The sequence below is a fragment of the Myxocyprinus asiaticus genome, chromosome 26 (assembly GCF_019703515.2).
Source record: "Myxocyprinus asiaticus isolate MX2 ecotype Aquarium Trade chromosome 26, UBuf_Myxa_2, whole genome shotgun sequence".
In the NCBI taxonomy this organism is placed as follows: Eukaryota; Metazoa; Chordata; class Actinopteri; order Cypriniformes; family Catostomidae; genus Myxocyprinus; species Myxocyprinus asiaticus.
The window spans coordinates 6896288-6968376 of NC_059369.1; positions in this window are offsets into that span (position 1 = coordinate 6896288).

Consider the following 72089-nt stretch of genomic DNA (forward strand, 5'->3'; position numbering starts at 1 on the left):
AAAATAAAAATAATCATGTTTAATAGCAGATTTTCTAGTGAAAATCTACACTATCCATGATCCTGCTGTGAAAGATCGACCGTTCATAGAACCACTGCAAAAAAAGTGCATCAAAAGAGCTCTGCAGCGACCACCCACTCCAGTTAATGTGAATGAAGCAATCGAGTCGGTCTAACTATACACTCAAATTTTTATATTTCTGTAATAAACTTTAAATATATGGTTTCTATACATTAATCAACAACTTTAAAGGAATATTTCGGGTTCGATACAGTTAAGCTCAATCAACAGCATTTGTGCCATAATGTTGATTACACAAAATTAATTTCCACTTCTCCCCACTTTTCTTAAAAAAAAAAAGCAAAAGTCTGGGCTAAAACCTTGGTCTCCTGAGTGCAAAGTTCAACACTCCATGAGGTGAGCTACCACAGAAGCTAATCACATTGAAATAAGTGTGTAAATGTAGATGAGTCTGTAATACAAGTGTTAAAATGAATCGTTTTTCAAATTGTGTTTAATAGTGTTTCGATATAACAAAGCAGTGTGTTGAGCAATAGTGTGAAAAATATGTTTTTATAAAGTCATAATCAGCCATTGTACTTGTGATTTGTGTGAAAGTGAATAAAATGCAGTTATTGTAGCGCCTCTAGTCCAGGAAACTGTGGTGAAAAGTAGAACGCGGCACATAAAAGTCAGTTTGCGAAAATGTAGTTACAGTAACGTTCATTCACTGTAGACTAAGCTGGATTGTAGTTCATTCCCTCATTAAAAACGCTAAGTACACAGTTTTAAAAAAATTTGTTGCTTAAAATCAATGTATGTAATGCTGTGATTCACCTCGTGTTTTTGGCATTGCTTAGAACTTACAGAATAAACTAATTTCTGATTTTGATTGTGATATAAGTTGACATTGGAACAATACCCTGAACTAGAATTTTTACTTCTGAAAAACATACAAAGAATCCAGAAGACGCTTAGTGATTTGATAAATCATTCAAAGCTCATCATTTACCTAGTGTAAGATCATTCAACACCTGACAGTCTGTTGACCAGCAGATCGCACATAGAGGAAATATAGAGAGCACAACAATCTGCATCATCTTCAGATGCTCTGAAATAATCCCAGTCTCTCTCTCTGCAGGTCTCTGCATTTATCTGTATTGTATGTTACGGTCTTTTCTTCGTCTTCTCTGCTGTCTTCTGCTATTGATTTTCACTTATAGGTTTTCATCCCTTACATTTCAATTTCAGTCAGGCAAACGACACAGAAACCCTGAACCCTGCTCACCCCTTCTCTCTCTTTCTCTTTATGTGTCTCTCTCTTTCTCTTTATGTGTCTCTCTCTCTCTCTCTCTCTCTCTCTCTCTCGCTCTCTCTCTCTCTCTCTCTCTCTCTCTCTCTCTCTCTCTCTCTGATTTCAGTGAAAGGCTGTAGTCCATTACTTAAGGCCTGACTGGCCTGAACTGCAATTGTTTAGAATTGCCCTTATAATTTTTCACTCCCAGTAAGATCCAAAATATGTCTGTTTAAAGAATAAAGCATTCACTTAAAAGTGCTCTGTATATGCATTAAAGTTAAGGGGTGTTTTTCATTTATGTGGTATAATTTGTTGTGCTGCAGGAATAGTTTACCTAATAATGAAAATTCGGACATTATTTGTCAGTATTGTCATGTCGTTCTATGTTGTTATTTTCTCTGTGGAACCAAATGGAGAATATCTGAAGAAAGGTTATGACAGTTTATAATGGCCATGTCTGCAAAGCTCCCAAATAAATAAGCAATAATAAAAAATACAAAAAATAAAATAAAAGAATAATGATAACCTAAGGCTTTATGTCTGCCAAAGCTCTCAAAATGTCATTTACATTTGCATTTAGATTAAAAATGGCGTAGCCAGGGGCGTCAAAACAAGCAATTACAACCCCATTGTATGTTTTGCACTAGATTCAAAAGAACCAACGTCATTAAAGGGATAGTTCACCCAAAAATGAAAATTCTCTCATCATTTACTCACCCTCTTGCCATCCCAGGTGTGTATGACTTTCTGTCTTCAGCAAAACACAAATGAAGATTTTTAGAAGAATATTTCAGCTCTGTAGGTCCATACAATGCAAGTGAATGGTGACCTGAACTCAGGATAAAGGAGGCATAAAAGTAATCCACATGACTCCAGTGGTTAAATCAATATATTCTGAACAATATGATAGGTGTGGGTGAGAAACAGATCAATATTTAAGTAATTTTTTACTATCAATCTCCACCTTTGACAAGCCCCGACCAGTAGGTGGCTGACTGCGAAAGTGAAAGTCACTTCCACACCAGAATGTGGAATTGAAAATAAAAGTGTAGATTTACTGTTAAAAAAGGGCTTACATATTGATCTGTTTCTCACTCACACCTATCATATTGCTCCAGAAGATATGGATTTAACCACTGGAGTAATATGGATTACTTTTATACTGCCTTTTGGGCCTTCAAAGTTCTGGCCACCATTAATTTGCATTGTGAGGACCAACAGAGTTAAAATATTTGTGTGCTGATAAATGTTGGTGCGCCGGAATTTCTCGCAGACGAACTCTGGGTGCCAGACTATCAGGGGTGTTGATCTACAGTATCTCTCTTGGACCCCCCAGTAGCTGGGCCCCTGACAGCTGGCCCCTTTTCCCCCCCTTATGGGCGGTCCTGCTGGGATGGCATGAGGGTGAGTAAATGATGATTGAATTTTCATTTTTGGGTGAGTTGTCCCTTTAATTCAGGAATCAGGCTACACTGGTGAATGGCTCATAAGATAAATTATTTTGGGAATTGGACTACACTGATCAGGATGTGTGTTTTTGGGCTCTAGATTCAAAAGAACCAACTCATCAACATCTTTAATTAGGAATCAGGCTACACTGGTCGATGGCTCATAAGTGTCATTCGTTCGGGAATTGGAGTACACTGGTCAGGCTGTGTGTTTTGAGCTCTAGATTCAAAAGAACCAACTCATAAACATCTTTAATTAAAGAATCAGGCTACACTGGTCGATGGCTCATAAATGTCATTTGTTCGGGAATCGGACTACACTGGTTGCATTGTATGTTTTATGGTATATATTAAAAAAAACAATCATAAGAGTAATTAATTTGAGAACTGGACTCCACTGTATGTTTTGTAGTGCAGATTCAAAAGAACCGACTCATAAGATCCATTCGTTCAGGAATCAGGCTACATTGGTCGCACTGTATGTTTTACGGTGTAGATTGAAAAGAACCGACTCATAGAGTCATTTGTTAGGGAATCTGACTATACTGGTTGTGCTGCTGATTCAGTAACGGTGTTGCAGTGCCACTGAACGGTATCGCAGGAAAAAACAATTTTTTAGTACTGTGTCTCATCCACATCGGTGGAAAATTGCACATTCGAGAACCGTTAACGGTACCGAAAGTCATGAACATTATTCGGCTCCAGTATTTTCCAGTGCATTTCTGGGTAACACTTTATAATAATGGTCCGTCATTAATAGGTAACTATGCAGGAATTAATGCAAGATTAATGAGTAGTACTACATTAACACTTTAGTTACTACTATTAACTAATATGGAAACATGATTAACCAATCAGTAAGCAGGGTTGGGGAGTAACGGAATACATGTAACGGGATTACGTATTTAAAATACAAAATATAAGTAACTGTATTCCACTACAGTTACAATTTAAATCATTGGTAATTAGAATACAGTTACATTCAAAAAGTATTTTGATTACTGAAGAGATTACTTTGCATTTTATTGTCATTTGTTTCATTTAATATTTAGTCCTTTCAGATGGAAAACATTTATACATAAAAATGATGCGATACATGCATTTGAACAGCGGTGAAACACTTTCTTATGATGTGTTACATTCATACGAGCAGACAGAGAAGTAAGTTTGAAGTAAGTTTGGAGCAGAAGAAATAGAAATAAACCTTATGTAAATTGTCAGCTTTACGCTAAGCAAAAATGCTATTTCTAGCCATTTTACATGCACGTTACCAGGCACGATCAAATTTTTTTAACAAGAAAATTCATTTTAGATCATAATTTCTTTTTTTCTAGTTAGACCTTTGATATTAGGGCAAAAATCATATTCTTGATGATAATTTTTGTATTGTTTTCCTGTAAACATATCTAAAAATTCTTAAAACAAGATCAATTTGATTGATCTTGTTTTAGAAACAACACTGCATAAGATATTTTGGTTTGTCAGAGAATGTATTTTTAATGTGTGTATTTTGGAGTTTTCATACATTTTGGCCGTAACCAATAGAAATTAGCCATAGTTAGTTAATAGTTCTCACTGAGGCAGATCAAATTCAGTAATTATTGATTACCTAACAGTGAACTACCTCAGTCATCAGTTCACTATTACTTACTGATTGGTTAATCATGTTTCCATATTATTTAATAGTAACTAAAGTGTTAATGTAGTATTACTCATTAATCATGCATTCATTCCTGCATAATTACCTATTAATGACGGACCATTATTATAAAGTGTTACCCAGAAATGGACTGGAAAATACTGTTACCCATTTCTGAATAAGAACCGGTTTTCAGTTCCCAACCCTAAACATGAGCATGGTTAAATATTGACAGAATTTAATTTTTTGGACGAACTCTTCCTTTAACCATGAACTGGTGGCTGTAATGAGTGCTTTTGTCTGCTGTCAGTAAACTCTGAGTGCAGGATGTGGACAGACCACTAAAGAGGCTCTGCTGATGGACAGAGAAACCATTAACACCAGCACCAAGGTCACACTGGGATGTTTCCTTATTTGTGATGGACAAATTAAGACTCTCACACACTCTCCAGTGTTCCCATCATGCCTCTGGGACACTCCCCTGGACTCCTCCTCTGCCCATTAACAGGTTGATTGAAAGCTATCCAAACGACCCAAACAAAAGACCCTCGCCATGGCCCACATCTCCTTCATCCCCAACTATCTTTCAGGGACCATCATTTCCTGACATCGCCGGAGCTGGATGAGGCTGGGGGGCAGATTGCCCTGTGACACTAGCCCACTATCGCCTCCCTGTAACCACGGTGTCATGTCTAGCCGAGCGGTGGTGTTATTTTTTTGCGCCCCCTCCCCACCCCCATACTCCTTGTAGTCCTGGATTAGCAGCCATTTTGAACCCCACACTGCTATTATCCAGCTGACAACTCTGACATGTTGATCATATATGAGAGAAAGAAAATTGATTTCCTCAACAACAAACATGGTCCAATCTTCCCAAGGCAGTAATTTTACCACCACAACAAAATAAATGGGTAATCTTGCCCCAGGAGAGAGGAGGAGAACGGCACTCTGAAATAATCGGCCCAAGAAAAAAGGAGCTAAATACAGGGAGAGTTTGTAGAAGGACAGTGATGTGGACTGTAATGATGAGGATTTGGAGGTTTCAGTTTGACAGACAGACCTGGGTAATGTCCCTCATAAAGGCTGGAGAGCCGCTGCTATGGGCAGACACAGTGCTCTGTAATTCAGATAGTTTACTGAGTGCCGTACAAAACACAAATGCTCTCGCTGACGGTTTTAAAGGGTTTAACGTCGCTCAGGTGCAGTTCTCTCCCATCTCACAGCGATCTGAGAGGTATCAGAAATGAGCTTTAATCTCTGCCTTCTTTTGTAAAACAGCACTGCAGAAATGAAATAAATATTAGAGAAAAAAATCAGGGTTGAATGAGTGATGGATAGTGTATATATCAGTCTGTAATGTCCATCCGCACATCACCAACAAAGGACTGCCATCAGTTGCTTGTAGATAAGTAGACATTTTCAGATGTATCTGATTATAGACCATCTGAATAAGTGAAAAGGTCATTCTTGCATTCACAGGCATTTCTTTGTTTGTTTGTTTGTTTGTTCCTTCCTGCATTCATTCTTTCCTTCTTTCGATTATTTATTCATTTGTTTGTTTGTTTTTTCTTTGTTTTTTTATGCTGACTGCATGAAATGATGGGGTGGATTATCAGCATCATTTTTGCATTATCAGGATATTGAGTTCATTTAATTCATTTTTGTTGTTTTATCCTTCCTCCCTTCCTTCTGTACTTCTGTACTTCTGTAGTTCCCTCTTTTGTGTTTCATAATGACATCATGAAATTATGGTTTGTTTGTTAATTCATAATTTGTTTGTTCATTTGTTCATTCCTTCTTTTATTCCTTCCTTCCTTCCCTCCTTCCTTTTTCCATCCTTTGTTTAATTTTTACAATGACTGCATGAAATGATGGCTTGTTTGTTAATTCATAATTTGCTCATTCATTCATTTATAGTTTTTTCATTCACTCGTTCGTCCCTTCTTGATTTTCTTTAATTTCTACAATGACTGCATGAAAAGATTTGTTTGTTTGCTTTTTAATTAATTCATTCATTCATTCATTCATACATTTGTTGTATTTTTCATTTATTCCTTCCCTTTCTTACTATAATTTCCTATAATTCAGGTCTGTTTGCTTGTTTGTTAATTCATAATTAATTTTTTCATTCATTCATTTACGTTTGCTCGTTCATTCGTTGATTCCTTTAATTTTTACAATGACTGCATGAAATGATGGTGTTTGTTTGCTTATTTCTTACTTTATCATTTGTTCATTCCTTCATTTTTCTTTTTTCATTCACTCGTTGGTTCATTTCTTCCTTTAATTTCTACAATAACTGCATGAAATGATGGGGTTTGTTTTCTTGTTTATTTGTTTGTTTGTTTGTTAATTAACTTCTTCATTCATTCATTCATTCTTTTGTTGTATTTTTCATTCATTCCTTACCTTCCTTTCTTTAATTTCTCAATGCATGACATGATGGGTTTGTTTGCTTGTTATTTCATTGTTCATTTGTTTGTTCATTCAGTCATTTGTTGTCTTTTTGTTCGCTCACTGGTTTGTTTGCCCCTTTCTTCTTTCCTTCCTTTATTTTTATAATGACTGCATGAAATTATGGGTTTTGTTTGTTAATGCATTATTCATGCATTCATTAATTCATTTCATGGTTTGTCATTCACTTATTCACTCCTTCCTTTCAATTTCTTTCTCTCTTTCTTTCTTAAAATTTTATAATGACTGCATGAAATGATGGAGTTTCATTCATTCATTTATTTGTTTGTATTCAATAGTTCATTCCTTTGTTCATTCCTCATTCCTTGTTTGCTTGTTTGTTTGTTTGTTTATTCATTCATTTATTCATTCATTCACCTACCTTCCTAACTTTCTTTAATTTTTACAATGTCTGCATGGATTGATGGGGTTTGTTTGCTTGTTTATTTAATAATTCATCCTTTGTTCATTCATTCATTCATTCATCCATTCATTCTTCATTAGTTTGTCATTCACTCATTTGCTCCTTTTTTTCCTTTAAGTTTTTCAATGACAGCCTGAAATGATGGAGTTATTTTGCTTGTTTGTTAATTATTTTGTTTGTTCATTTGTTCATTCAATCATTCATTCATTTGTTTTTAATTCATTCTTTCCTTCCTTTATTTTTTACAATGACTGCTAAAATGGTGTTTGTTTGTTAAATTATTATTAATTTATTTATTCATTCACTCATTTGTTTTTTTTCCCTCCACTTCATTCACTTTGCCTGTTTGTTTGTAAATTTATCATCAAATCATTAATTTATTATTTTTTTTTATTTTATTTAAATTTTTACAATGACTGCATGAAATGCTGGGGTTTGTTTGTTTGCTTGTTTATTTGAATGTTCATTCCATAATGTATTTAATTACTTATTTATAGTTTTTTAAATATTTTTTTACATTGACTGAATAAAATTAAGGGGCAAATTAAAACCAGTCAAATCACTTCTTTTATCCCTCCCTCTCTTTTCATCTCTGGTTTGAGGAGGTCTTTGCTCTTTGGCACTGGCGATCACGGTGACCAAAGCAGGCAGAATCATAGGGCACCACACTGAATCAAAGGCTGGACCACAGAGAGGATGGCAGGGGTGTGGGGGTTGTGTGGATGTGATGACCTTGAGTATTGATCCAAGCCTCCATAATTTCCATGGCTTACTGGGGCCCTTCTCCCAACCTGCTGGAGTACATTAGACCAGAAATCCATAACATGGCCCATGTTCATCCAAGCACAGGAAGAAACTGAATTAAATGTTAAAAAACAATCTTGGGCTGCAGTTGGGGCCGATTCATCATGATTCCCACGTGTCAGGCAGGTAGGATGACAATGGCGGATTCAGCCAATGGCCGGAGAGCTCACACCACTGATAAACTCATTCAAGCTCATCTCTCAACTGGCCAGTGCAGGATTTTCAAACACTGACACAAATGTGGCCGTGGTCAGCAAGTTCCAAAATTACTTTGGAGTCATTGTGCGAGGGGAGAGAAGATCAAATGTGAAACAACAACAGAAGCTACTCTACATAGCGGCAAGCAAAGCATCCCAATTAAAACACGAATCTGAGCTGATCAACTTTTTTATTTACATTTTTTTAAATAGAGCCAGCTCATGGTTCAATGATTTGATCTATATATATATATATATATATATATATATATATATATATATATATATATATATATATATATATATATATATTTAGTTAAGCCAGTATATAAAAATATATATTTTCCAAAATGTATTTTGTTAAACCCTTAAAATATATTATAAAATACACTACAGCAGCAAGACAAGCCGTCAAAACTTTAGTATAAAGCAACCAATTCTATGCTGATATATATTTGTTTCAGTATGTTTGAAGAACATTTAATTATTTATATTTTGAAAAATATAAAATATACAAAAAATAGGAAAATGAGCAACAACAGAAATCTGGAAAATATATCCATATCAATATATTTTATGAGTGTGCAGGAAGATCTTAATCTTAATGTCTTAATCACATCCCATTTTGCATCTTTATCTTAAAGTACATTATGTTATTATTAAAACTGTTGTAATGGCTGGAAATGACCATGTCAGGTGCTGCTGGTGAGGATTTTTGGATCTGTGAGTGAAATGATGTGATTTCCACAGGGAAAGTGAGGGTGGATCCTGGAGCCTTTATCATGTTCAACAAGGGGCAGAGTGACATTAAAGCTCATTACAGCGTTTGATCTGAAATCAATGTGAAGATGTGGCCTGGTGTCTTTATGTTGTTGAGCCCAGAACCCTCTCAAACTACATGCAATCTGACTGGGATTGAGTAATCGCACCATTGACCAGGGGCTCCTGTATGGAAGTTGTTTAACAAAGCTAGAGATTTACAGAGTGTTGGGTCTGTGTTATTGTCATGTGAGAGACTAAATAAACTTTTCAGAACCCCACAAATTTTAGAGAAATACTTATGTTTAACTGGATTTTTTTTAAATGTGAGTGGCACTTGCCTGCTTAAGTCTTCCTGCTACAATGTTGGAGTTGGCCTGGTAACACTCACAGAATTAGCTAATCCATTGCTTAGGTGTTCTGAGTGGTTTCTAGGTGGTTGCAACATTTAAAAAATAAAAATAAAAACTCACATCTACATGTTATTCTGGTCTATAAATATGGCTTTAGGACTTCTGTAGTTTATCACACCTCTTTTCAACAAGCCATACAATTTGAGGTAATGGCTTTTAAGACAGCTGCTAGCATTATATAACAAAAATAATAGTGCATGCCTGTAGCAAAAATGGTGCAAAACAAGTTACCCACCAAAGTTTTCAGCTGAAAATTTAACAAAAATAATAGTGATGTTATTTACACTAAACAAGTTTACAGTAAACTGATCTAATTTAATTTAATTCAATTTAATTTTAATTTAATTATATTTATTTATCACACATTATACGTTTGCACATATACAGTGAAATTATTTTTTTCACATATCCCAGCTAAGCTGGGGTCAGAGTGCAGGGTCAGGTAATTCTGACAGATCAAAGGCTGAATCTGGATGTATGTTTTTAGTGATTGGCCCTCTTAAAAGAAAGTCATAAAGTAAATGGTGCTAATCCCAGAACAGCCATTGAGAATTTTAAGCTGAGAGGACCTGCGGAAAAAAAATAAAATAAAAAAAATAAAAATTCACTTAGCGGAGGTTGAGAGCTGCCAAACTGTTCCAGTGACTCCCCACTGTCAGTCAAGTAGTAAGTTTTGATCATTTAGCATTTGTGTTAGTTTAAACTGTCAGACAAAAAAAAAAAAAAAAAACAGTGCTCCTCTGTCTCAATTTAAAGAGGATGTTGTTGAGAATCCATGGAGAAGGGAGTAAAGGCCTCCATTGAGGAAAATGATTTTTTCGGCCAGGACACTAGAAATCATCTCCAGCAATTTTGGTAATGGCTTTTAAGACAGCTGCTAGCATTGTTGTTTAATAATGACAAATAACTGCTTTAAAATACTTTGCAGTAGAAGAGACAGAAAATCGAGTGAAAGAAAGAAAAGAAAAAGACTTGCATAAATTGCCTGTTGAGTATTTTCCAGGGTGATTGTAGGTAATTGGCTTCTATTGGACTTGTTAGCTCTGGATAACTTTCGGTCTTTATCCCACTTGTGGCAATAAGCATCTCACCCTCTTGATCATGAATGTCCACCTCCTAAGGAGCTCCAGGATTTTTCAGGTGAATCAAAAGCGGTGGGCAATAAAGGCCTGAACTGGCCCAAAGAGACTTTTTCCAGGTCAAGCGTGGAGAGACAGCCTTCATGCGATTAATTTAAGACCATCTCAGCAGAAGGGAACTCACTTTAAGGGCCTAGTTTTCTGCAAGGATAGATGTGGACCAGAGATATAACTGCAGTGGCTGACATTTTCCTAACCATGACATTTCAATACAGCACTGGATTGAGCACATCCGCTTGCCTAAACATAGCTCTATTAGGTTAATTGACATATCTTAGGTAAAGGGAGATAATATTATTTGATGTTGGTGTAGCTTAACTAAAGCATAAAAGAATAATAAAGTCCTACTTAATTGGAAAAAGTGGGCAAGCACGCAAAGCAGGGTTAGGGTTAACCCATTTCACATTTGGTCTTGATGGTTTCACGTGTGGACTGTGCACATCTGCTTTTTATCTGGTTCTGTTAAAGGTGAAGTTGGTAATTTCAGAGCTACTTGTATTTATTGTTTGTTTGAGCAGACAGACTGGGTCCAGACAGAACAACTTTGGCTCCAATTCCTCCATCGCTTTCCACTGACAGGGTTCCAGTGCTGGTGCCCAATCTGGAACATCTTAGTGTGTTTCCAAATGAAAAGTGGTTCTGGGCCAGATAAATTGGCTCCACACCGACCCCTAAATCCTGCTGGTTTTGAAACAGGAATAACTAACATCAGAGGGGCGGAATCAAGACTGGCACTAGCTATAGGCAGAGTAGGCAATTTGCCTTGGGCCTCCATGTTAGGCGATAGTCGGACAGTGAAATAATCCCAGTCAAATTGCTTTGGATGTTTTCAATATGTTCTCAATACTTGTAGCCTAAGATTATTAAACAAAAAGTGAAATGTGGCATGTTTGATTGTGGGCAGATTTGTACAGTAGGAACATAGTCAGTTACATCATTATTCTGCTCTCAAGTCAGCACCATTTGAAAAGAGGTACCAATAGGGTGAGTGTGTTTGAAAACAGTTATTTATTTGCAGTTGTTTAGTGCCCCTGCTACTGTAGAAACTACACTCTTTGATTTTAGGGTCAAACAGATGATGCAGGATATTTCAGCGTTTAAAGTGAAGAAAATGTCATCTATGAAATAGCAACCTTTTATCACAACAGCCGCAATACACGAGTCATAGACAAAATCAATGTACGTAAATGGAGAAAACATGTCCCTTCATTGCACAGTTAAACCTGAATTGCGTGGAGCTAACAGTTAAAGTCCCTCTGGTTTTAGGTGTGATTCCTCTCACTCTGTATTTAGAAGCCAGACGCTTTGTGGTTAATCTTTAATATTTAACAGAGCTCTGCCCAGCCAAGCATAGAAACTGGTGACAAGAAGTTGGCCCTCATACTCCAGCTTGTCGAACATGTTGTTATATCAGGGTTATACGAGGTTTTTGCCAATCAATGAGTGATGATGTTCAAAACTCAGCACTCACCCCACGCTAGCTCGCTTACTACAGCTTGGTCTCCAGCAGGGGATCTTTGCCTCAAGGCCTGTCATTCACCTCAACAGAAAATCCAACTGATTCATTATTAATGGACCCCCTCTTCTTGGAACCGACGGTTCTTTCTGGTATCGGAATCCTGTGTTTTGGTAAGTGGTAAAGTTTCCTGTAAGTCAGCCTGTGTTTGTGTGTGTGTTTACGTCCCAGTGGATGTGTTTCAATTAGGCCATAATGGATCAGGGGGTGTAGGGTCAGACCAAACAGGCCCATGGGTTTGCTGTCAACCAGAGGAGGAAAAGTGTGGAGGTGTGCAACTTCATTTGAATGCTCGAATACTGTATTCAGGGTGCTTGACCCCTGCAGTAGTGTTAATGGATATTGTCACAACTCTGCAATTGAAGAGTTGCAGAGTTTTTGCCCTGTGTCTCACACAAGACTGTTGAGGCGATATGGTGTGTTTTAGCTGAACACAACGCCCATAATTAGGAAACAAAAAGAGATCAAATTTATCATCTTAAGTGATGGCAAATCTGATAAAAGCAGAATCCTTTAAGATGTGTTACCTACCATACTGGCTAGACACATTGAATGAAACAAAATCAAGTCCTCTGTAATGTGCTCTCCAGCAAATAGGAACAAATTATTACATTTCTCAAAAACGCCTAAAGTGCTGGGTTGTTCCATAGCTCAGAGTGTGGAAAGGTTAGAATATGGTTTCCCCTGGTTGCAATTTGTTTGTATAACCACAGAGTTCTCTTGTCAGTGGTGACAAAAGAAGGGCTACATGCTATGCTTGAGGTTAAAAGATAACTATATTTTAATCTACTTCAGACTGAGATTTATAGCTGTTTTAAATGCAGTCCAATAAACATCAGCATAGAGAAAGCATTCTGAGTAAAGGAGTATTCGAGCTTTGAGGCTTCATCCGTTTGCTCTGGCATTCATATCCCATCTGTCAGGCAAGAAAGTCAATGCAGAAGAAATGAGAGAGGGAACGAGAGAGAGGAAGAAACCAGAGACTGTGAACTGATATATTACACTGTCTTAAAATGGAGTGCTTCTCAGCCTTGTAAATATGTGACAAATGACAGTGCGAGAAGTACAGTATTGATTGGAGGCATGTCCTATGAAAGCAGAGTCAGTGGCCAAGGCGACGCGTGAAGTTCAGCTGATGTGGATGGTGACTTTGAAGACTCCAAACAGAACTGCATGTTTTGGGCTCTGCTTCTCAGAAAGGCCTTACATTTGGAATCATATCTGCTTTTCAGTTTAAATGTTTTGTTGCAAAATGTCCAACATGGACTCATAGAATCACATTACTATACCTACATCTTTGCAAAATGATTTTTATGTTCTAAAAATTGTGGCAGTTTCCTGGTGAAATGAACACTTGAGGCACTACAACAACAATGACTTTTATTCACTTTCACATATATTGCAAGTAAAATGGCATATTATCATTTCATAGACACTTACTTTATGCCCTGTTCCTCACACAATGCTATCTTATGACATCAAAACACTTTTACATTGTGCCTGACTTTAGCACATACTTTATATTTTAACATTTGCATGACATATCCAACTACATTTACCAGCTTAATGAAGTGTGATTAAATTGTGCAGTAGCTCAACTAATTGAGCATTGCACTTGTGATGCAAAGGACCGGGGTATGAGTCCCGAAGAGCAAACTCGTTGACATGTGAGCCAAAAGTGTCAGAGAAGCAACACAAAATGACATACTTCTTCAGCAGTTGCATTCTTTTTATCTCACATTTTCTTTTATGACACTTTTGGTTAGGTTTAGTGTAGGGAGGTAGGTTTTGTTGATTTAAAACACAATAGACATTACAAAACCTGATAGATTTCACATGATGTTTCTCCTATTTGACACACTTAATTCAGATCATGGAGCACTCAACTAGCAATCTTTCCACCCATCTATCATTCATCCATCCATCCATCCATCCATCTTTCCACCCACCCATCCATCTATCCATCCATCATCCATCTTTCCACATATCCATTCATCCATCCATCTGTCTTTCCACCTATCCATCCATCCATCCATCCATCTTTCCACCTATCCATCCATCCACCCACCTACTCACCCATCCATCCATCCATCCATTGATATTTCCACCTATCCATTCATCTGTCTTTCATCCACCTACCCACCCATCCATCCATCCATCCATTCATCTGTCTTTCATCCACCTACCCACCCATCCATCCATCCATCCATCCATCCATCTATCTTTCGATCCACCCACCCACCCACCCACCCATCATCCGTTTTTCCACCTGTCCATCCATCCATTCATCCATCCATCCATCGATCCACCTATCCATCCATCCAACCATCCATCTTTCCACCTATCCATCCATCCACCCACCTACTCACCCATCCATCCATCCATCCATTGATATTTCCACCTATCCATTCATCTGTCTTTCATCCACCTACCCACCCATCCATCCATCCATCCATCCATCTATCTTTCCATCCACCCACCCACCCACCCACCCATCATCCATTTTTCCACCTGTCCATCCATCCATTCATCCATCCATCCATCGATCCACCTATCCATCCATCCAACCATCCATATTTCCACCTATCCATTCATCTATTTTTCCATCCACCTACCGACCCACCCATCCATCCATCCATCCATCCACCTGTCCACATATCCAACCATCCATCCATCCATCCATCCATCCATCCATCCATCCATCTTTCCATCTACCCAACCATCCACCCACCCACCACCCATCCATCCATCCATCCATCCATCTTTTTATCCATCCATCTATCTTTACATCCACCCACCCACCCACCCATCCATCCATCCATCCATCAATCTCTTATACTGTATGTGTGTGTAATGTTCCTTAATTAATCGGACTGGCACACAGGTGGTTGGTGGAGAGCATTGCTTCACTGAAACTTGTTGGGACTTCTTCTGATGTTATAGAAATGTCTATGTAAAAACTTAGGCAGAGGTTGAAGCATATGGACAGGCCTTGCTGTGATGTTGGCTATGTGGTGCAACTCGAAAGCTATGGTTGCGTTTACATACATATAACTGGAAAAAAAGTACATCTCTTGTGAAGTCATATCCTTTAGTGTGAGAAGAGGAAGCAAAATAAGCCAAGCGTCTCAAGCAATTCAAAGCCATTGTGTCCTATAAAGTACTGAGGGAAACCCAACATGGTGTGTGAGAGATGAGGCCAGAGTGAGCTGTGAGCATACCGCTGTGACAGCCCGAGCAGGTGCAGTCAACATGAGAGGCAGAATGGATCCCCCATTGAGAAGGACAAAAAGGAGCTTCTCTCCCCACATCTGACCACTACAGCAAAAGAAAGACCAGCCATGCTGATATACTGACCCCTGGCTGTCTATCCTGCTCTCTTTCTCTCACTTTACACACACTCTCTCTCTTTCTTTCTTCCTCGAACCCGCCATCTGTGGTCACGCTACATTACAGACTAAAAGCAGCTCCATATCCTCAGCTCTAAAGCAGTCATGAAGGATTAGACCTCAGCTCATGACACTTTCTGCTTGGGTTAGTCTGCTGGTTAGCAGTCCTGGTGCCATATTAGTGCACCTCACATCTGTGCCTCATAGCAGAAGCAACAATTCTAGCAGCTGATCAGCTGGAGCTAAAGGATTCTTGAGACAAATTTACCAAGCCAGTGATTGTCAGGAGACTGACACAAGGTGACTGATAGAATATTTTCATTTCAGTGACCAAGGCCACATTGACACTAATCTAGAGTTTAAAACCTTCTTTTTCAGTTTCCTTACATCATCGTTTTCCAAAGTATGTAGTTGTGGAGAGCATTTTCAAAAGTCTCCGTTTTTGGTGGAGGAAAACACTGGTCCATTGTGGATAAAAGGCGTACATCTAACAAAATCAATGTGTTTTCAAACAAAAACAGTTTAGTTAAGATGTGATCACAAGAGAATTATGCTCATGGTCAAGCATACCATGATTTATTCTTTTTTTTTCTGTGATATGATGGAATAAGTGTAAGCTTTAAAATATGTTTTCTTTATATTGATACAAGAGCTCAGTGTCTGATGTTTCAATCTTCTGTTGGTCACATATCTCTTGTCATATGAATTCGCAGGTCGGAGTTCAACAAATTTTAAATTTCAAAACACCAAACATGTCAAATTTCTTTGCATGAGCTTGCGTTTACGGTCTTAAGCGTTCAGAAGCGTATGAATGGGAGTGAATGGAGCACAAAGTGAAATGTGACTGTGGCTTAAATGTGTCTGGTAATTAATAAGTGTAAATGTAATGTTCAAAGAAATTCAGCACAACAGGAATTTCAACACAACAACAAAAGGGGTGAGAACATTTTACTTTGTAGGAATTGATATAATGTATTTCATGGTAAAAATGTGCAGACACAAATTTTTCAACATCCAAGTCAACAATGAAAAAATGAGCAAGCCAAAAATAGAAGTGATTGATCATTACATTATATTTCTGATTTGTGTGGATGAGTTCATACGAGATGGTTTGTTTTATTGTCATGCATGTTATCCATGCAGAAAATGTTGTCATGTGAATAAGCAGGACCAGCAACCTGACTGGATTTCTACAACTGTTTTTATAGTGTCCAAGAACCAAACTGCTCAACCTTCTCAACCAGGAAGACCACATCAGATGACCTAGGGTGCATTTCCCAAAAGCATCATTAGCCAACTATGGTTGCAAGTTCCATCGTTACTAACATAGTTCAGCGATTTGGTGTTTTTCAAAACCGTAGTTCCAACGATCATTCACAAACAGCATCACACAGTTGTGTGGTTGGAGCTACAGCTCTCCACCTGTGGTTAGAAACATAGTTTCTTGTAAGTTTTCCATGTGGACATTATTTGACTTCACTGAGGTTTCTATATCTTTCATTACAAGTACATTTTTAATTCTGTAAACACTTTAACCGTCTTTACATGTATTTAAGAAAACAATTTATTCCAGGGTTTTACAGAAAGCTGCGTTGATGCATCACACTATGGTGGTTAAGCAGCGAGTTACGTTGTTGTATGGGAAAGACTACATTAGATGGCTGATTTAACTAGGAAGAAACCAGCATGATAAGACGGGAAGTCAGCATGTTGTTTCAGAGAGTTCCGGTACCCTAGGATTGGCCACATTATGCCGACTCACTGGCAAGTGCCATCTCCTTTTGTGTGCTTCAGCTCCAGCATGTTTCCCTTCCCTGTGGCAGCTTGACTGAAAGCGCATTGAGTCAGCAGCACAGGGGACCTGGGTTCAGATCCCGCATTGAAACCAAGAAGTAATTGCGTTTGCATAATCAGTGACATTGACTCTGACATTACATTTTTACTCCACTGGTAGCTAGGTTTAGGTTTGGGGTTTGTGGGTACAGTTCATACAATGTGCATTCCTCTTCACTGTAAATACAGCCTGTACATATACCAAAAAAAAAATGATGAATGGATTTTTAAATTGCTTCCACCCATCCATTCATCCATACATCCATCCATCCATCCATCTTTCCACCTACCCATCCATCCATCCAATGTCCTCCATGGACATTACACCAAAAAAATGGAACCCACACGTGCCCAAACGCCCAACAACACTTATTCCTTTGGCCACTGGGGGCAGTGTTTCACATTTCGGTAAGCACATTTTGGGAAAACAAAAAAGTAAACCTACTGTTTCCGATTTCACTGTGAGACATCGCTGGAACTCATGCTGATCTAAGCTGTTTTTAGCAGTGATCGAAAGTTTTGAAGCATGGACTGTATTTTTCCTTCCTTCAGTCCCCTGCCCAGCTGAGACCCCCAGTGATTATCCACCTCCATCTGAACACCTTTCAGCAGCTGGTCATGCTGAGATCACCCAGCCCTGACACACACACACACACACACACACACTGTCAGGAAACTTCAACATTACACTGTGTGTGTGCAGGATATAGGCCTACTTGTAAGGGACAAATTTTGGGGGGTTTAGGTGTAGCGTATAGTAAATTATAGAGTTGTCAATTTAATGCATTAATTCAGTGTGATTAGTTTTATATATATATATATATATATATATATATATATATATATATATATATATATGTGTGTGTGTGTGTGTTAAATTAATTCATTAAATAAATTAGCCATGCCCTCTGAATGTACATAAATTCTCTAACAAATTATTTTCCTAAAACAACGGTGCAATTCAAGCTTGAACTACCAACTTCATACTTTTGCAAGTTGCAGTCAGCAGGGGGCAGTCAGTGCAGCTCCAGCTGTAACATAATGTAAGGTAATGTAAGAGCAGGAAGCACAAAATTAGTTTGTAAACTGCATTTAACTAAACACAGCATCCTATAAAAGCAGTGTTTATGTGTGAAATGCTGAAAACCAGTGAAATGCAACACAATCACAGTTAAACGCTCTGAAACCATCTGACGCATGTGTACATAGACAACAAAAATAGCGCAGACATATGCAAGAACAAATCCTGAGAGAACAGCCCAATTCTATTCTCAGAGTCTAAGTTAATTGCAAAATGGATCACTGTGGACTGTAGGTGATGTGTGAACATAGGCTTATTTTCAATAATATGAATATTGAATCTTTGAATACTCTGAGATTATATATATAAATTATGAATAAATTATTATATGCATTATATTTATAATTATATTTATATTAAATATTTATATATTTCTAATTATTTTGATCATTAATTGTATTTATTTGGGGACAAATTTGGATACATTCAGTACGATTATTTGCGATTAGTTAATTAGTATATCAAAATTAATTTGATAAAAAAAATATATATATATTTTCATCTGTATTCCACAACTGCTATCGTGTCCTTGAATACTGTATAACATGCAAGTGAGGGCAGCCGGTGGAGTTGCTGGTGCCCCCCTAGGGTAAGATGGTGCCCCCTTAATTTGCTGGTGCCCTACGCAGACTGCCTAATATGCGTATAGGGTGTGGCGGCCCTGTATAAGATAAAAAAAATTTTTTTTTAAACGTAATATGTTGTATAATACATACTGTTAATTGTATTGACAATCAAGTGAAAAACCATGATAGCATTTATTGCACATAATAATCTCTGCCTTAATAGCAAAACACAGAGCTCATATAAATACAGTACCACATATAAGATGGTTAAAAATGTGTGCTTTGTGTCAGATAAAATCGCTTTTTTTCCCAGTTTGTTTTAGACTTAGTGTTCATTTGTGATAAATTCTTTTGCAAGCACATGGCTTTTTCTTAACATATATAATTTGAGCAATGTAGTTTATCTGATTTTATTGCGATGTAGACTATAATCCTTTCTAATCCACTTTGATGACAGTCAAGTGTATATTTCACCCACTAGATTTTGCACAAGCAATCGTGTAATTGCCCCAGGTTCCACGGTGTCCCCATGTCGATGTAATATGTATTGAATTAAGACAGTCTGAGCTGCCGTGTAACTCTGTTATGAGTGTGTGCTCATGTATTGCCCATCTCAGTGGCAGAAATTAGATTATGACACTGCAGCCAGACCAAATCCTTCATGTATATGTGTCACACAATAAAAGTTTTAGCTCATTATAGGAACCACAGACTATAGTCAGAATAGACATCATTTTGAAACTACCTCTTTTGGAAACTTGTTTGTGAAATTCACTTTTAAGCTCCTTTTAAATAACAGTTCAAAAACTAGAACATAACACTGGTAACACTTTACATTAATGTTCTCTTTGTTAAAGGCATATAAAGGTGTTCATTAATGACTAATAAGTAATTTATAAATGTATTATAACTCATTGATATGCAGTAATAACATGAATAAAGCTACTTTAATGCAGTAAATATTTAGCATTCAAACTTACATGTTATATATACTTAATAAATCCGTTTTAATACTTAAATTAATCAAAATCATAAAATGCCCTAATTCATGATTACGGTCACCATTGGCGTGCACAGAACGGGGGCTACAGGGGCGCAAGCCTCTGCCCCTTTCGTTCACAAATCAAAAGGTGCCCTTCACAAATGTAAAGGTGCCTTTAAGAGTGCAGAGATTTAAGCGGAGGTGTTGATGTAAAAAGATGGTTTTAGTCTAGTCCTAGTTACCTAAAGTCCTATGCAAAAACACGTTTCAGCTCTTCATGCTCAATCACAGTATATCTTAACCTTTTTATTGGTGCTTTTCCCAATACACATTATTCCAAAGCAGCTTTACAGAATATCAGCTGTAATGTCTGTAAAGTCTCAATAACATGAATAACAAACACTCCTGGAGAAATAATTTGATTACAAAAAATTCACAACTTCGTCCCACTGTCCACATATGTGGACATCAATTTGTAGGAAAACTATTTGCTCGGGATTATTTATTTATTTATTTATTGCATGTTTTATTAAGTGCTACTAGTAACAAATCAAAATGGAAAATGCAAACAGCAGTCATGCTCCAGTCTCAGGAGGATATAATAAAGCTTGATGATCATTAAACCATACTGAACATGTTTGTAATGTTAGCAACTCCTTAATAAATTCTTAACATGTGTTAACTTTACATTAAGGTACATTTTCATTTTAGATTACTAATGATGGATAAGTGTTAATAAGCATTTATGACATGAGGTAAAATGGCTTACTATTTGGCAAGTATTGCATGGCAGTTGCCGTTTTTATTCATGTTGTTATAACTGCAGATTAATGATTTATAATTCATTTGTAAATGCATTATTAGCAACTAATGACCCCTTTTAGTTTTTACATTTCCTCTCTGGCAAAGAAAATGTTAGTGTTTTTTTTTTTTTTTTTTTTCATAAACAAAAGTTTTTTTGAAAGAATCTTTTAAATGAAAAATCGTGTTCACATCAATGTTGTCCTGATTGACTTGATACTTTTTTTTTTAAATCAGTTGAGTCAATGATTCAATGACTCACTCATGACATAAAACACGCTCATTTGTCGCCACCTACTGGTGTAAAGATGTAATCTACAGAAAATGGTCAATGAATCAAAATCCCCACCGCTGTTAATAAAGTTGTAAACAAAGAGATACAAATAGTGAAGCATCCCAGTGCTGTTATACTAAATGTCAGCACACTTGTCCAATCAGATCTGAGATCCAGAACTGATGTATTATTATAAATATTAACTTTAAAGCAAATCAGATGTATCAATGAGTCAACGTACCTACAATATTTGATTATAAAACCTGTTTTCTTGCAAAGAATGGTGTGTGATGCACTGTAAATGATCTTGTTTGTTGATAACCACACACTCAAAACAAATGCTAGCATTGCCATTTTGTTTCTTTATAGGCTATCTTCCAGGCATCAGACAACACAAAGCTTTCTGGTTGGAGACATCAGATAGGAATATTCCACATCCGACTTTAAATTTAACGCAGCATCAGCCCTGTTCCCTTTGTGAAGGTGTTAAGTCAAAGTTGTTTAACGCTTGTTGTTTTGTTGGTTTGATCAGTACTTCTGATTTCTGTAGCACTTGAATAGTCTCTTACTTGAGTCTGAGGTCATTGAACCTCTTCTGCTGTTAATTAAAAGGGTCAAAACGGAAAATGTTAGTCAAGTGAGTCGAAGGCAAGCTCTCGTATTTGTTTACGATCACTCTTGCTCTCATTTTCTATTGCTCTCCACAGATCACGGCCAGTTTGAGACTCTTAAATGCTGTTGACCTCACCGCCACCGTTTACAGTGGCAGCAGAAATAGCTAAAGCTTTCTGAATACAGATCAGATCTGTGAACCTTCTGAGAGAGCAGAAATATGTAGCATACTATGAAAGTCCTGTACTCTGCTCTTGGCCCTGGGGACAACGCTGACACTACAGCACTAGAAACACTGTGTATTAATTGCAGAGTGGAGACAGTAGGTCCTTTCCCATCCCCCATCTGATCCTTAAGGTCAATCCAGATCTCTCCTCCACTGGATCGGTGGCATACAGCAATGACATCCTCTGGGAAGGCTGTAAAATCTTGGAAACAGCCCTTGGAAATGACACTTTTGTTTCTGAGCAGAAATCACAGGATTTGACATGTGTGATTTGTATGTTTCTTTCTTCTTCTTTTTTTTTTACCCTGTTTGTTGCTTTTAAATACTCCAAGTGCCGTATTTACTAATTATTTAACACAGAGGAAATAATAGTAATAATAATTAGAAGTATTAATACAATTATTATTATTATTTATAAATAATGTATTATTATTATTATTATTATTATTATTATTATTATTCTCACAGTCATGGAGCTTTCTCCCTCTCTTACTCTCTCTCTCACATGCACACACAAACACACACACTAAAAGCAGAATAGAGTGAAGCCACGTGAAGATGTTTTTTTTTTTTTTTTTATCCATCAAAAGTTGCTAGTGCCAGCGTCCTATCTGTGTCTGTTCTGCCGCAATCCAAAAGAGAGAAGTGATCTTACTAAATTAACCTGAGGAGTGGTAAATTAATAATGTTAATCAGGCAATTATATTTAACCTCCTTAGACCTGAGCACGACTGTTGTGTGCATTTTCGATTTCCCTTTTTGATTTGTAACTAGTAGCCCCTACTAAGCATGAAAAAAAAAAACAAAAAAAAAAAAATTAAAGAGCAAATAGTTAAATTTGGGGACAGTGGGTCTAAGTTTTGAAATTTTCAATAATACCAAGCTATAGAAATGTATGTATACGTTTTTGAGATGTTACAGACATTACAGCTGCTTTGGAACAATGTGTATCGGGAAAAGCACAAATGAAAAACTACACAAACAAAAATTATTTGACTTTTATGTTACAATGTTTTTATTTTATTTTTTCTATTTTGGCAAAAGATTCTCGATGTTCTCTCTTTGCACTGTCAAACAAACACATGATAGTAGGTGCTGAAGAATTTTACCAATCAGAAATTAGCATAAATAATTCAGATTCAAAGTAATAGTCAGCATTATCCAATCAATGCACACCATGTTAAAATAAAATTTAGCATCATAAATTATGAATCTATGTATTGATTACCATTGTCCCATGTCTGCCAAACATGTTGAGAGTTCCAAACATCATCTGCAGCCTGAAACTGCACTTAGCTGCATAGGAAAGCTATAGGATGCTCCCTTGTTCTGTATTTAGTGAATGACTTAACCTCCAGTGTGTTGTGTGTCTGCACACAACACACTGGAGGCCTAGTTTCCCAAAAGCATCATAAGCCTAAGTAGATAGTAGAATCCATCTTACGATTCATCTTAGTTTTGCGGCCCATTTCCCAAAAGCATCGTAACTTAAGTAGTGCCTGAAAATGCTCGTAGATTAACGAGTGCTCTGGAGTAATCGTACAGCGCTAAGAACATCGTAAGGACACAGACTTATGCATACACCTGCAGGACAGTCGTGAAATTACACCTAATACAATTTAAATACCTATAGCTACATTTTATGCTCATTTAATATCAGTATACATACGCTTTATTTTATTATTATTTTTAACTAACAAGGCTAATAATATTATTAATAATAATAATAATAATAATAATAATAATAACAACAACAACAATAATAAATGCAGAAAATGGACAGAACAGATAAATTAATATGTACAAAAATAATGTTATTTGTGGACTATTTGGTAACAACAAAGTGGTGGCATGATTGTTGCAGAGAACTGTAAAAATTACAATCAGAGAGAGAAGGAAAAAGTAAATAACTTGCTGCCGTGCAAGAAAATCGTCCATACAGTATATTGGCAGTGTTGGGTATGTTACTCTAAAAAAGTAATTAATTACAAACTACTAATTACATCTTCTACAATGTAATTAGATTACTGTACTAATTACTCTGTCTGAAATGTAATTGCATTACTTATTACTAATTACTTTCCAAAACACTTATCAACCTTGACCAGATGAAAAATACAAAGATAGACATGAAATTGTTCTTTTTAATTATTTCAAATAAATCATATAAAATAAAATAAATTATTCATGAACTGGCCAAAGAATTTAAGGGGGCTGTATTAAACATACATTTTAATATTAGACGTTAAATTTCTATTTTAAATTCACTATTGTTTATCTAGAATTGTTCTATGTCTATACAGTATTTAACACAATTACATCAGAAGTCACTGTAATTAAATTACTGAAAAATTAAGAGTAATCCCTTACTTTACTTTTTAAATAAAAAAGTAATTTAATTACAGTAATTAATTACTTAGTAATGCATTACAGCCAGAACTGTATATTGCCTCCTCATCCTCATCTCCACTTCCTCTCTGACAACTAAGGGAGCTCTCGCCCGTACGACACATTGTGTAGTACCGCACATGTTGTGTAGCATTGCTGTTACCATTATCACTTTTGGGAGTAAAGAGCAGATCTTCCTTTGATTGGTGAATGTCCCTAAAGCGCAGCTTCCATGCGTCTCCTTATTTTGCACTCCGCAATAACACAGTGAATCTCGTTATATTCAATTAATGCTTGTCATTAGCAGGACCATACGCAGGGTCTTCGCTGTCTTCACTGATCCTGGAAGCTTTAATCTTGACCCACAAAGCAAATTTTGAAAACAAAATATTAAATGCACATCCGATGAACGAAGCAGTGAGTGAGTAAAATAAATATATTGTTCTGCACAAAACGATTGCAAAACAAAATGCAATTACTCTGGCGGCCAAAAGTTTGGAATAATGTACAGATTTTGCTCTTATGTAAAGAAGTTCGTACTTTTATTAAGCAAAGTGGCATTCAACTGATCAAAATGTATACTCAGGACATTAATAATGTGAAAAATTACTATTACAATTTGAAAAAAAAAAAAAAACTACTTCAAAGAATTCTCATCAAAACACCAACACTTCCTCCACATGCAGCAATGATAGCTGTGCAGATCCTTGGCATTCTAGCTGTCAGTTTGTCCAGATACTCAGGTGTCATTTCACCCCACGCTTCCTGTAGCACTGTGTTTTGTCAGGCACTTCTCACGCATCTTAGAGTCTAGTGATCCCACAGTAGCTCAATGGGGTTAAGATCCATAACACTCTTTTCCAATTATCTGTTGTCCAATGTCTGTGTTTCTTTGCCCACTCTAAACTTTTCTTTTTGTTTTTCTGTTTCAAAAGTGGCTTTTTCTTTGCAATTCTTCCCATAAGGCCTGCACCCCTGAGTCTTCTCTTTACTGTTGTACATGAAACTGGTGTTGAGCGGGTAGAATTCAATGAAGCTGTCAGCTGAGGACATGTGAGGTGTCTATTTCTCAAACTAGAGACTCTGATGTACTTATCCTCTTGTTTAGTTGTACATCTGGCCTTCCACATCTCTTTCTGTCCTTGTTAGAGCCAGTTGTCCTTGAAGACTGTAGTGTTTGTATGAAATCTTCTGTTTTTTGGCAATTTCAAGCATCGTATAGCCTTCATTCCTCAAACAATGATTGACTGACGAGTTTCTAGAGAAAGCTGTTTCTTTTTTGCCATTTTTGACCTAATATTGACCTTAAGACATGCCAGTCTATTGCATACTGTGGCAACTCAAAAACAAACACAAAGACAATGTTAAGCTTCATTTAATGAACCAAATATCTTTCAACTGTGTTTGATATAATGGCAAGTGATTTTCTAGTACCAAATGATCAATTTAGCATGATTACTCAAGGATAAGGTGTTGGAGTGATGGCTGCTGGAAATGGGGCCTGTCTAGATTTGATCAAAAATGACTTTTTTCAAATAGTGATGGTGCTGTTTTTTACATCAGTAATGTTCTGACTATACTTTTTGATCAGCTGAATGCCACTTTGGTGAATTAAACTACCAATTTCCTTCCAAAACAGCAAAATCTGTACATTATTCCAAACTTTTGGCTGCCAGTGTATGTGATGAACAAAGCTGTACATTTAAGAAAATATTTTAAAATATTTCCAGCAAGCTAAATTACAAACGTTTTTAAAGTTACGCACAAATATAATGAAGTTGCAATGACAAGCAGCACTATATGGTCACATTTCAGCACTTCACATTTATGGACAGTGTCTCTCTTAAGTAGCACTTAAAGCGCGTCCTAGCACGTTCATGTTAAGTGCAGTTTTGGGAAATGCATGTAAAAAATAATGAACGTTCGTAAAACAAAACGCTTGTAGAAAACTCTCTTAAATGCTAAGATCAATTGTTATTGGGAAATGAGGCCCAGATGTAGTTTTGCTGGCATTTCTCCCAGAGACAAACTCCACAGTGATCGGCGTCATGTTGTTTTGTCACATTACTCGGTGCGTAAAAATTTTAACCCTTTATCAAAAGCCCAGAGTGTCCTAAACTGAGAACAGTCAGTTTAAATTACATTTAATTATGCATAACATATATCGAAGACAAAACACACAGTCCATGCGTGAGGACGCTGGGTCTCGCAAGGTTAATATTTTTTTGATGATGAATTACAGCGACATGCTGACCTACAGATTTCTTCTCCGCAGATCCATCAGGTATGTTCCTGGTTTTCATAGGGATATTGTTTGGTTTGTTGATCCCTTGGGTCAAACTGCATTCTCACAAGCGAATCACTCCCAAATTAGTTTGCAATCAGACAAGATTACCTCGTCAAGGTAGTCTCGGACCAATTGTTTGGTGCGGACTAGAGAGCGACTGCCAAGTTAATATATGCCTAAACTTATTTTAGCAATATTCTCTTTATTCTCAGTGATGATTCTCAATAGGTTGAGTGATAGTATATCTTTTATAGGAAAACAATAAAGTTATGCAATGAATAAATTATACATAACATGACAAATACTACCATAATGTATATATACTTTACAATTTAAATAATGCTTTCTTTTTTGCCTTGAAGTAATGATTAGGCCTATTTGTCATGGAAATAATCTTAATGTTAAAAAAAAAATGGGCTTCACTTCCTTAAAGAAAACAATTTCTGACTATTTTGATTTTGCTGTAAATATGACATGGCCCAGACTGATCTCACTGTGAATTCAGTGACAGTAGGTTGAAAGCTCTGCTGCTGAAATTGTTCTGTGCTCACCAAAATTCGAATCACTGCCCCCAGTGGCCAAAGCTGGAAATGTTGTTGAGATGAAATGTCTATAGGGTGGCACCAAAAGCAAAATCTAGTCAAATCATTAATTGTAAATGATATACAGTCAACAGGACTGCATACTTTATTAACCCAACCTCTTAACCCAAAATCCAACCCTTGCCTAAACATCAGTGGAGTAAAAATGCAATTTTAAAGTAAAAATGAAATCTCTGAATCGCACTCACCATTGTTTATGATTTAAAGTGACCAGAACCCATGTTGCAGAGATTGTATGTGCAATGCATTCATTAGTGCCACTGGGCAATGGATCTTGTCAGTAATTCAACAAAATGGGGTCGAGGTATTTGACATTCAGATGCAGAATGGTGATTTCCTGTGTGATCATGTTGCCTGGCAATGTTCTTGACATGTTTTGTGAGACTTCCCAATAAATCAAAACCCCTCCTGTCTAATAATTATAACACTTGCTGTCTATTTACAGTCATGTAGACCACACACAGAAATGAATGGACAAATATTGCAACCTGAAATAGAATAGAAGCACATGAAGTGCTTTTCTTTCAAGTGTGAAGTAAAAGCTGTTCTTCCTGAGCCAAGGTGAAAGACATAAAAACTGAGTAGTAATTTACTCTGAGACCAGAGGAGCTGCTGAAGGCCAGGAGTACACTACACCAGCAATCTGGACAGCTCTCTCACACACTCCTATAATAAAAGTAAGACATGACCTCGACATGGGACAGATTTAAAAATTTTTTTTTTTTTTTTACCTCTCACTTTACCCACATACGCACTCCAACATGCACCGTCCTGTCCCAGAGCCCAACACTGACTTTAAACTAGTAAATATTTCTTGAAGTCTGGTTGTTTTAAAGGAATATTCTGGGTTCAATACAAGTTAAGCGCAATCGACAGTGTTTGTGGCATAATATTGATTACTACAAAAATTAATTTTGAAGTCCCTCCTTTTCTTAAAAAAAAAAAAAAAAAAAAAAAAACTTGGTTCTTAGAATGAAAGTAAATGGGGGCCAATTTTTGAACGTTAAAATACTCACTGTTTCAAAAGTATAGCCACAAAACATAAAGGATATGCATGTAAACATGATTTTAGTGTTATAAAATTGCTTACCAACCTTTTTTGTGTAAAGTTATAGCCAATTTTACAACTTCGTTCATTACCATGACGATGCAATGTCAACAAACCCTAAAACCCTTAAACGACTGTAAAAATTACCATTTTGCAGCTCAAATAATACACAAGTTTTAACAGATGAATTAATGCAATTGCTTTTATAAAATTATAAGCTTCAAATTTCTGTTTAAACCCTCCACAAATTGGCCCCATTCACTTTCATTGTAAGTGCCTCACTGTAACCTCCATTTTTTTGTGTGTGTGTGATTTTCTGCCCTTTTCTCCCCAATTTGGAATGCCCAATTCCCAATGCACTCATGTCCTCATGGTGCGTAGTGACTCGCCTCAATCCGGGTGGCGGAGGACAAATCTCAGTTGCCTCTGTGTCTGAGACCGTCAATCCACGCATCTTATCACATGGCTTGTTGAGCGCATTACCACGGAGACCTAGAGCATGTGGAGGCTTCAGACTATTCTCCACAGCATCCACGCCCAACTCACCACGCACCCCACCGAGAGCGAGAACCACATTATAGCGACCACAAGGAGGTTAACCCAACATAACTCTACCCACCCTAGCAACCGGGCCAACTGGTTGCTTAGGAAGCCTGACTGGATTCACTCAGCACACCCTGGATTCAAACTTGCGACTCCAGTTGAGGTAGTCAGCATCTTTACTTGCTGAGCTACCCAGGCCCCCATTTTTGCTTTTTTAAAGAAAAGGAGGGACGAGTTTAAATAAATTTTTACTTATTTACACCCCATATGAAAATTAATGAAAAGGACAGATTATGTAGTTTTGAAAGTATTTCAAAGTGTCTTCTTAAGTCTATTTGTTCTATTTTTGTTTGTTTGTTTTTTGTTTTGTTTTTTCAAATAAGCTAAAGGATTTTAAGGGATTTTAAAGGATTTTTTCAAACGGAATTGCAAAAATAATGACTTTTTCATTGAATCGGGTGCAAGATTGCAAGACCCAAGTGTCTGTTATGTTCTTCACATTGCGATGGCAGAATAAATATAAAATGAAAGAAACACATTAACATGCATTAACAATGAATGACTGTAGTGCATGCTCATTATATCATTTATAGCTGTATCCAGATAATGAAAATGCATTTGCATTTACACCTTCTTTCAATATGTTCTGAATTCATCCCTGACCACTTCTGAATGTGGTTTCAGTTATCTGATCATGATCTGATCACAATGCATCTCAGGTGCATTTACACCTGGCATTTAATGTGGTCAAGAGCTATCTGCTAGTGATCCGATCACCGAAAATGCATTTTAATGCATGGTGTAAATTGGGCCATATTTGACCCTGCTGTTGCATATTGAGTTGGAATTGAAGAAAGTATAGCAACATCTCCATATCTTTGTCAGTCTCTCTCTCTCTCTGTCATCTACCATGTGTATGGCTCTAGTATAAGGTTTCAGTGATATAGTGAAGTGCTCTTATGTCTTAAGTGAGATTGCAGATGTCCACAGTTTTTCTCTGAATCTCCAGGGGCCAGTGCCACTGCCTTCTTTCCAGAGCCCATCCCACATACCTGCCTGACCACAAAGCCTTGCTGTCACCTCCACTGATCGATCCCCCATCATGCTGTCCAGCTCAAACATGCAGGCCAGTCTGTTTTACCACACACACATCAGGGCATAGACACTAGAACCCTGAGTCTGGAGTTTTGTACTGCCTTTGTTAAGAAAATGTTCTACACTTTGCCCCAGTGTTAGGGAAAGTGAAAATTTAGGGCCATATCACCCTGTTAAAGACGTGGGGAATTACTAGATGACAGACCGATAATACTACTTAATGTTCTCAGGTCAACATCCCAGCAAAGTTTTCTTCAGAAAAACATATTTTCCTTTAGAAAATGTAAAAATATACTTTAGTTTCAAAGTTTGGAAGTGGCAATATCACTGTAGTTTTCCCTAGACTGGAGAAAGACCTTTACAAAACTGCACACACATCTTTCAAACCCAGATAACCATCATAATGACTGTCATAAAGAGGACAACACTAGGTGCTCAGAAATACAATATTTATAGTCATATAAATTTATAAGAAAATCATGGTCTCCCCATGACAATTGGCTCTTCGGTTTGGTGACGTTAAGTCCAGAGAGGTTTCTGCTGTCAATGGATTGTGTGAAAAGGGAGCATGACAGTCCCACTCCTCGTCTTTGCCCAATAACATGCCCCATTGCCCCTGTGTCACTGCAAAATAGCCCCTCCAAAAACATCTCAGGAAATTGTCTAGCCACTGTCATTGGCTGACAGGCCCATCCATCACACAGGCAGTCAAGGGCATTTGACATGCCCACACTTCATTTAGTCATTCTCATGTGACAACAACTTAAAATAGAGACGGAATTAGCAACGATTAAACTTGTTAACATCAGTTGTGTTGCTAATTATTTACTATATATACATTACACACTAAAGATAAATTATAAACATAAATTATGCATGACACCAGTGTTATGGAGAAGTTAACTACAATTAGCGACATTACTAGCTTAACTAAATTTTTCAGTAGCGTGACAGTAGTTCAGCGATTTTCACAACAGCAGCAAAGAGCTACATTTTCTAAAGAGAATCGGTATATCACATTGTATTGTGAATGCACCAATGAAGTCTAGGGAATGATAAAAAATGCACTCACCTAAACAGTCGTCTCTCTGAGAAAACCAAATAATTTAAGTGAATCGGTTCTTTCTGACAGTTCATGAAAATCTTGTTGATGTTTGGGCTTCCAGAGCTAAATAAAGTGCGACCCACCACTAATAGATGCTGTCAAATAACCCCATATACTGTTCATGCCACACTCTACATCAGCGTGTCAAACACGGCTAGTGGAAGAATCATTCGGCCCTCACGGTGACGGAATTCCGCATCTGCAGTCTCACACGTACTGTATATATTCATTATAGACTTTTAATATTTTAATACTCCCTGATTTTTTCAGGTTTTCCACGATGATGTAAAGAGATATAAGTGTGTGCCGACTTTGCTCCCTTATGTTTTATCCCAGTATCCGTTATTAAATCAGAATAAAGTTGATTCAGGACTTTATCTTTATTAGCTCAGAAGAACATGTGCATGCGCTTTGCATTGACACTTCACCTATCTTATATTTTTATTCTTGTGTGGCCACACATATTAATACTAATTGTTGCACAAGCCTGTCTCCTCATAAACCAGCTAAATTACTCTTTCATTGATTCTTGAGATAAGGGACAAATGATAAAAGTTCAAACTAAAGGATATGTTAATGGGCATTTCTTGCTTATATGTTTAAATAATTTCATTAGAATTTTTTTTTTCATGCTCTATACTTGGATGCACATGTAACTTTTTTTTTTTTTTTCCATAAAAAAATAACTACATAACAAAGTTGGGTCCTCACTTTGTGTCAACTCTATCAGATGTTTTTTATAATCCTGAATAAATCAGACAATTTCATGGTCAGCTATAACACTGAGGACCCCTTTCCAACTTACTGCTCATGGTGGATGTAACAGTAGGACACGTGGTCTGGTATGTGTTTTATTTTTTCATATTTTAAACAAATCTTTATCTCAAGAATCAGTGTTTAATTTCTGGCTAGCTTTATTCTTCATCAATGGGAAACAAAAATGCATACAATCTAAACTGTACAGTCAAAATCCACAAGAAAAACAGAATTATGTCCAATGCCAATTTGCTTGATTCTTGCTAGGATTATTTTATTGAAACGCCCCCAACTCAGAAATCTGGGGATCTACGAAAATCCCACTGGTAATTGCAAATTCAATCACCTTGTAAATACCATCATTCTGACATGGCATGAACACACCATTAATTCATATTCTGTACTTTGCTATTTGCTATTTCTTCAGCAGAACACATTTGAAGAAACATAGACAAACATTTTAGCTCAGTAGGTCCTTAAAATGCAAGTGGATGGTGATCCAACTTTTGAAGCTCCAAAAATCACAGACAGTATATATAAATCATTTATTAAAATTATAAAAACATTTATTACATACATTATCATTCATTCATTCATTCATAACGTTCCCTTTTTTCAGTGCTTCCTGTTTCACAATGCTCTCGGAGACTTATATCCTGCTTGGTGCAAAATAAAACAATATCTATGACTATTCATATGTGCTCTCGGTTTTTCTGAAGAAAAGACTGGTTAGTGTCTTTATGTATCTGATTAATTATATTTCCTCATCGTCCTTGCTTGTGACTCTCCTTGAACGCCTCAGCTCGTTCCAGTGCTAAAATATGTTGCTTGCTCTCCTCATATTTGTAACAAAATTGTGAGATGTGTTTCCAGTCTTTAAAGCCTTTAACGGTGAACCTATCCTCTCCACCTGTTGTTGGATAATGACAAAAGGCCTTACAAAACACTGCATTCCATACTATGCTGCACTCGAGCCAATTCAATTTACTGTTCCACTGAGCAGTAAAAGTTCGGATTTTACCCATCACAGTCTTTGTTGCAGGGAATGCTTTTAAATTTAGCTGGGTTGGGGGCTCACCTATCTGATGGAGTTAGCAGCTCAGCAGACATACCTGGCTCTTTGGTAGACATAGTAGGCCTTGGTAGATTTGCCAGGGGAAGACGGGAGAGGGGAGCCGCATTGTGCTCTCGTTCATCACCATGCATGCACAGGAAAAGTCTCATCTTGCATCTGGATTGCAGGAGTGACCATTGATGGATAAGGGTGAGGTGTCACTGTATAATTTTTTTTTCTTTGTGTCTGCTCATTTCATTTGAGATATTGAAATAAAGTTCTTTGTTCAGCATTTGACATTTTTGCTAAGATTTTATGTGAATACCAGGTTTGCAAGGGAAGTAAAGACAACTTTTCTGAAGTGTTTTTTCTTGTGAGAGTACGCTGTGTGCAACTTGGCTGCCGCATCTCATCGATGTCGACGTGGTTTGTTTGTGTTTTCCTCGCTTTTTTTTGTTTTGTTTCATGGACGTTTGGATTACTTTCGTGTGTATTATTCACTGAATAATAAAATTGAATCTTCAATCATCGACACGGATCTACTGTCATCGAGAGTACGTTGTGCTCAACCTGCTGTCGAATCTCATTGACACAGTTTGTGTTTTCCCTTGCTTGGACATTTTGGATTTACCTGTGTTGTCATCATCACTTACTGTTAACCGTTTGGATATTACAATCACCAATACAATCTATTTTTGGGATTACGCTTCACCTGTTCTTCATAAACTTGTATAAACTTTGTACCCACGTTGCCTGCTGTCCGAGACGTCCCCTGTGAGCCCTCTACTCGTGTGTCTGCCAATGCACGCCTTACCACTCGGCATTGCTGGTGAATGAGCCTCCACTTTCTCACTGAGCTGTGCTTTATGTAGGTTTGTCTGTTGTGTCTATCCGGACCTGGCTAACGTGGTGCATTGTGGCTTGTTTTATGAGATTCTGTGAGTGCCGTTCATCTCGGTTTGAGTAAGGTGATGTTCTCCACCAACAGACCATATTCACGCTAGCGCCATCTTTGGTTTTTAATGGGAATGACAAGGAGGCTGTGAGGGATAGATGTACAGTCTCTTCAGTGGGCTGTTCTGCTGTTTAAAGTGTTTTTAAAAGTGTAAAAACATTGATAAAAATATCTGTCCAAGAACATACAATATATAATGAACTCCAGACAACATGAGTTGTGGAAAATCAGATGTGATCTAGGAGCTTTATACAGCTTTATACTGTTTGTGCCATTGAAGAGATGTTAAGTCTATCCCTCACAGCCTTGTTGTCATCCCCATTAAAAATCAAAGATGATGCTATTGTGAATAATGTCTATAACAAACCTCTGGCCATTAGACCAGTGGCCCTTATTGTACCATTTGAACTGTCATTCCCGGTTGGATTCAACTACATATAATATGTGTAAGACTATCTAAATTGCTCGTCGTCTCTGTTATACCCATCGGTCTCCTAGGTGGATCCGTGACCGCCCCTCTCCATATTCAATTCCCACGATATGCTCTAATGGGACAAGGCATTGCCATCATCCGGTAATTAGTCTTCGCCTTGACATTATTACTCGTTTATCAAACCTCTTCCCAAAGACTTGTTTCACCCACAACGTAGCGGTACTTGTGGCACACAAAGAAACAACTTTGCTCTTTTGAACACCCATTCCTTGGCTGGAAAAAGTACATTACTCATTGACATAATCACTGGTAGAAAACTGGATATATTGTTTCTTACTGAAACCTGGCAAACACCGAATGACTTCATGGAACTAAACCTTCTGAATCCCCTTGGATATTGTCACCTGTCTCAATGGCAGGGGCGGTGGCCTGGCTGCTGTAATTAATCATGATTATAAGACCACTGGTATTGACTTCCATGATATTACAAGCTTTGAATATTTGTCATTTAAAATTGCTGGACCGGTCCCTCTTCTCATACTGCTGATTTATACGCCCCTTAAACATCATGCAAGTGACCTCACAGAACTACTCTCTCTTGCCTGTGCCCTACACCAAAATATAATTATACATGGTGACTTAGACATTCATGTTGACAAAGATTGTTCTCTTGCTAAAGATTTCATGGCTGTTCTTGAATATTTTAATATAACACAACATGTTGATTTTCCAACTCACTCACATTCCCATACACTTGATCTAGTCTGTTCTTCTGGTGTTGACACTATTTGTGTGCAGGGTTTTGAAGTTGGCATCTCTGATCCTAAGCTCATTCATTTTAGTTTTACAGTCACACTCCTGAAGCCTAAAAAGAAAACTACAATATCTTATCACAACGTAAAATACATTAACACTTCCAATTTCTCTGCTGATATCTCTGCCTCCTCTCTACCATCCTCTGTCATCCTGTCCTGTCCTTATGTTCATGTTAATGCTTTTTCGTATCATATGTTAAAATACAGATCAGCTCTTAACACTGCACGCTCTACCTACTTATCCTCAGTCATCAGTAAATCCAAGTGTAAACCCAGGACACTTTTTTCCTAATATTAACAAACTTATCAAACCTCCACCTGCTACTCTTACTAGCTCAATAGAAGTGTGAATTATTTCAAACCTTTTTCCTAGCTAAAACTGACACCATCTATCAGGCTTTCCCTCTGTCTGATCCCTCAACATTTTACATTTTGGCCTATCTCCAATCTGCTTTTTCTGGCTAAGACATTGGAAAAGGTAGTCACTGCTCAGTTACAGTCTCACTTGAAAAAATACAACCTTTGCGAATCTTCTCAATCGGGTTTCCGCCCCCTTCACTGTACTGAGATGGCCATCTCAATGGTAGTGAATGACCTCCTCTCATCTGACTCTGGTGCCCTCAGTCTCCTAGTCCTTAGAACATAGTGCAGCCTTTGATACTGTTTGCCATTCCGTACTCCTTACTCGTCTATCTGCTATTGGTATTACTGGGACTGCCTTTCAGTGGCAACTCTGTGACAGGCAAAAATTCATCAGTATTAACAAACACAAATCTCTCTCTGTCTCACGTGGTGTACCTCAAGGATCGGTTCTTGGTTCGCTTCTTTTTCTGATGTACATGCTTCCGCTTGGCCAGATCATCCATCACCATGGTCTTAGTTTTCATAGCTATGCCAATGACATGCAAATCTACACCGCGTCCCAGTCCAAATCTGTTTTTCCACCCACTGCTTGCCTCCAAGATCTTAAAGTTTGCATGGCAGCAAACTTTCTAAAACTGAACACAGACAAAACTGAAAATTTGTTAGTTGGTCCAAAATCCCTGGTCTCTTCCCATCATGAACTCTCCATTGTTCTGGTTAGGCCTTCACCCACTATATGAAACCTGGGTGTGCTATTTGACCCTACACTGTGTTTTGAGGCCCATTTAAGCCAACTAGTTAAATCCTGCTTTTTTCACCTCCGCAATATTGCCCGCCTACATTCTTCACTAAGCTTTAAAGATGCTGAAACTGTCATCCATGCTTTCACAACCTCTCATTTATATTTCTGTAACTCTCTGTTTGCCGGTTTACCTGCAAATGTTCTTCACCGCTTACAGCTTGTTCAAAAATCTGCTGCTCGTGTTCTCACACATAATAAGAAATTAGCTCACATCACTCCATCCTTCGCCAACTGCACTGGCTCCCTGTTACTTATCGCATACAGTTCAAAAATCTTGTCTTAGTCTTTAAGGCCTTTCATGGTTTAGCACCTTCATATTTGACAGAATTAACCCATCCTTATGTTCCCATCCACACTCTTAGATCCAGTGTTGGAAACTTGTTTGTCATACCTAAGATTAGACTGTCTACTGTTGGTGGTAGGGCTTTCAGCATTGCTGCACCTAAGCTCTGGAACATACTGCCCTAAAACCTCAGTGAAACTACATCGCTCCAGATCTTTAAGACCCAATTAAAAAATTTTACACTATGTTTTTCAACTGACTGATCCCCATAAATCTGTTGTCTTTGTATTGTACATGCTTACATCTTTTGTGTTTTGGTTGAATATGTATGCTTGCTTACATGCTTGAAATTAATGTATATGTGAATTTCTGTTTTTGCCTATGCTTAGTAAAGCATCCTTGGGTCCTTGAAAGGCGTTATGTAAATAAAAATTATTATTATTATTATTATTATTATTATTATTATTATTATTATTATAATTATTATTGTGCTGGCCAATTAGATTAAGACAATTGGGCTCAGCTTTATTGATTTTATTTAACACTATATCTCATTTGCTGCATCTTAATTTAATAGAGCTCATTGGCTGGCTAGATATTGTACCCACTACCCACGTTGTCTTCCCAGTAATATTAAAAAATATAATTAACATGAAAGTTTGATTGGGTGGGGGCCTGGGCCCCATAGAAATGCACTTTTTTCCGGAGTATTTTCTTTGATGAGATTAACACTGCCCAGACCACCTTTTCGAGTGGACTCAGGTGGGGTTCGCTGGTGTGCACCTAATTTCGGAAAACAGCTTTCACACCAATCAAACAAACCAAACTTTTACGTCAAACAGACTACATCAATACTTTTACTTTTACTTGTGTAATATTTTTTTCAAATAATTGTATTTTTGTTTGTGTACAGTTTTTAGCTACTCTACTCACCTCTGCTTATACTACAGGGAAGAACTGTGCAGAAGTATATAGAACAGGACAGACCTGTCAGCATTCATGTTTTCTCATCTACCTGGACTAAAAATGTTTCAGTGTTGGCTGTTTTTCCCCAGAGTAATGTTAGTTATCTCTTCATTAGGGTCTTCATGAAAGCTCCTCTGAGAGAATGTCATCAGACAGAGGATTATGGTTAACCAGCCTTCCTCAGTTAAACAGGTGCATTTGTGATTGTTGATTGTGGCAGCAATTCCAGGAGAATCCTCCTGGGGCAGTTCCATCCACATCAGTAGTGATTTGGAATTTATTTCAGTCAGTAATATCTGTAATCATTCCTGGATAAAGATGCTTTTAAGGGAGACTCATTTTCCCTACGCTTGAGCTGTTTTTTGACCATGCCACATATGAAAACACATAATGGCAGCTGCGGTGCTGGAAATCGAGGGAACCTTTTAAAAGTGAACTGCTCATACAATGACAGTGCTGTTTCGAGGCTTAATAAAGAGTATTTTGCCCTTGGCTCCCCAAAACTTGAACCACACTTACAAATGTATGTATGTCATTGCATTTGATTACAAAATATCAAGCTAAGTGGCATTTATTTTAAAGAAAGCAAAACATTTCACAAAAAGAATGCATTGAGACAAGCTCTGTAAAAAACAAATCACCCAAGATGGTGGACTTGGATTGAATATACTATACTATATTCATTTCAATAGCTACCAAAAAGTACTGCTAAAAAAAGAAATGGCTGTCAATTTAACGTGTTATCTTAGTGTGATTTTATGAAAAATAATGCTTAAAAAAAATTACGCAATTAAATTATGTAATAAGGAATTATCCTACCATCGGAGCAGTTCAGCATTTAGGTAAAACCTTGGTGTGTTAGCCAAACTGTAGCAGTAGAGGGCAGTTAGCACAACTCTAACTGTACAGGCAACGTGCTTTGTCAAACCAATGAGCAGGCAGCACAGCCTTCCACAGACACACTTTAACACTCAATTTCAGCTGGGCTGAGTACAGCAGAATACAGTTATCTCAAGACGTGTGTTTCAAAATTTCAAACTTTGTTATCTTGACACATCGGCCAAAAAACAGCACTTATGACTGGAGACACTGAAAACTAGTGAGAGGCAATGCAGCCAAAGTGTGACGCCCCAAAAGTGTCTGTCTGACACATGAGTACATTGATCAACATTTGTCTGGCTTATGTTCAATGATATGAAAATAAAACAAACACTATTTTGACTTTAAAGCCACTTTTTATAATTTAAGTAATTTACTTTTCTGTTACAACAATATTTGTATATGATGTAATTAGGGATGTGCCTGAAGCTGAATAACTTATTCGGAAAGGCACGAATAATAACTTCAAAACAAATAACGGATTAATCTGAATATTTAAAAAAAATATTCATATAACTGATTATCCAAGAGGATAAAGCAACATTTTAAATAAACATATACAAAATTACAAAGTATTTATGAATCTGTGCAGCCAATATTTCTAAAGTGTAAACCTTATGAATGAAAATGTGCACGCTGTGATTTCAGATCGGATGGGCACTGTCTCGACTCCATTTGCTGTCTCTGTTAATTGTTCTCATCTGGAGCTTATAAAGTGTAACATTAAGACACAACATTATATATACTTTCCACTTCTTGAAATGTCTGTTAATGTATCACACGATTCACACGTAATTCCCGTGTATTAATTTATAGCCTAAACCTGAGCGCAATGTTAAATTCTTGACCTGAAGTGATGATTTCACGTCGGAGCCCATCTATCCATCTTTTAATGTTGACTATTGTCACAGTCTGTCTCCCTCATGTTTTCCAAGGATTCTTATTTTGAAGTTTTCCCCCGGACTACATCTCGCAGAATCCACTGCCCTTATCACTTCCATCTGTTCCCTATCATCTTCACCTGTCCTCCATTTCATCATCAGCCTTTGTTTGTATAAATACTCTCCTGTTTTTTTTTCATTCCCTAGTCAGTCCTTCAAATGTTACGTTTTATGGTGTGTTATGATGTTTATCGTTATTGTTTTGTTCCACTCTAGCATTTATTATTGAAGGACTTAAAGTATCTATTCCCAGTGTCTCCTCTCTTCCACTCCACCAACCCTACGTTACAGAAGGACTGACCTAACTAAATGAATCTACCACCTGCAGTAGCCATCCTCCTCCTCGAACAAGGAGATCATCCAGTTGAGGATCACGTGCGTGAGTTTCTCCATCTCGCTAATTTGGTGCACTATGATGACCATGCTCTTGTGAATTTCTTCAGGGCTGGCCCTCACTGGACAATCGCCAACTATGTGGAGGTGGCTCTGCAGCTCTGCGGCTCTCCTTTCACTGTTGGTATGGAGGATGAGGACTTTGAATCTCCTCTCACAGTGGACGCACTCCAGCCTTCCATGGCTCCTCGCTCCAAGCCTGCCATGGTTAATAAGCCAGCGCCCACGCCTGCCACAGTTAACAAGCCAGCGCCCACACCTGTAGCCTCGACCGTCCCAGTGCCTGTAGCCTCGACCGTCCCAGAGCCAGTGCCTGTAGCCTCGACCGTCCCAGAGCCAGTGCCTGTAGCCTCGACCATCCCAGTTCCAATGTCTGTTGCCTTGACCGCTCCTGAGCCAGCTCTCGCCAAGTTGGTAGACCTTGACTTTATTCCCGCCCTGATTCCCACCCTGACTACCCTTCACCCTCCGCTGGTTCCAGTCAGTATCATGGACACCCTTGTTCCGTCCAGTGCCCTGTCCCTTCCTCCTCCACTGGCTCCACTCAGGACACTTTCTCCTCCTCCTCCTGGTCAGCCGGCTCCTCCCACATCACTGGCTCGACCTTTGCTCCCTGTGAAGCCCTGGTCAAGGGGAACCTCATACCCTCCGACTCCGCCTAGACCCTCCGAGCCCTGGACTCCGCCTTGGTCCTTTGTTCCCTCTGTCCCATCTCGGCTCTATGTCCCTTTGGCTCCACCGTGGTCCTTCAGCCAATCGGCTTCTCCGGAGTCCCTCGTCCCTCCAGCTCCGCTTTGGCTCTCCGATCCTCCAGCTACGCTTCATCACTCCGAGCCTCCAGCTTCACTGGAGACCTCCTTCCCTATGGCTCCGCCTCTGTCCTCAGATCCCCCAGCTCCGCCTTGGTCCTCAGAGCCTTCAGCACTACCTCGGTCCTCCGAACATAGAGTAGTCTATTCATCTATTAGGAATATACCTCCTTATGTAAAATGAAGACTGAAACATACTCCATCTTTTTGGAAAGGTGCTATATATATTTAACATACATTATTATTTAATGAAATAATGGTGTCCTATTGTAAAAAAGAATCCTGATAGACTTATGGGACTTTCCACTGTTTATAGGCTATATTGATTTTATTTTCATTTCTTTTAATGTGTGAATTTGTATTTATTATTCACTGCAAAAATGTGTGCTTGACATTTCACATTTTTCTTGACACCTCCTGCCTTCAGAATATTGTTATACATGAACAGACAAACGAAAATTCTGTTTCATGCAGATATTAATATCAGAAATACCAGGAGAATTCAGTTAACAACATATTCCACAATTAATGTAGCCTACAAATTCAGCTTCATCTGGTAAGAAAAAAATAATAAAATAATATATATATTTTAAATAATTGTTGTATAATGATAATAATTACTATTATTATTATTATTAGGCTATTTTTATGGAAAGGCATATACAAGGCATATTTTATTAATAGAAACTATAAATGTAAGAGTAACATTTCAAAATGGGCATTTCATTTAGTTTTGACGCACTTCCGGTTTAAGCCCCGCCCATACCAGGTTCTATCCAAATACAGAGACAGATACAGATCATTTTGTCATATGAACAGATACAGATACAAATACAGATAATGGCTTCGCTGCACACCCCTACATGTAATGTATTTAAATCTGAATTATATTAATTTTGTATTATATTTATAATTATTTTAATTATTATATACTAAATAGTCTTTATTTGGGGGCCTTTCTCAGTGAATAATGATATGCGATTAATTCAGTAAATTAATCAGTGCATCATGCAATTAATTAGATTAAAAATGTTAATCGATTTACAGTCCTAGTGAAAATAATAAACCAATATAATAAAAATTATATTATTTTAGACATTTTTAGAATGTGCTGTGTATTTTTATGCCGTTAGCTTAGCACTACTGTGTACTTGGTCATATTTTGAAGGAATTTTAATACAATAGTGTCCCCTCAATTGAGATTACAGTTGTTCATTCTGTAATGGGGAAAAATAAACTATTATCCATTTATATTTTGAATGTCCCTGTTCAGCTTCCTTTTGGCATGAGATGTGGCAGCTTCTGAGTTTGAAAATGGACATTTATTTAGTCCTGAATATCGCAACAGTTTTAATTCATTCACATGTCCAGTATATGACATTTCAAATAAATAAATAAATAAATAAATAATTAAAAAAAAAAATATATATATATATATATATATATATATATATATATATATATATATATATATATATATTTGTTTTGTTATTAGGAAAATATTATATTCATCAGAGTAAGCGGAGCGATTTAAAACCCAATTTTTCTCATTTCTAAACAAGAAAGCCAGGGAAACTGTGTAATTGTATAATGAATTTGATATATGATGTTTTTGTGATTTTCGACCACCAATATTCACCCACAATTATGTTTAAATAACAACAAACTTAAAGAAAAGTAGGGTACAACGTGGTCCACAAGGTGGAAACACTCACAACTGAGCCTTTTCTGTCACAAAAAGTGCTAGAAGATGTAATCACTGCTAAACATCAGGAGATAAAGATAGAAACAACAACAGTGGGTGTACTCGTCAAGAGTAGGTGTGAGAGGAAGTCAGGAGATACCTGCATTTGGATAACTCCAGTCTGAAGGAATATAAATACATCTTTGTGGGTCTAAACTCCTGAAGAGAAATAGTCCAATATCTCATAGCAGTCATAACATGCATGCGTCAACCACCTGTATATGCACACACAGTCAAATGAAGTACACTTTAAAAGGCTAACGTTCAACTGAATACAGATGCTAAGCATTCGCATCAAAACTGAAATATACTATGGGCTTCAACATGAGTATAAGTTTGATACGAATGCCGAGATAAATGAGGCGAGAGAAATAAATATGCTTGTATCCCATTCAATATTAAAACATTTTATCAATAATGTATTCATTGAAGAAATATATATATATATATATATTTGTATTCGTAAGTTAAAGTTAAATTTGTAATATTTGCATGTTTCATGTGTAGAGCGCTATTTGTGTGGCATATGAAGTTGCTTTCTGTGCAGAGTGTTTCAAGTCAGTTATGAGGTTCCATTAGCAAACTGCCTTAGGCCACATTCACACTAGTACATTTTCATTTGAAAATGCATTCATTTTGATACGTTTATGGCTCTCCTTCACACTGGAATGGCACTGAAAACAGAGACCTTTGAAAACGCTCTTCGTATCCGCATACTTTGGAAAACGCTGATTTTAGGTAACTGAAAACTGAGTTTTCAGACTAAAACGGATTAGTGTGGACATGGTCTTAGGAGACCTGTGTAGCTGCCGATTAAGCTACGTTTTGGAACAATTTTACTGTTCAAAATGAAGACAAAAATTATTTTGACACTTTCTGGTCATCAATTGTCAATTGAACATGTTCATGTTACTCTGCTAGGACACTTGTGTGAATTTGAGGGGAACTGACTTCATACAGTACATCCACTAAAAATCACCTTGACACCAGTTGATTAAAAGTCATTGCAAATATGTTAGCTCTGAAAGAAGGTCTAGCATAATTCTGTGTGCTGATACAATGATTTCCATAAAAGATCTCACAGACTAGAGGCAGAGAATGCAGAATACTGTGATGTGGTGTGTGTGTGTGTGTGTGTGTGTGTGTGTGTGTGTGTGTGTGTGTGTGCCAGCGCAGTTCTTCAAGAGTGCATGGAACTGTCAAGGTGATTCAGTGTCCTGAAACCTGCCATTTCTCTCACCTCACCTTCTCTGTAGGTGGATTTGCAGGTTCAAAGCACAAATCAACGGTACAGTCACACACACACACACACACACACACACACACACGTGTACACAAATGCATCCTCAACACACTTGTGCATACGAAAAGACACAGGTAATGACCTACACACCGCAGCTGCTCTCAGAGTAGTGTTTGTGGGTCACAGCTCTGCACTTGTGTGATGGAACTCTTTCACACACAAATCAATTGAGAACTGCTCCAATCAGTCCCTGAGGACTGGACATCATGATTAACACAAGCTCATATCTTAAGAGGGATCTTTGTATTTGCACCATGCTTCATGGGTTCATTGACTTCAATGGGCCTCACAATGCTACTCTGCTTCCCACTCCTTTCAAATTACAAAAAAAAGTAATGTAATTTGATTTACTGTTACTTCAATTAAACCAATGCTGTTTGTGTTTATGTCGGATCATGGATTTATATTTGGTGTCTTTAACTACTATGTACTAGCATTAAAATATATACAAGTCAATGTATTTATTGTGTAACTACATGTTGTAATGTAAAATTCTCACAAGATTCACATTTGCTGCTACTAAGTTTGAGGTACGGGTAGGTTTAGGATTAGGATTAGGGTTTAGGGTAAGGGTTGGGGTAGGGTTAGGTTTAGGGTTAGGGGTAACGTGCAGGTACTTTAAATGTAAGTACAATGCAAAAACACATATGTACATAATAAGTGCACTGTATCAAGTGCTTAAATATGTAGTAGTTAAAGACACCTAACATAAAGGTGGTCCATTTAAAAAAAAAAACACACACACACACCTTTCATTTTTGTCCTAGAGCTGCAGAAATGGAGCACGTTTCAGGTCAGAGGTCATATGTGTTATGCATTGTTCAGCGCGGCTGGACCCTAGGCTTTATGAGTGACCCACCCACCCAATGACCCCCTCCATTAAACTCAGCTGGACAACACAATCACCCTCACTTTTTCTTTTCCTGCAAACACACACAGCTAAAGAGAGCAGAGTGACCGAGAGAGGCTGAGATGAGTCCGGCTGGAGGTCACGGCAGGAGTCAATGCTATTCAAAGGCTGGATCAGGACCTCAAGCCAAGGGCTAATCAGAGGATGCTATGTGCTGCAGATAACTGCCATACATAAACACACACACATCCAACTACAGTATAAGCAAATAAACATATCCACGCATGAAAATGCAAACAGACCAATGTGTCTATGCTCAGCTGATGCAGGAAAACACACCCACACACACACAATCCACCCACACACTTCACACAGCCCAAGGCAAAGGGCAGCATGCCGTGGGCCACCATTTCTCTCTTTTTCACTCTCTCTTTTCACTTTTAATGGTCAGTTTCTCTCTCTCACACACACAAACACCTGGCCCTGTTTGGGGAGCTATAAGAACCTCCACTGAACCCATTTCACAGATAACCTTTCAGCTGCCACATCAGAATGATTTTCAATCAGGCATTTCACCGGAAGAGAGTCCCAGGACCCCAGAGCTGGTCCCCCCTCAGCACGCCACTGTTTGCTCAGCAAGCACCTCATTTAAAACAAGAGAAGTCAAATGAGCGAAGGAATATCCCTCCGTGCACATGGGATATGTTATTTGCACAGTTTAGCTCTTTGACAGCAGTTCAACAAACAGACACATGTGTGTTCCCCACACCCGTGATGTGTCTTAGCTCTGCTAATCTACTCCTCCTTATTCATCTGCATAGAAGAAATCTATGTTTGCATACTGAAGCTCTGAGCTCTTTATTTCTTGCCTTGGAGTGACAGCAGTGTGTTGCCTGTTACATGTGTGTCCTTGTCTGCATGTGACTGGGAGGGGCTTGTGTGTGTGGGGGAGAGGCAATTCAATTCATCAGCCATTCATCAAACTATTGCCCTGCAGTAGATGGCATTCCTCTTACCCTTATACACACAAACCCAAGGAAAAGTTCATCCAAAAATGAACATTCTTTAAAAATACTACTACTAGTACATAAAATTAGCACTATAAAATTAACTCTTGTGAAACTTAAATGACTAAAATCTAATTTGCACTATAACCTATAGATGAAATTAGAGTGACATCACACCATAGGCAACCACGCCTCTGAGTTCTTCAGAGCAGCAGCTTTCAGTGGTGGATGAAAGAAGTGCTGTTGTTTTATTAATCTTTAAAGCATTAATAATGTTTGCTTAGTCTAATAAAAAATATTATAAAGGAATATCTGTGGTTTTAATAATGAAACATGTATAGGTTCTTTTTGAACTATCGACAAAATCACTTTTAATTTGGTTCAGTGAGACAGTGGGATTTTGTCAGACATGTACAGACTGATCGCACAGTCAAATCAGAAACAGTAGGTTGACATTTCCTTAGCTAAAATCGTTCTGTGCTTACTGAAATGCGAAACACTGCCCCCAGTGGCCAAAGCAGTAACTGCTGTTAGGGGAAATGTCCATGGAGAGGTGCCAAAAGTGAGTTGTGAAGCGAATTGTTGTTGTATGACTGTACAGTGAAGAGGAATGCATATATTATAACCTGAACCCACCAACACAAACCCCAAACCTAAGCCTAACCATCAGTGGAAAATGCAACCTCTGAATCACTCTCGTCATTGATTATGCAAACGAGATTACTTCCTGGTTTCAATGCGGGATCCGGACCCAGGTCTCCCGTGTTGCTGATGCAATTCGCTTCTGGTCACATCAGAAGGGAAGCCAAATGTGCTGGAGCCAATGCAAAAATGTCTGATAGGAGATGGCACTTGTCAGTAAGTCGGCATAATGCGGCCGATCCTAGGGTACTAGAACTCTTGGAAACAACATGCTGACTTCCTGTGTGATCATGTTGACATGTAACAGGTTGAAGAATACATATCCTCACACTTCTATATCCTGAGAAATTTGGCATCTAAAACTGAAAATTATCAGATAAGCAATATAAGTATTTACTGCTTAAATTATTGGTCCACATACAGTACATAATAGCATTTAAAATATTCAATATTCAAACTGAATAACAGCCGATTTAGAATTAACAAGTTACTTAAAGCATTCAAAATAAATGCAAAGACATACTTCAGAAGTAAATCATAATTTTTATTTGTATATCCTTTTGCAAAAAGGCCAATCCATGCAGCGGTCGTGGAGACAGCCCCTTAGAAAAAATGAGAGTGCACTGCAAATTTGCCGCAAATTCGCCACAGATAATTTTCACATGCAAATGAGCTTTGCGCCAGACTTGCGGCAAATTGTCCATTATTGCCAAAGGTTTGCCGGAGATCCACAACTACCGGTGTAGAGCTGCAAACTTCTGGCAAACATTTGCGGCGAATCATAAACTAATTTGCATGTGAAAATAACAAGCGACAAATTTGCGGCAAGTTTGCGGCTAGATTAGATTTTTTGTAAGGGAGGGTCCAGTTCATCTCGCTAGATCTTACATGTTTGTTTTGTTCATATGTGATCATCATTTGCACTTTTTGAACATTCAAAACAGCTGTTTGTGATCAGGGTTTGATTCTTTTGGGAAAATAAAAATCTACCAACAGCAGCTGTGGGGAAAATGTATCTTTTTAGAGCAGCAGCGATAACAATGATGGTGATCTGTGAAATATCATAATTTATGTCAAATCCTGAGTTTGTCCTGATCCACTGATCCTAATGGAAATAGCCTAAATCTTCAATAATCTTTTGATAACGAGGTGTTTAAATGCCTCAAACTGAAATTTCGGGGCATTTTCAACTCAATTTGAACAAACCAGCCATTGAAATCAGCAGTTTTCTGGGGTGTTGAAATAACATGGAAGTACCGGCAATGAGCGTTTGTTTGTTAACAGTAACTTCATCGATTCAAACTTGCCATGTGATAATCAGTCTCCAAACATGAGAACCAAAGGCGTTTGGCATCATCATTGAAGGTACAAGATTGTGTACTTAACATCTTTCATGAGGGAAGGAGCTAAACTCCCATGAATCATTGCAAATTATGTAATCAAATTAAAAACAATGGAAAATATAAAACTATTAATTTAATGTTAATTGTAAGTACAGAATATATTATAATTGTATTGCAAAATATTCAGAAAACACAAATATATAAGCATTTTGATAAGGTAAGAGTATAGGTTGACTCGATTGCTTCATTCACAGTGCATCATGGAGGTGGGCGGTTGCTGCAGAGCTCTTTTGGCATGGTTTGTTCGCTGCAGTTCTCTGATTGGTGGGTCTTTCTCTTCAGGATCATGGGTAGTGTAGTTCCTCACCAGGATTTCTGTTATTACACGATTTCCAAATAATAAGTTGAAATAGCACATACTGATGGCTTCAACAGGAATATACCATCGATTATCAACACTGGAGCTCAAGGTAGGTCTGTCTTTAAAAGTTAATCTAATTGAATGTTTACTTCCAGAACCAGATTCTTGCACTCAGTTGTGCAAATTCAGTGTGGATTCTTTGATAATTAAACCAATCAGAATAAAAACCGCAGTTTAAAGTGACCCCAACATCACTGCGGCAATGAGTCAACATGCTTATGTTCAAAGACAGCGTCATTTTTCACTGCTTTGTGTTGATGTGTGTGTGTTTTAGGGGATTTGTGGGTAGCCTTTTTAGCAATGGGGGATTGACTCCTTACACTGCCTGCAAAGTCAATGACCTCTGACCTCAAAGATCATGCTCACAAAGGCAGCTAAAATTGCTTTCTAACGCTGACCATGCCAGTCGCCACAAGCTCTGAAGCTCTCTGTAATGAGCTAAAAGCAATTCTAAATTTCCAAAACCTGTCAGTTTTTACAGTGAGGGTGTGTGAATGTATGTGCATGCCATTACATGTTTGTTTATGTATGTAAGTGTGTCTTGAGTAATGCCATATTTGATTACATGGTGACTGGGAAGAGAAAAAGCACAAGAAGAAATTTCACAAACACACATGCGCACACACACAAGGTCAAGGACGTCGAATGCATTTACTGAGTAGCTGTGAGGGAGAAGTGCAATCAGCACACACACAAACACACACTCACTCACACACACACACACACACACACGAGTGGTAATTAACAGGGCTAGTCACACAGCCATGAGGCATCCCCTCTTTTAGAGGTTTGGCTGCCTTTTCCATGGTCAAAAGAAGAATGGCCTCCTCTCCTCCAAACAAAGAAGAACATCATTAAATCCACAGCCGCCCACAGTCTGAGCCTGATCGATAATCCAGCAAACGGAAGGACGGCGGAGGAGAATGGCCAGGTTAGAGGTGCAGTGCTGGGTTAGAGCAAGACCAAGAGGTACAATTAGAGCCAGCGGCACTACATATGACCAGAAACACTCCTGTGTTTATAGAGGAAATGTATTTGCTTGGAAATGATGAAATATGTGTTCAACTCACAAAGCCAAAAGGAATATATTTCAAAGTATGTTTTATTTAGTGGTGAAGTATGTAATTTCTTCAATGTTTTAACACTTTCTCATATCCCAGCCTAGTATACTCAGACAATTATAAGTAAGCCATTCGTAGGTTGATTTCCCTGATACTGTAAGTGTGAGCACTGTGGCTCTGTTTGAGCATCACAACCTGTCTGGCATAGCAACATTGTCTCAACTAATGAAGTTAGGGGTGGGATTATTACCTTCATTAGGGATTCTTCGCTACTTATTCTATTATCAATCTGATACCAAGGACTGTCTAGGATATTTTGCCGATATTGATACTTCTAGTAAATGGATTTTTTATTTACATTCCTGAGAATAAAATGGATAATTTGAGTCTTTATTATCGTATTTTATTAGTCCTCTTGTTTGAAAAAGGTTTTATCTGTGACTGACTTTAGCATTTCTCAATAGTTCTTATCCTACGCAATTATTTGCTAAATAATTTTTTACTTCAGTGCTTATGATATGCATTAATTTTCATGGCAAATGAATAATAAAATCACTAGTTTAAAAAAAAATAGAATTGATATTTGTGTTTGAGTATTGATACTCATACAATATCTGTATTGAAGGTATCGATACTTTAGGATCAATCCGTCCATCCTCATTCTCTATCACTGTATGTTTAACCAATGTAAGGACGGGGTGAGTGATCAGAAAACCTTATTAAAAAACTTGTTTATTTTTCAATTCCTTTAGGTGAAACTGCACAAATTACACACTGCAGTTTTCAAAATGTTTTGTACAAAATTACTCCGTAAACAACACATTATAGGCCTATTGTTACTACCATGGCCCATCTCAGCCAACTAGTAGATTTTACTAAACTTTTACATATGTTTATCTGAGCAAAAGTCTGTAGGTGGTTGCCAAGGCATTGCAATGCAGTTGCTTAGGTGTTCTGAGTGTTTTTAGTGTGTTGCTATGTGGTTTCTGGGGTGTTCAGGGTGATTACTAACAGTGTTGGGTTTAATCTGATTACAAAGTAATTAGTTTCTGTAAACTAATTACTTTTTAGTCAAAAGTAGTGTAATATATTACATTTTAAATTTTAGTAAACAGATTACAATTACTGACTTATATTTAAGTTAATTCATTTTATGAGTTAGGTGTTACACATTTCTAAAATAATAATATATAAAATTTAAACCATTAATTATGTATGAATGAATATAATAAGTAACTTAAAGTAGTTTTAGTTATTTAGAAGAAATTAGTCATTTGCAGTGGATCTTTTTATTTATATATATATATATATACTTGACCAACACCAGTTGCTAAGTGGTTTCTTACTGTCCCAAGTCAAAAGAGCCCAGGGACCATATTATGGACTCTAGATATGGCTCAGGTCCCTACTTCAATGGAAGTCCATGGAGGTATTTCACCACTTTATTGTCCGCCAGGTGAAAATCATTTTGCTAAGAAAAGTATGAACACATGAATTAAAAGATTATTCCAGGTTTAATACAAGTTAAGCTTAATCAACAGCATCTGTGACATTATGTTGATTACCACAAAAAAATATTTCAAATCAACTTACATTTTCTTTTTTTTAAAAAAAGCAAAAATGGAGGTTACAGTGAGGCACTTACAATGGAAGTGAATGGAGACAATTTTTGAGGGTTTAAGGCAGAAATGTGAAGCTTATAATTTTATAAAGCACCTACATTCATTATTTGTCAAAACTTGTGTATTATTTGAGCTATAGTGATTTAAGTTGTTTAAATAATTGTTTTTGTGGTCGTTTGAGGGTTTACGGCGTTTTGTTGTCATGGCAACGAAGTTGTAAAATTGGATATAACTTTATACAAAAAATAAATAAATAAAAAAATACTACGCGATTGTATCACACTTAAATCTTGTTAACAAGCATATTGTTTATGTCTCATTGCTATACTTTTGATACAGTGAGTATTTTAACGTTTTCGGATTGGCCCCATTCACTTCCATTGTAAGTGTCTCACTGTTACCCAGATTTTTGCTTTTATTTTTTAAAAGAAGGGACAAGTTGAAATTAATTTTGTTGTTATTATCACTATGCCACCAATGCTGTCGATTGGTGCATAACTTGTACTGAACATATTCCTTAAAGCTATCCTTCATATTTGAAGCTCAAAAGATGTGAGGATAAGTTATGCAGTGAAGTTTAATTCTTAGGTTTATGGTTTGTTCTAATCCCTAACCTTACGTATGAGCAACAGTAATAATGATGATTGCCTTAGCAAGCGCCACTAACAAAGGCTTCAAAATGAAGACGTATGCTGCCTTTTTCTGAAAAACCCTTAGCATTGTCACATTAGCATCCATGATCAGTTTATTGAAGATAAATTGTATATAATTGTGCATAAACAGCATCTTGTAATCTTATTAATTTATGGATTCCACAATTGCTCGGAACACCATCCTTAGCTAATTCCAAGCTGAAATGTTTTGATGAGAGATCAATAGGGTATGATTGCGTATGACCCATGGAGAAATGGGGGGAAAGAGTTTTAGATTGGCGCACGATTGATGTTAGCTTTAGCCGGGCTCTTTGGCTGACCGAACCATTATCTTACATGTAACCCTCTGCAATTGAGTTTGCTGCAACTTAATCAGGCCCCCCTTTGGTCATGACCATGGGTTAATCTAATGGAGGAACAGCACTTCAGGGCCAATGCGAGCTTTTGGGGGGTTCAAGGGGCCTTCAAAATCACTGAGTTCTGGCAGTTTGAATTTCCTTTAAAGGAAAATGGAGGGAGGATTTTCTGGTCTGCCGTTGATGATATATGGTTACTGGACCTTTATGGAGAACAAGACAAGAGTTCTGGAATTGTCCATCACTGCGCTATTTTACCCCATATCTGGACATCATAAGCAGGGATGCACTATGACTAGATTTCCTTTCAAGAAGGAAATAGCAGTGCTGGCATGGCAGTTAAAGAATAATATTTAGTTTTAGGTAATCTTTGGTTTTAGCCTTGGGATTTAGTTCTGTGTAAATTAATTGTTGCATTTAAGCTTTGTCATTGGCATGACACTCAGCACACATGCTGTTTAAGTTGGCTGTGCTCATGAATCCATAAATAATTTGATTCTCAATCACAACAGAGCAGGGCTATAACCACCATAGACATTGAGGGGGACATGTCCCCCAATATTCATAATAGTGGTCTAATTATATGTCGTTTTTACATGGCTGATTATTAAATTAATACCCCATCCGCCCCCAATCCTGAATATGTGGTTACATCCTTGCAATAGAGTGAAAAGATCAGATTCCAGAAGCAAAAATCCCATTCATTATGTCCATAGCCAAAATATTTTTTAATGATAAACTATAAACCTTTTAAAGGCAGACCCAATGTTGAGGTCGTTAAATAATTGTATATGCTTTTGCTGATGCCGTTTGTCCACATTATTTCAACGAATTTTGTTTTTTATAAGTCGTGTTCAACAGCGGAATTCCTGGTGAGTAACTACACTACCCATGATCCTGAAGAGAGACGATCCACCAATCAGAGAATCACAGCCAACAAAGTGCACCAAAAGAGTATTGAGTCAGTAATCAAGTCAGTCTCCCTACTCTCTCAAACTTTTTATATCTTTTTATACATCTGAACATTTTGCAATGTTAGGACAAATTGTTTTTCTACTTACAATCAACAGCTTTAAATAAATAGTTTTATATTTTCAATCGTTTTTAATTATGTCATTGGCAATGCTTCATGGTATTGTAGTCTTTCCCTAATGAAAGAAGGTAAGTACATAGTCTTGTACCTTTGCCTTTTTGTCCTATTTTCAAATATTTTTTGCTTCAAATCAAAGTTTGTGATGTTTTGATTCACCTCAGAGATGGTTGGTTTGGTTTGGTTCATGGCTTTGAACTCTTTTATGAAGAATTTAATACAATTCCTAGGAAATAAATAAACGAGAAGAATATTTCCGTATAAAAGATGGCTAAAAAGTGGGCGGGTACTGTTGCGCTCTATGCAGTATGCAAATAGATAGAAGAAAGAATACCAGTTGGAACTGAGTATGGAAATATTCTGATTACATCACTGTTGGTTACATTTCTTATGCAGAACATCGTATCAATGTATGTCAATAAGAAATTTCCATTTTAGTGGTCTAAAGTTTACAAAAATCAAACATAGATAGCACATCTTTGGCTCAAATATCTACAAACAAAGTTTGAATGGAATAGCTACATTTACAGCAGAAGTTTAAATTTAGCAGTTTAAAACAAACCCTTACCAGAATGTTTGAGGGATATCAATGCACGCTGCCTTGAAAACACTGTTAATATATGCATACACTTGTGTTCAGTATTGCAGATTGTATAACCCTTTCTTGCTGTAAATGTTGGAGCACTATAGTGCTACTGTATTTGGACCAGATTAGTTTTCTATATAAGTGACTGATTTCATTTACTGATTCAAACAGATGCAAATATATTATTATGCATCTAAATAAGGAAAGGAAAGAATTAACCTTCTTAGACCCGGCGACCACGTGCATGGACATTTGGCTTCACTATATGCTATGCATAATTTCATTTCATTTAAACCAGCTGATCTCAGTTCAGGAGACTCTAGGTTGTCATTAAACTTTCAACGCACCGAGTCATGTGAAAAAACAACATGGCGCTGATCTCAGTTGAGTTTGGCATTGGGAGAAACAGCAACAAAACTACATCTGGTAAGAAACCTCATTAAGTTCATAAATTAAAACCTGTTTGAGTCAAAAGAGTAGAGTCTCAAATTTCATCCAAAATGGCATTTTAAAAATGTCATCGGTTTATCACAAAACAGCACACTGTTTAACACAATGACCACGTTCGTGGACCATAGGCTATTTTTCCCTTCAAATATCCTATATTCACTGTGCATTATCACATTGAGAATCAATTGATGCATCCAAAAGCTGGAAAATGTTGCTTTCAGGGGCTGTATATGTAGTTGATGAAAATAAGATTCATTTTTAACTGTTCTGAGACCAGTGCAGAAAGACAGCACACTGGAGGTTAAGTCCTTCCGTACATAGGGAGCAAGGGAGCTTTTATATGCAACCAAGTGCATTCAATCCTAAATTCCAGTCAAAAGTTTAGTTCCAGGCTGCAGATGATGTTTGAACCACTCAACATGGATTTAGAATTTTACATGCAAAATTTTATTTTAACATGGTTGGAAGTGATACGATGATTCTGGCCATTACTTTGAATCCGAATTATTTATGCTAATATTTGCTTTAATGTCTGTAACGTCTTAAAAACATGAACAGCCAACATTCCTGGAAACATAATAAACTATTATAAAAAATAATTTCTATAGCTTGGTATTATTTACAATTTCTCAACTTAGTCCCACTGTCCACATATGTGGACATTAATCTTTAGGAAAACTATTTAGTCTTTATATATAGAGAGAGAGGCTACTAGTTACCAATCAAAAAGGGGAATGAAAAATGCACACAGCAGTCACGCTCGGGTCAAAATCAATAATTAAGGTACACCAGCCATTCAAAATTTTAGTTTTAGTTAGCATTAGTTAACTTAATCGAGAAAGGTTACAAATGAATGAGAAGTGTTGTGAAAATTTTCGTAATTACAGACTTTCCCAACCGGATTAATTTGCTTCGTAATTTTTGCCAAGGTTGCTTGAGAAAAACAGATACGTTCAGTTCGGATGGAACTGAAATCACCAAGTATGTCTGTGAAATTTCTTTTCTCCTCATGGACTCTCAAAAGAGATGTTTATGTTTTCAAACAGGAAATCAAACAACATTCAAAATTCGGAGGCAATAAAATACATAATTGAATGTGAAAAGGTGTTTCTCATGCACATTTGTCGTTGATGAGCATTTCAACAATAAAAAAAATAAATAAATAAAGAATACAATTTCCCATTAACTTTTATAAACAAGATCTATGAACAGAACATGGTATGAGTCCTGGCTCCTGTATGGAAAGGACTCTTCCACTGATCTCTATGCTGACCTTTAAACTGCTACATTTAATAAATTATGGGCCAGAGATAGAAGTTCTCAGCAGAGTAAAATATATCTGCTCCTTCCATTGTTTTAATGTGGGTGTGAGGCTGTGCAGCGAACAGTGGCTAATTCCATTAGAGAGATTAACAGGGGACTGGCCGCTCGGAGCCGTAATTAATTGAAGGGACGGAGTGTCAGGCCTCTAAAGCCCTGCTGATAGTTTTCGGCTAAACTATGATTCCACTTTGCCTCATTAAAAGGCTTCAGTTTTATTCGAGCTGGATCTGTTAAACTCTCTTTGAATAATTGGGCCAAGACATTTCCAAAGCGTATCAGTTTTATTGGAAGAGAATAATCTGCAGTTTATGCATATTCTTGTCTTTGCTCTTCTATTGCATCACACAGAAACACTGTATTTTGCAAATAAAGTAATGATTAATATAATTACTATTACTATTATAAGTACTAATTACTAATAGTATTAATACCATTACTATCACTGGAAGGCTTGATTAACTTTTCCAATAATCTCTTATTTAGCAACTCAAGCAATTTACAACCTGGTCTCATAGTACTACACCTACATTTTTGCAAAATAGCTTGTTGTATGTAATGCGGCATTTTCCTGGTGAAATGAACACTAGAGGTGCAACAACAATGTCTTTTTTATTTTCACTTTCACACAAATTACAAGCAAAACTGCAGATTATCAGTTCATAAACACATACTTCTTGCCCTGTTCCTCTCACAATGCCGTCTTATGACATCTACACCCTTTTTCTACAGTGTTTGAATTGTAAAGTAATCCATTTTAATGTTTGTATTACAGAACCAACTACATTTACAAGCTTGTTCAAGTGTGATCAAATTGCGTGTCAACGCACTTGTGATGCAAAAGGCCAGGTATGAGTCCCGAACAGCACGTGAGTGAACACAAGAGCTGAAAGGATCATAAGTATCACAAAACTATGTGGTTGCTACAGAAATTGCATTTTTGTTCTCACATTTGCTTTTTTGGACACTGTCGGTTAGGTTTAGATTTAAGGTTTAGGGTAGGGAGGTTTAGTTGATTTAAAACTCTATAGAGCATTCAACTTAAAAAACCTCATCTGTTTGGGAGACTCGCTTTTAGCAATAAACCATGTAATATCACTTTGCAAAAATGTCACCACAGTCACATAATTCACCAAATTGTTCAAATACCACCACAAAAATTCTTTCACCCAAACTAAAACAAATGTTCAATGAATGTTGGCAAAGTCCTTTTTTTCTGTTGTACCACAGATAATACACCTGCATCACTTTCATCCGACCTAAGTATATGATTTACTGATGCATTAATCCTCAACAAACCGTGAAGGGTGAGTCATTAGCTTTACATTAATTGACTATATTGTCATTTATAACAAAGTAACATTATTGAAATAAAGCACTGAAATTGAAATAGTTTAGCAAAATTATTGCTTTCCATCATCTTTCACATTGACACACCCCTTCCAACATCACAACTCAGCTACTCGATTATCATCTAGAACTGAGTTTCCCACTTGTAATTATGACTTTCCTTGTTCAATCAATAGCTTGAAACTCATAATTACGATATTTCTGACTCCACTTTAAAGCCAAATAACCAATAATAAGAGTAAGATGTGGGGGATGTTTGCCAAATATTGTGGTGTTCTGTGCTGTGCAGTTGCCCCTGCATTTCTGCATTGCCTTCCAAAGAATCCCAAAGTTAGAAACAAGCTGCTAAAGTTTTTTTTTTTTTTTTTTAACCAAGTGTATGCATTTATGAAGGTGCCTATTGAAGCCACACAATCAGCCCAACACATAAATCCATTGATGTAGTTTGCTAAGTATGAGGTTTTACTCAGTCTAAAGGTCAAGTGAAGCTCAGGTGGCCACTCTACACACAGCTTCTATTTTTGTCAGTTTATCTGAGCTCAAACTTTTGAATAGACAGTTTCAGGGATATCAGTTCTGTATGTATCTGAGCCCGAGAGTTGCACCCCTGCATGGGCCGTTTTGTTTAGACCTCTAAAAGCGGTGTGAAACTGAAGCTACGGGGCCCATTTAGCCTGTACTGAAGCACAATACCTGACCTTTATCCAAGCACAGTTACGGGGCAGCAGTATAGAGAACCCTGCCGTTCCGTCAGTCCGATGGAACCTCGGCGGGCAGGAACCTAAAGCAGCGGGGGAACCGTTGAAAGGGCATGGATCATCAATACAAGAGAAGGTGTGGCTTAAGAGATCATCCCCTCTTCCAAATGCACCCACCGAAAGTATCAGGACTTGAATGACACTTGACAGAAACAAAACTAGCATAACAAGCTGTGTGCTGTAGGTGTTTATGTTTCGGCTCTTAGAAGAAAAAGACTGCAATGGCACATTTAGAGCGTGGAAGTTTGAGAAGACACCGGAAAGCCCCGATTGTGCTGCCGAGTTTGATCTTTTTGCGAGTACATTGATTCGGCAGACACAAACTCTTTTGAAACCACAGTGCTATTGACCCGGTGTGGCACTGATGGTACCCCACCCTGCTCCCCTCCCCACCGGGCCATCGCTGGACCATCGCTGCGACACTGCTGTGCCTCTGCGTGAGTCCCTTCATGCCTCTCAGCAGCGGCCTGACCTTTAGCTGGACCTGAGGACTCCACTCTTGCTATTCGTAGACACATCGAGAAGACTGTCCTATTGTATTATCAGCATTCACACCTCAAACAGACAGGACAAACACTGAATTCTAACTGTGAGGGAACATGTGATTCTGGGGTCTTACACTGCATTCCATTCAACTCGGAAAGCTGGAATTGCCAACTTCTTAGTGCATTAGAATCCCACTCCCACTCATGTGGAAATCCACAACTGTACATATTTAGAGTTGTACACAGTTAATGATAAACATTTTTAAGCAAATAAAAGGCATCAGTGAGGTATCAAGTTCCTAAATTACTTTACATTAAAACGTTAAGCAAAAGTTCACGGAGACAGTCATTTAAAACACAGTAAATGATCTTCTCTATTGATAATAGCAGTGTTGTTGAGTAGTTTGCTAAAATAGCGACGCTATTATCTTAACCTTTTTACAGTAGCTTAGCTATTTTCACAATAGAGTAGCTTTTCCAGTAAAAAGGTACATTTTCCAACAAGCAGCGCTGTAGTGGCAAAAAACAATACATAAGGTGAATAGGTTCTTTTGGACATGTAAATGAGCTGGTTAAATTAAACAATTCACTTGTATTTAGCCTTAGGGACTCCGATTCACTTTAGTGAGTTGGTTCTTTCGGACAAGTTTATGTAAATGAACTAGTTCACATTAATTATTCACTGATTCACTTGCGCTCCGAGCAACCTTGAAGGTTACCAATTTAGAAGTTCGACTTAAGTGCCATTCAGTTACACTTTTCCTTGTAGGAAGTTAGAAATTCTGACTTTCTGAGTTGAATGGAATGCAGCATAAATGCTAGAATTGCATAGCATCATTTATCCTCTACAATTTGATTGATAGTAGAATTCTCTGTAGACAAATGAACATCTACAAAACTAATGGTACCATTACAATTTTGTGTCTTTATATGTCCTCTTCTTAGTGTCTGGCAATGGAATGCTTTTATGGTCCAGGGTCAGGGATATCAAATAGGAACAGCCCACTCTGAAATCGACTTTGAGTGGAATGCAGCATATAGACAGAAAATTCATTCATGCTTCATGCACATTAAAGGGGTCATCACGCTACAACATTTTTCAAATTTGTTTTACCAAACCAAATGTATACATTCAGATTAGTCGTCTTCACTCCACATAACACACCATTAAGGTAATCAATATTCTTAGCATATTGTACCATGGTCTGAGTGGTGGTACCAGCTGTGTGTTGTTCTAGCTCCTCATTATCCAGTGGGCATCCCACTGGATGTCCCCTGCTAGGACAGTCTTGGACACAGAGCATGTATCGATGAGTTTCCTGGTTCAGGTCCTCCACTGGATTGCCATCACCAGTATTGATCGTTCAGAGCCATGGAGAAACGGTGTGACCCAGCAGCGGGAAACAGACCTCCTCCAGAGCTCCTCACAGACTCTGAGCCCAGACTGTTTTAATTATTGGCCCTAGAACACTCCAGATTGCATCACCAGGAAGTTATAGCGAGATGGAGAGACAGGAATACAGACTGAGAGCAAATGAAAGAGAAAAAGTTTAAGAGAAAGATAGAGAGATGAGGAGGCATGGTGAAGTGTTTTTTTAGTGGGGGTAAATATTGCAGCTGTTGTGAATTAAAATCAACAACAGAGCTCTACAACAGTGCGACAGTTTTGCTCATATTTGCTATAAAAATTATACTGTGCTACAACCATTCGCCGTGTGCATTAAGTGTCATTTCTATCTTGGTTGGTTAGGGTTAGCTAACCCTAACCATGTTAAAATAAAATGATACATTATACATTCTGAATCTGTGTACCGATTACCATTGTCCCATGTCTGCCAATTTTTTAAATGGCATATCGGATGAAACTAGAGATGTTACACTTTTGATACAAACTGGTTTCAATGTAAATATATATATATATATATTTGTAGTTATATAGATGTAGTTTTGTTGCTGTTACTCCCAAAGACAAACTGCACTGAGATCGGTGCCTTGTTATTTTGTCACATGAGTTTAACCCGTTACTGACATCCCAGAGTGTCCTGAACTGAAAAATTTGGTTTAAATTAAATTAAATTATGCATAGCATGTAGCGAAGACAAAACATGTACGCGCATGATGACACAGGGTCGCACAAGGTTAAACCAAGTGAAGGAATCTGTCAGTGAAACAACAAGCAGCCTTGCTAAAAAAGACCAGCTAAACCAGCATGCAATTCCCATGCTGGTCAAGGCTGGTTTATGCTGGTTAGTGCTGGTCTAGCTGGTGCACCAGCATAGCTATGCTTTTAACCAGCAAACTCTTGCTGGTGAAGCTGGTTGACTAGCATGTTATTTCTTATGAAGCTGATTAAGCTAGTTCATAAGATTGGTTGGGTCACCAGCACACCAACAAAGCTTGCTGGGGGACCACACCCAAAACTCAACATAAGCTGGTGACCAGCAATGCTGGTCTTTTCAGCAGAGATAAATACATTTATATACTTTCTCTAGAAACAAGTAATGATCGTATGCTGTTTTGTTTCTCATGTAACAAACAGGTATGTTTTTTTTTTTTTTTTTTTTTTTTTTTTAAAGAATGTTTAGATATTTTTACTGGGAAAAAAAAGACAAAAATACTTAATAAAAACAGGATGTCTTTATATTTCAAGAGTATTGGTAGAACTGGGTTTAATTAAGTCACTAAAGTTGTGTACCATGAAAAATTTTATTGCTGCAATCTTCCTGGTTCAGTCCTGAACTGGTTCCCTTGTAAATGTACAGTGGGTCCCTATGCCACTGCAGTGTGGAAAACCTACATCTTGTTCAGTCTTTATGGAATGCTGGAGTGACAGAGACATTAACGTTAGCACTCATTACGCTGATTGAGCTACATTTATGGCTAAGCTTTAAAACACTCATAATGTACAGACTGCTGAGTAAACAACAACTGCATCTGCAGTAAAAAAGATACTAAGAAATAACAATCCTATATGCAGGTGTATATACAGCGATGGGGCCATGCCTTTTAAGGTGTATCTTTTAACATGTGGTATTCTATGTTATTATGTTCTATTTAAAAAAATAATATAAAACCATGTTATTTGCAGAATTATGGTATTAAGGTACTTTGCTAATATTATTAGCTGTTTAAAGGAATGTTCCGGGTTCATTACAAATCAACAGCATTTGTAGCATAATGTTCATTACCACAAAAATGTATTTCAGCTCATTGCTCCTTTTCTTATGTATATATATAAAGCAAAAATGGAGGTTACAGTGAGGCACTTACAATGGAAGTGAATTTTTGGAGGATTTAAACAGAAATTTGAAGCTTATAATTGTATAAAATCACTTACATTAATTCATCTGTTAAAATGTGTGTATTATTTGAGCTGTAGAGTTGTTTACATTGTAATTTTTACAGTTGTTTAAGGGTTTGTTGACATCGTCATGGTAATGAAGTTGGCTATAACTTTACACAGAAAAGGTTAGTAAGTGATTTTATCACACTAAAATCATTTTTACAGGCATAATGTTTGTCTTGTGCCTATATTTTTGAAACAGTGAGTATTTTAATGTTTAAAAATTGGCCCCCATTCACTTCCATTGTAAGTGTCATACTGTAACCCAGATTTTTGCTTTTTTAAAAGAAAAGGAGGGACGAGTCAAAATTAATTATGTTATTAACATTATGTCACAAATACTGTTGATTGAGCTTAACTTGCACTGAACGCAGAATATTCCTATAATCTTTAATTTTAGCTGAATTAAAAAAATTGTGTAGATAATTATTAAGGTGGGTTGTAAAGAAACAACACATGATACAAAAAATAACTTTTGGGGCTTTTATTTCTGACTGCTGTCTCAGAGAAAGGACAGCGATTGATGGAGCCGTATTGAAAAGGGAGATAAAATAATATATTATATATAAACTGTGATTTTGTGCTTATTTGATTAAAGAAAAACTGGACTACAATCCAGGAGTTTTCTGACAATTTGTAAATGTGACACAAAAAGAACAATGTCTCAAAAATGAGAGCAAAAAAATATTCAGTGAAATTCAGCACAATGAAACTCAGTAGGTTCAATAGGATATGGTACATTGAAATACAAAAATGAACTACAAAAAAATGAAATACGGAAATTAAATACAGTAGAGGCTAATGTCAAAAGAAAATACAAACAGGACATTAGCTTAACCATAGACTTCAACACATACTTAATACATGCTCATATCATTCATAGCATTTTATAGATTTAACACATGCATAAATCACTCAAAGCATTTTATGCATTTAACACATGCTTAAATCACTTACAGTATTTGACTTATTTTTAACCTGGCTTTAAGGACATGTACTGCAATTTAAAACAATAGAATTCTCATTACACCTTGTCCTAACCAGAAGTGACACCACAAGATTCCAGCGACAAGCAATCTATCTGTCCAAACCAGGTGCTACGTTACACCGCTATATTAATATACTAAAATGAGATAATTGAAAATAAAATGTAGAAAATAGAGCAATTACAGACGAAACAGTCTGTTAACTGAACGCAACTCATTTTCTCACATAAGCTCCGTAATGCTTTCTACGGCAAGCCAGAGGGGATAAATACACAATCACAAACATACACAGGGAAATGTTATGTTATGAATCGCATCTTTATTTAGTCAGTTACGATTGATTATGTTCAGGCGGTACTCCTGTTGTTATTTTGCCAATCTCCACATGACAGGGAAGCGGAGAGAAAGTCCGAATGAGTCAGTATGTCTCCTCTCTGCCATTCTGTACTGGTGTGTGTGTGTGTGACAGAGCTGAAGAGTGCGAGACATCAAGCACAACATTCGGTAGGTGTGTGACACACTCGGCCAAAATCAAGCTATTCTGAACTGGCTAGTGATATGCCAGCAACCCATTTGTTGACTGTGCTAGCCGGCGCTACATCGCAGAAATAGACACCATTTCAAAAATAGAAAACCTGTCGTTGTCGCTCTTCGTGTGTCGCGGCTGGTTAGGACAAATATTCAGATTAACATGGAAAAGATACCTTTTATCACGTCATGGCGCATCTGGTTAGGACACAGTGTTATACAGGTTTTCACATATAACACATTTTACAGTTATTCACTAAACTGGAAAACACTGTGGGCTATAAATCATTAAATAAGATCATTCTAAATTTAAATACCCAGTTCCTTGCATGTGCACCAAAATGCAGTCAAACTCCCACATGCATCCTTCAAAAATTATCCATAACAAACACTCAATTTTAACATACAACTCTTCTGAAAACTTATTTAATGCAGTTTATGAACATTTTGTGTAAAATTTGATATTTACCAAAATAATTATCAACCGATGAACAAAACTGTAAGCTCTCTTGCACAACCTCTGCTCTCAAGTTTTAACCAGCACACCTGTGTAACACAGTGGGCGTCGCAAAACTCTTAAAGGGGCCACGTCCAATTTATGTCCTGAGCCAAATTACATGAAATCTCTCCACTTGGCTACATATATATTGGAATTAGTCTAAATTTAGACTAGAAAAATACATGATTAATTGTATGCCATACTGTCAAATGTTTTTCTTTTTAATTATTAAGATAGAATTTATTAAATTGAATTTTGCACAAAAAAGTACATTTGTTGTAAAAACATGCAATTATTATAATTATTATTATTATTTGTAATGATTACTGCACAGGTTAACAGTTCAGATATGCATTTGATTCAGTAATTTAGTCTGATTCTAAACAATACCTACTGAAATAGTAAATGATTATTAATTTGCCATTTTTTCTTCTTTTTTTAGTACTATTTTCTGCTACAATATAATTCCCTGTATGCCTGAAGCACTTTGTATATATCTACAAATAAAACATGTCATTATTTTTTTGTATTAAACACATTGTATGCCTACTGTTGTGCTGCACTTAAGCAAATAATTGCATGAATAAACATTCGGCCCATTTTAACGTTGTAGATGAGTGCTTAAATCCATAAAAAAAAATAAAAAAAAGATAAAGATACCTTATCCCTGAGTTTAGAAGCAAAAGTAGAGCTTGTTGTTTGTCGTCCTTCAGAGAAATGCGCCATGTCTGTTAAACATGCACGCGCAGAGTCCCTGTGCTTGTGCTGCACTAACCACGGACGCGATCATCTGAGGAAAATGCTTGTTCGCGTAAGGCTTAATTTACCAAATCATTACATGGATGCATTGGCTAATTGACAATCCCTACCTTATTGCCAGTAATCACAGATCATCGGATCTGTGACAGTCATGTAAATTACATACTTTGGAGTCAAAGCGGCAAATTTAACCCAAAGGCGACTAGTTGACAGGTATGTTTTACGTGGCTTGTTGTACGTATCATGGCAGTTTCCTGCCGAATTGAACACTAGAGGCGCTACAACAACAATTACTTTTATTCACTTTCACACAAATCACAAGTAAAACAGCAGATTATTAGTTCATAAACACTTTTCTCTCTGTTTCTCACACAATGATATATCATGACATCAAAATACTTTTACTATAGTGCATGACGTGTGAGCTGAAAGTGTCATTGAAGCACCACAAAATGACGTTGTTGCTTCAGCAATTACTCCACTGGACACTATCGATTAGGTTTAATTTTAAGGTTTAGGGTTGGTTTTGTTGATTTAAAACTTGATAGAGCATTAACTTTAAAAACCGAATCTGTTTGGGAGAACATTTAACATGCTTTAGCACCACACAGTGAACATTTCACTTCAAAACTGCCACAATTTGTGTAATGAACCATGTAATGTCATTTTGCAAAACATAATTTTCATGAGATCAGGCTGTTATTGCTCACTTGGTTTCTATTTTTACCGCATCGTGCTAGGTAGCAGCAGTAGTTTTCAATGTAGACAGACAAATTACTTGACACCGGAAATGTATCATGACATTATAAAGTGACAAGCGATAAATGCAATCTCTTTCATGTAAATCTGAGTTTTTGTCCAAACCAGCCACAACCGCAACAACCGACAAGCGACATACATCTTGTTCGCTTGGTTTCTATTTCTGTGACACTGTGCTAGAAACAGTAGGTGTATACACAAATATGAATGTATCTGTGCAAAGGTTCATTTTTTTGTGTGTATGTGTGTGTGCATACAACAACCTGTTTTGTCTATAACAAACACTCGAGGCTATGAATACAATCCTACATCGATCACATACATAACAGAACACTAAAGACATAGTGCCCACACTTGCATTAATAAATGCATCCACCTGGGACATTAATAGTGCATGTTTTATGTGGGCCGTAATGTGTACATGACTACATACTGTATTCAAATGATTGTTTGCTCAGTCATGACCAACACCAGCCACTGCAATACCATAATTATTATTGATTTGTTCACTGGCTGTCAATCTCAGACCGTGTGCAGAGAAAGCAAGAAGGAGATGTAATGGACAGAAAGAGTATTGGACAGTAACCATGCAGTATGGAAGCCTCATCTCCAAAATGAGCTGGGATGAGATAGCGCTGCTGGATAAGGGTAATTGATGATTGTCTTAGCAGCGACGGGATGAGAGAGGTTGAAAAAAGGGGAAGGGGGGGATGCTGGGAGGAAATAGAGGGGGTGTGAGAAAATGAGAGTGAAAAATTCCTTTGTGGTCGTCGTCCTCTGGGCACTGCTGTGTACTTTATGTTGGAGATCATCTCCAAAATCCAGAAAAACAAATATGCAGGACCTTTGGATTGAAATGTCAGTGTGCCGCAGGCATTGATTTCCTCCAAGACTGCTGGATATTCACCATGCTGATGCAAGACACCTTTTCCAGACAGCTGCATGGGAAACCATATGGACACATACCTGCATTCAACAACAAAGATTACACATTCAGCAGAGACACAAGGATTGACATATGTTCTCTCTCTCTCTCTCTCTCTCTCTCTCTCTCTCTCTCTCTCCCTCTCTCTCCTTTTTGAAAGTGTTTTTTAAGAAGCTGGCAATTAAACAATGGTTTTTAATGCATATTTTGTTTTGGGATGAATTTTGGAAAAACATTGCAAAATTGCAATGCTGGACATATAGGGTTGGCAAATATCACCATTTTTAATACAAAATGGAAGTTTTGAATCCACAACACATTTTCAACACTCAAAAGCATGTGGAAAGTAATTTATTACAAGCAGTTTATTACAGGCTTGTAATAAAAATAATGAATAAATAAATAAAATAAAAAAATCTGTCATAATGCACTGAACCTCATTCACCTTTCAATGTTATTGAATATATATACAATAACATTGAAAGGTGAATGAGGCTGTTAATTCCTGACATATTGCTACAGAAAAAAGAAAGTGATATGGGTTTGAAAAAACATGTGGGTGAGTAAATGATGAAAAAATTAATATTTTAGGGTGAACCTTCCCTTTAAATCATGGTTGAGTGCATTAAAAGGTATATAAAATTCTTTACTTTGCAGCATTAAATGTTTATAATGTTAGTCAAGGTTTCTTCTGCCACAATCAGTTGTAATTACATTTTCATGATCATGCTCCACCTTCTCATTGACCATTTCACTGTTGTTAAAAGTCAAAATATTCAGTTATTACCATAAGGCTGTATTTCAGCTTGACTTGACACTTAAAAATTCCCATCATTAGAGTAACCTTAGGCATTCAGGTTGACATAGTCATATTAAACTATATTTATGACATGAATAAAACCAGTTCATTAAACAGGCATTTTTTGCTTCTGTACCTTTTAGACGTCGATATGTAAATTAAGTCTGTTATGATTCGCTCACCTCCATGAATGCATAAGCAAAGTTGCTGAATACTGAATAGGCTTTCAAAATACTGAATATGTGGTCATATGTGCGCATGATTGTACTTTATCTGTCCGTCCGTCCATCCATCCATCCATGGATGTTAGATGTTTTTGTTCTGCATATCTATTTTTATGTTACTTGTTCAGTTTAACAGCAAACACTGATCTCTACAGGGATATAAAAGTGTGGTGGATTCTCAAGTGGATGAGGCCTGTTGTTAGAGCTTCTCTGCTGACAGGGTGATTGCAGTTCCCAGGTTCCATTGAGAACTAATGGAGCACCATTCCCTATGCTCACAAACCCAATTAAATCTGGAGATCTCTCACTGATAAAATCCAATCCAAGCCAGCTGCTGGATCCTTCATCTGTAAATATATATTACAGCTCAGAGCGCAGCGAGAGAGGGAACCTCTTTGAGCATGAGCAGTGGAGAGGATTGTTTTTACTGTGTTGATATAAGTTTGTATCGACATGTGCAGAATTTGACTCACACGACGTGCTTGGTGAGTGGCGTTGACAGTTAGTATGTAGTTGGACTTTCAGACCTTATGAGATTAAAAAGTATTTCTAGAAGTGTATCTACTGTTTTAGAAATATCGTATTAAAAATTGTAAATTGTTTTAAAGGGACAATAAAAGGACAAATAAAATTTCTATTAATCTTTTGAAAATAACAATAAACAATGAACTTACAACTTACATAAGATGTATGAATTCAGATGTATTAACTTATGACCACCCACATTTACTCATTAACAATGCTGATTGGGTGAACAGAAACTTCACCCACCCAGTCACTGTAAGGTAATAAGGAGGAAGTAGGAAAGATATTACTTCCTAAACACCTGAAGAACTAACAATAAGAGTAAAGTGTGGGAAAGTTCAACAAACCTTGTGCTTCTCTTGGTTGTGTGTATTGTCAGAACATTATTTTCCTGTCGCTCTAGAGATATTAGTCACATGGTATTCATGGCTCAGGTGATTGGCTGAAAATATCTTGTGCCAGAGTTGTCACAAAACCATTTTTTGGGACATTTCAGTAGTCAATACCAATACAAGTGGAATGTCTCGATTCTCAGTTATCATATTCGATACCACAGCAAAATTGGTACAAATATTCTTTTTTTCAAGTAAACATTGTATTAATTTCTCAAGCATAGTTGAAACAAGTATCAAAATATACAACAAAGTATAATAGCACAAAATAATAACACAAAATGTACTAAAGTATTAGCTACTTTTCAGGTTAACTAAACTCTGATTTCTTCATGCTTTAGAGAGTGTTATTAATTTTTAGTTATTAAGTTTTAGTACATTTTTAAAATAGTATTTAATAACTGTATGTTAAAAGAGGTATTTATATTCCTTCTTAAGATCTGGCTGAAGAACAAACATGATCTCACATCCTCAACTAACAAAAAGGTTTTGATTATATTTACTTTGAAAATAAAAACATACAATGTAGGATTATTGTTTATGAAAACTGAGAAAGAATATTTAGATCTGCTAAAGTCTGTATCTTTGACAATATGAACCCACATAAGAGAACAATGGCAATCTAATGTAGAACTGTCTTTTTACACAAAATAATGTATCCTAAAACTGAAAAAAGAGCATTATGTCTGTTTTTCCTTTTTCTTTATTATCCTCCCATTCAAACAGGGCAAAATTAGCCTTTCCTTGTCCTGCACACATGAATTTGCACACAGCAGCCAGATACTTGTGCAGATAATAATCATTAGAAACTGTGAAAAAACTGATTTGATGATGTTCAGGATTGAGAATGATGTATAACCAAACACTGTCAAGATATATGCATAGGCAAGTTCACTGACAATTCACAATCTTTTTACGAGCACTACAGAAAACAATGGAGAATAAAAGCACATTTTCCTATGTATTTTCTTTGAAGGTTTGGTTTTCATCATCATTTTGCCTCTTGTGAAAAATGTTTGTGCATATGAGCTGACATCACTTCTGTAACAGCTTTTTTTTAAGTCTGTAGTTTTGACTGCACCCAGCAGCTAAGCAATTTGCATAAATACATTTGGGTGACTAAGACGCGATAAAATGTGCTCACAAAAAAGTTGTTGGTTCATGTTTTGGAGAAGAGTGAAACTGAACTATGTCCAGACAAGCTTAAACACCCACGCTCCTCCAGAACTGGATCGTGGCACGGATCGTTTGACAAGCACCGATGCTGTTGCACGTGTTGAGTGTTGTTAAACTCATCGATGAGTTTTGCTCAGAGAGCATTTGGATGTTTACCGCGATTTTATCTAAATCATTTGGAAGGTTAGATAAAAGTCATTGGCAGGCCACACCAAATCATTGACTTACATTAAATAAAGACATTATGTCGTACCGGGAGACTCTGAGAAGTGGTGGTACGCAAGAAAATCTGCCGGTACTCTGTAGATTAAATTATAGAAGTACAGGTACTGCGTACCGCTGCGTACCGCCCCACTTCAAGCACTGGAAACAACATATTTACAACGCAAGTTACCCATTCTGACTAGCACTTAGTTCAAATTTACCTGTTCATTCTCATTATTGTCTAAAGATGTAAGTTGTAATATTATATTTATTTTGTAACAGTTCCAGCATACTGTTTCATTTATTTTCTTGAAATTGCTATTTTATTCCCAGCCTTGAGGGAGCACTAGGGATTTACTCTGGCAGGAAGGAGTTCTCTTCTTAAAGCATGAGGTAAGACTAGTCAGGAAGTGTGTTAGCAGTGGCTGTGAGTGTTTGCTCATCTATGGCTTTCCCTGCACAAAACCATATGTTGAGGAACTTTCTTGTTCTACATCTTAATAGGGTTGTTTCCTCTAAATATATCTCAACTGGATCACTCTTTGGACATTAGAACTTTACTCATCTACTGAGATCAACAACCTGGATTATTACTTGTTTCATGCTTTGGATTACCATTCTTTTTTCACAACTGAACTTCAATATTGCTTCAAACCCTTCTCCCCTCTTTTCCTGGAATTCCACAGTTTGGTGAGGGATTGACTGTTTTATTTATTCACACCTGAAAATACTGTTGAATGCTTGTATTGGAATACAGACCAACTAATGAGAAGGAACATTCAAACTGACTTTGGTTGATGTATATATTCTCTTATATTTGAAGTGGTTGATGATTTTTGTTTTTATTTCTGGCCTGGTCAGTATTCTTTGTCCAATTTGTAAATAAACTTAGTTCTTGGCTTGGTGAATTCCCCTCATTTATATATGTAGCTTTGGGAGTGTTTCAGTGTTGTGAGTATAGTGATTAAACTAATGTATAGGACGATGGACTCTATTTTACGTGATTGTGCTAGGCGCAACGACCGTGCACTACACCGTGGATGGGAGTCTTTGCGCTATCTGTGGGTGTATGCGCGTAAACTCTGGGTGTATTGCATGTTAATGAAGTGGTGCAAACCGCAATTTGCTATTTTCCTGATAAATAGGAAATAATGCTAAGATGTTTGAGAAGCACATCTTAACTCAGCACAAAGTCTGGAGCAGATGATATTAAAGATAAAGAGCTATCAATCACTTTTAGAACCATAATTTGGGTTAGGCATCACACATCCCGTAACACCGTCAAAAGCGCAGGTAAGACAGGCTGATAATAAGAACAAATGCATCGCTGCCCAAAGGCAGATGGAAACACAAACATTCTAGTAGTCTCTAGTATTTCACAACTAAACACCATAGCACTGAAACAATGGAAGACAAAACAGGAGAGAGTTCACAGCAAGGATGTAGTTATTTTGCAAAAGAACGTTAAACGCAAATGGTCCATATTTAACATTTACACGAGACAATTTTTATGAATAGGCTGTCTTCATTTATATCGACTTTGCTTGACAGGCAACAGAATATTTAATATGAAGCTGACAGAGCAATAACCAGAGAAAAACCTCCCATTTAAATTGCACTTGAGCCAGCCCATTAGCGCTTTGCACACGCAATTTCGCCAAACCCACTTGTGCCTAGACTTAGCGCATACTTGCACAAAAATACCAAAAAATTATAACCATACCCAATGACTTCATCAATCAAAAAACTCTTCATCAACAAATATTTTCATCAGTAATTTTGTTGACAAGATTAACACTGCACCCTCGCAACCACCACTGAATGCTAACGGATCGTTTTCTCCAGGTACCATGTACCTCCTTAGGTAGAACTAATCAACTAGTTTGTATAACTCATTAGTTGTGTCCCAAATGACGCGCTATATACTACGTACGTACACTATGCACTCAACCATCAAGTGTATAAATATTCAGAGTGTAGTACTATCTCAAAGGAACACTAACTTTTCTTTTTTTACATGGAAACATTCGCGTTTAACAGCTGAACAAGTGATATTTCAAACGTATGCAATGTGTTACTGTTAGCTTTTGCGCATTATCTCAGTTTAAAACGTATATCTCAAATAATGTACATATTTAAACAGCATGGGGTAATGGTAAAGCATTGAACTCACATTTATAAAGTAGTATCTTAACAGAAATTTCACTAATTGCCTAGTGAGGTACTTGTACCACTTTCTTTTTCTTTTTTTTTCTTTTTTTTTTTTTGCGTTTTCAGTGTGAACATACTAAGCTTTCACATACTGCTTACACTTCAAAATGGCTTAGAATAGTGAAGAAGTGTGCGATTTGCGACACACCTCTTGTCAATAGGCCTCTTGTAGAGTGGGGCCTGTCCATAGTAGTTTTATTCCAGCTTTGAGCCCTATAATTATTTGCTTTATAATATGAAACCGAGCACGTCCATCAGCAGCCATGGCCTACCACAACAGAGACATACTTTAATTAAAGAGAGACAACGCTTTGATGAATGACAGTGCATGCTCGGGAAAAACACCAAGGCTTTATTGAATAATGTGCTTTGGAGATACCAATGACTCATTTTTATTTGAAAACTATAAAATTTATTTCTGTAGAGGACACTTGGCACTGGCTTTTGTTGAGGGGACTAAAAAGGTGTCCCAATAAATGACAGGAATGATTTCTGGTCTTCTCTCTCTCGTCCATGCACTCATGCTTTTTGTATGAGTAGTATCTTTCATTTGCAGAAATAAATATTCACTCTCTGCACGGCACAGAGCAGCATGATGGAAAGATTCTCATTAGCAGCAGTCGAGACGTTATTCTGCATTCTGCATATCCCAGGATGTCTCCCCAAAGCTCCGTTACAGGCCGGATCTTTCCAGAAGCGGTGCATCAATTCTCCCTGACACTTATTAATAACCTGAGACTTTGACATCAGATAGCCGAGCAGCCCTTGACGGTGTCCAATAGTGAAATGGATGTGGCTTGCCAAGGGTGTAGGAGAGATAGCAGATGATTTCTGATTGGCCGTGCCTGTCAGAGCAGAGAGGAGAGAGAAGATCTCACCGTTAACTTCTCTCACATACATTATTTACAACTGGCTGCTGGCAAATAGCCCCATCTCACACACTTCTGGGTATCTGGGCCACAGTACACTTCACACACTCGCTGAGCTTTCCAAAAGCCTTTACTGACATCTCATTCTGACTGCAGAATTTCAGAGTTTTGGCTTCTAAGATGATGTGTGATGTGTCTCGTGGCCTGCAGGCATACTGCCATTTGCAGAGAGGAAACCAGTCCCGTCCAAACACTGCAGCTTTCACAAACAAAAAGTTTCCCCAATTTAACTGAAGTGTTATATAATAATTCTGGTTCCACTTAACAATTCTGGATCCTTAATGATTCCATTACCGACTCTTGTAGTACTTCTGAGGAAGAAATAAGGCTTTCACAAACAATGTTTCCACAAATGTAACCAGAATGTAATGATTTTTGTTCCAATTCCAGTTCCACTTAACGATTCTGGTTCATTAAC